General features: G+C 54.1%; 6 protein-coding genes across 20 annotated transcripts in view; 4 read left to right on the plus strand and 2 right to left on the minus strand.

Moving 5' to 3' along the window:
* The window catches only part of Abcf1 (ATP binding cassette subfamily F member 1), a 15,081-nt gene extending 9,086 nt beyond the window's left edge, over positions 1–5,995 (plus strand). For 6 of the 7 annotated variants that reach the window (XM_013072926.3, XM_004847091.3, XM_021260169.2 and 3 more), the window contains exons 15-25: positions 15–98; positions 241–365; positions 523–635; positions 713–884; positions 984–1,058; positions 1,148–1,218; positions 2,033–2,065; positions 2,149–2,317; positions 2,401–2,465; positions 2,577–2,649; positions 2,745–5,995. In XM_013072926.3, the coding sequence (XP_012928380.2) occupies positions 15–98; positions 241–365; positions 523–635; positions 713–884; positions 984–1,058; positions 1,148–1,218; positions 2,033–2,065; positions 2,149–2,317; positions 2,401–2,465; positions 2,577–2,649; positions 2,745–2,911 (1,147 nt within the window). In that variant the 3' untranslated portion in view covers positions 2,912–5,995. Of the gene's footprint in view, positions 1–14; positions 99–240; positions 366–522; positions 636–712; positions 885–983; positions 1,059–1,147; positions 1,219–1,521; positions 1,987–2,032; positions 2,066–2,148; positions 2,318–2,400; positions 2,466–2,576; positions 2,650–2,744 lie in introns of those variants that run through there. The other variant, XM_087210395.1, reaches the window with a different exon arrangement.
* A 3,303-nt stretch (positions 5,996–9,298) lies between these two features.
* On the minus strand, positions 9,299–43,447 carry Ppp1r10 (protein phosphatase 1 regulatory subunit 10). 2 transcript variants are annotated; one of them, XM_087210396.1, is made up of 19 exons: positions 43,325–43,447; positions 23,909–24,429; positions 17,756–17,873; positions 17,044–17,130; positions 16,776–16,911; positions 16,449–16,500; positions 14,317–14,394; positions 14,025–14,198; positions 13,814–13,919; positions 13,606–13,718; positions 13,070–13,170; positions 12,722–12,863; positions 12,489–12,647; positions 12,154–12,400; positions 11,845–11,908; positions 11,473–11,743; positions 11,160–11,273; positions 10,537–11,055; positions 9,299–10,348 (listed from the first exon to the last, which is right to left on the minus strand). In XM_087210396.1, the coding sequence occupies exons 3-19, from the start codon at positions 17,860–17,862 to the stop codon at positions 10,239–10,241; spliced, it is 2,580 nt and encodes an 859-aa protein (XP_087066522.1). In that variant the 5' UTR covers positions 17,863–17,873; positions 23,909–24,429; positions 43,325–43,447; the 3' UTR covers positions 9,299–10,238. The 2 variants fall into 2 exon arrangements, with proteins under 2 accessions (XP_087066522.1, XP_004847147.1); XM_004847090.3 differs by lacking the exon at positions 43,325–43,447 and adding an exon at positions 24,661–24,917.
* On the plus strand, positions 25,053–31,239 carry Mrps18b (mitochondrial ribosomal protein S18B). Its single transcript, XM_004847088.4, has 7 exons — positions 25,053–25,343; positions 27,042–27,150; positions 27,238–27,335; positions 27,427–27,495; positions 28,884–28,950; positions 30,114–30,173; positions 30,721–31,239. The coding sequence occupies exons 1-7, from the start codon at positions 25,242–25,244 to the stop codon at positions 30,999–31,001; spliced, it is 786 nt and encodes a 261-aa protein (XP_004847145.2). The 5' UTR covers positions 25,053–25,241; the 3' UTR covers positions 31,002–31,239.
* On the plus strand, positions 32,025–42,784 carry Atat1 (alpha tubulin acetyltransferase 1). Of its 8 annotated transcripts, none has more exons than XM_013072918.3 (13): positions 32,025–32,180; positions 32,586–32,646; positions 32,760–32,851; positions 33,068–33,128; positions 33,251–33,364; positions 33,527–33,628; positions 37,195–37,240; positions 37,344–37,412; positions 38,921–38,992; positions 39,097–39,340; positions 41,900–41,979; positions 42,066–42,108; positions 42,424–42,784. In XM_013072918.3, the coding sequence occupies exons 1-13, from the start codon at positions 32,074–32,076 to the stop codon at positions 42,584–42,586; spliced, it is 1,254 nt and encodes a 417-aa protein (XP_012928372.1). In that variant the 5' UTR covers positions 32,025–32,073; the 3' UTR covers positions 42,587–42,784. The 8 variants fall into 8 exon arrangements, with proteins under 8 accessions (XP_012928372.1, XP_021115822.1, XP_012928374.1 ...); XM_021260163.2 differs by having other exon boundaries at positions 42,427–42,784; XM_013072919.3 differs by lacking the exon at positions 32,025–32,180 and adding an exon at positions 32,187–32,423.
* On the plus strand, positions 43,007–46,322 carry CUNH6orf136 (chromosome unknown C6orf136 homolog). Its single transcript, XM_004847086.4, has 6 exons — positions 43,007–43,220; positions 44,141–44,557; positions 44,826–44,914; positions 45,096–45,296; positions 45,898–45,967; positions 46,044–46,322. Exons 1-6 carry the CDS (start codon positions 43,149–43,151, stop codon positions 46,155–46,157), a joined length of 963 nt encoding a protein of 320 aa, XP_004847143.1. The 5' UTR covers positions 43,007–43,148; the 3' UTR covers positions 46,158–46,322.
* A 144-nt stretch (positions 46,323–46,466) lies between these two features.
* On the minus strand, positions 46,467–60,405 carry Dhx16 (DEAH-box helicase 16). The gene is made up of 20 exons (XM_004847077.3): positions 60,102–60,405; positions 57,926–58,167; positions 57,668–57,833; positions 57,393–57,449; positions 55,090–55,344; positions 54,771–54,974; positions 54,509–54,697; positions 53,863–53,973; positions 53,616–53,731; positions 52,028–52,238; positions 51,770–51,868; positions 51,516–51,668; positions 50,083–50,223; positions 49,795–49,957; positions 49,592–49,710; positions 49,443–49,510; positions 47,927–48,089; positions 47,668–47,829; positions 47,164–47,337; positions 46,467–46,691 (listed from the first exon to the last, which is right to left on the minus strand). Exons 1-20 carry the CDS (start codon positions 60,303–60,305, stop codon positions 46,563–46,565), a joined length of 3,126 nt encoding a protein of 1,041 aa, XP_004847134.1. The 5' UTR covers positions 60,306–60,405; the 3' UTR covers positions 46,467–46,562.
* Between the last annotated feature and the right edge of the window lie 543 nt (positions 60,406–60,948).

Genomic DNA, 60,948 nt, shown 5'->3' on the forward strand with positions numbered 1-60,948 from the left:
CTCTGCCCCTCTAGAGCGCTCTTCATGGAGCCCACGCTGCTGATGCTGGATGAGCCCACCAACCACCTGGACCTCAACGCCGTCATCTGGCTGAACAAGTGCGTCGCCCGTGCCCGGCCCTCCCTGCGTGGAGTGCCTCTCCCCTCGCCCTGGCTGCCCTTTCCCGGCCGTCGGTCGGACTTATCTCTTGTCCCTGCCTCTCTGTTGTGACCCTTCCTTTCATATTCTTCCTGAACCCAGCTACCTTCAGGGCTGGCGGAAGACGCTGCTGATCGTCTCCCACGACCAGGGCTTCCTGGATGATGTGTGCACGGATATCATCCATCTGGATGCCCAGCGGCTGCACTACTACAGGGGCAATTACAGTGAGTGGAGGGCAGCCTGGGAAGGGCTGGGCGGGCGCAGGCCCAGGACAGTGCTGAGCCCAGGCTCTGCTGGCCTGCAGCCGGCCGTGCTCCAGCCTCTCCCGGGGTGTCCCTCTGGGAGCGGCTGCCACTGAGGCCTGGCTCCCTCTCTGCCCAGTGACCTTTAAGAAGATGTACCAGCAGAAGCAGAAGGAGCTGCTGAAGCAGTACGAGAAGCAGGAGAAGAAGCTGAAGGAGCTGAAGGCTGGTGGCAAGTCCACCAAGCAGGCCGTGAGCGCTGGCTCCTCCCGGCAGGGACGCCGTCCTGGGGCCGCAGCATCTGGACCGCTCCCCTTCTTCCTCTCCAGGAAAAGCAGACAAAGGAAGCCCTGACACGCAAGCAGCAGAAGTGCCGGCGGAAGAACCAGGATGAAGAGGCCCAGGAGGCGCCCGAGCTGCTGAAGCGGCCCCGGGAGTACACTGTGCGCTTTACCTTCCCCGACCCCCCGCCGCTCAGCCCGCCGTTGCTGGGCCTGCACGGTAGGCTCCGTGGGCCTGCGTGGGTGGGAGGGGCGGGGCTTCCTCTGCCTGTGGGGGCCCCTGCCAAGAAGGTAACTTGTGTCTTGTCCTGGCTCTCAGGCGTGACATTTGGCTACGAAGGGCAGAAACCACTCTTCAAGAACCTGGACTTCGGCATTGACATGGAGTCAAGGAGTGAGTGGTGTTGGGCGGCTCAGGACATGGAGCAGGAGCATAGTCTGAGGCCTCCTTGTCTGACCCCTCTCTTCCTCTTCCTCTTGCAGTCTGCATCGTGGGCCCTAACGGCGTGGGGAAGAGCACACTGCTGCTGCTGCTGACTGGCAAGCTGACTCCGGTGAGTCCTGGAGCACAGGAAGTGTGCAGGCGCCCCCTGCAGGCGGGGTTCGCAACCACTCACCACCTTGGGAAAAGGGGGAGCTTTAGTGCAGTTCCAGGAGAGGCCGGAGGGCCGGAGCCTACCTTGGGTGGGACCCCATGTGTTTCATTATGTAAGAACTCCTGTCCATGAGAGAATGGTTAAAATTGCATATGCCAAGAGGAAAATACCGAGAGAACTGGCATTAATTTTTGGTGGATAGCTTTCTCCTTTTTCCTGTGCAAGTGTGCAGTTTTTCTTACAAAATGAATTGTTCTGCAGCCAGCCTTTTCCACAGGACACCTTCAGGTGTTTTCTGCACTCGTGGTGACATGTGCACACATTCGCTTATGCCTTATCATACTTCATTTGGTGGCAGCTGCCTGGGATTGCTCTTGGGACTTAGTGGGTCACCAGGTCGCATGTTAGAAGGTGCAGCTGCTTCTCGAGGGTGTGGAGCACTGTGTCCCATGCCCACACCGTGCAGGTCTCCAGAGAAGCTGCCTTAGCTCCCCGGTGGGAACAGCTTCACGCTGTGCTCTGTGGCTCCCGTGCTCGAGCGTCAGCCCCTTCCCTCTCCTGCCTCACTTTGCTCTTACTCCCCTTTGGCCCTCAGCTCCTCTGCTTTCCTGGCTGTGCCTTTGTCTTGTCATGGAGAGCGTCCTGTCCCTTTTTCTGTGTGCCCTTGATCCCAGCCCAGTTCTAGTTCTTGTTTCCCTGCAGAAAAGTTGGGATACAGAGAGGAGCTCCTTTGCCCCACTTCCTCCTCTGACCACTTGATCTTTCCTTGTAGACCCGAGGGGAAATGAGAAAGAACCACCGGCTGGTAAGTTGGCTTTGGAAAAGGAGGAGTGATGGCCTGACGGAGGACGTGTGGCCGTGACAGATCACCTCCCTCTCCCTGGGCAGAAAATCGGCTTCTTCAACCAGCAGTACGCAGAGCAGCTGCGCCTGGAGGAGACGGCCACCGAGTATCTGCAGCGGGGCTTCAACCTGCCCTACCAGGAGGCCCGCAAGTGCCTGGGCCGCTTCGGCCTCGAGAGCCACGCGCACACCATCCAGATCTGCAAGCTCTCGGGTATGGTGGGGGGCAGGAGGGCGCCCACTTGCTCTGCGTGCGAGTGCGTGGCGGGTGTGGCAGAGCCCCTCTCCCTGCTGCAGGTGGGCAGAAGGCCCGGGTTGTGTTCGCAGAGCTGGCCTGTCGGGAGCCCGACGTCCTCATCCTGGTGCGTGGGCTTCGGGGGAGGCACCGGGGGTGGAGGTGGGGCTGCGGGCTGCGGTCCTCAGGTCCTCAGTGGGGGCCTCCTCCTCCCCTCCCGTCTCCCCCCCCCCTGCAGGACGAGCCGACCAACAACTTGGACATCGAGTCCATCGATGCCCTGGGGGAGGCCATCAACGAGTACAAGGGCGGTAAGGAGCACCTGGGAGGGGACTGCACTGCAGCGCCCATGGGCGGAAGCTCCCTCTTCATGTCCTGATCCTCTTCCTCCTCTCTTTCTTCAAAGCCGTAATCATCGTGAGCCATGACGCGCGACTCATCACAGAAACCAGCTGCCAGCTGTGGGTGGTGGAGGAGCAGAGCGTCGGGCAGATTGATGGGGACTTCGAGGACTACAAGCGGGAGGTGTTGGAGGCCCTGGGCGAAGTCATGGTCAGCCGGCCCCGGGAGTGAGAGTCTTCGGGGAGCCCCTGCGAGACGTCCCCAAGTCTCGCAGCTGATTCGCCATGTGACCAGGATACCACTTAGCTTGCTTCCTTCTCTTCGAAAGACCTGTGTGTTTTCCTGTGGTCAAGCGGCAGGCCTTACCCTCGACAGCCTGCAGACCGGGGGACCCTCCTGTCTGTGGCCTCTGTCCGGCCAAGCTCAGGTGGCCCCTGGTCAAGACTCTTCACTCGGAAGCCTGGCTTGGCCCACCTGAAGCTGCAGGCGGCCCCAGCCCTGGAGGAGTCTACTGACTGGGGGTGCACACCTCAGGGCCTTGGCCGAGGAGCCTGAGGCCTGTGGCTACCACCAAGCTCTGGCAGGAGAGGAGAGCGGGAGGAAATAAAGGAGAGGCGTGGCCACCACCGCCGGCACTGCAGGCTGGTGGGAGCGGGGCTGTGCTCGTCCTGTGTGTCGCACTCCGTTTTCTTTCTTGCAGCTTTGAGTCCACCCTGCTTACGCAGATGCAGGCAGACTGAGCGTGCTGTCTTCACTGCACTTACGGGCTGTGCCAGGCTCCTCCCTCCGTTGCCCAGCCTTTCAGACAAGGCAGCAAAGAACGCAGTTCTCCTCCCTGCTGTTTTGGACAAGTCCCTCACTGTCCAAGCTACCACGTGAATGAGGAGGCACTCTGCCCTGTAGTTGGGGGCCATAGTGCTTACCCTTTTGTAAACATTAGCCGACCTAAGCCGGCCCTGGTAGTACATGCCTGTAATCCCAGCACCTGGGAGCTTGAGGCAAGAGGATTGCTAGAGTTCAAGGCCAGCCTGAACTACACAGTGAGACCCTGCCTCAAAACAGAAAGTTAGCCACTCTGGGCATGGTAGTATGTGCTTGTCACAGTTGCTCAGGAGTCTGAGGCAGGAGGATTGAAAGTCTGAGGCTAGCCTGGGCAATTAGGAAGACCCTGTCTCAGAATAAATAATAAGGCCGATGGGGTTAACTGTTAACTGCTTGTGTAGCTTGTGTGAGGTCATGGGTTCAATCACCAGCACTACAAGAAAAGGCACCTGCCAGCACTCGTAGTACTGTCACGTTTACAGGAGATGGGCTCTGCTTTTTTAAATACAGAAGGCTTGAAAGAATAGATGAGCACAGTGGCATGCACCGCTAGGCAGGAGGACCGCGTTTGGGGCCAGCCTGGATGATAGCAAAACCACCTCAAAGAAGGCATAGTGTACATAATGTTTATGTTTACCAGATACGTATTTGTATACGTCACCTTTCTGTTGCTGGGACAAAATACCTGACAGGACTTAAAAGCAAAGTTTATTCTGGGTCATAGGCTGAGGTTTCAGTCCACAGACAGGTGTCTCCAAGGCAGAAACAGGCGGGGAAGGTGGAGCAGCACTGCCCACCTGAGGGAGCCAGGAAGGGAGTGAAAGCAGAAAGGAACGGGGCACAGCCCGGACCTGCACTGCCCTCCACTCCTCTCCCTGGTGAGCTGTTAGCCAGTGAACTGGTAGACTGATCCATTGATGGTACAGCCCAAGATCCAGTCACTTCCCAGGGCCGGGCTCAAGTACAGCAGCCTTTGGGGGACCGTTTAAGCCCTCCCTGCACCCCATCATGCAAAATGCATTTAGTGCGCCTCCAGGGCCCCCATTCTTAACTTTGGTAGCATTGCTTGAAGTCCGCATCCTATCTCCCGTGAAACTCAAGGCAAACTGCAGTGAACCCGTTTCCAAAATCCCCAAGATAAAGTGGCACAGGGTAAACACATTCCCAAAGGAAGAGGATAGAAAAGAATCGGACTAAAGCAAGATGGACCCATTGGGCCAGATGTTTGTTCCTGAGCTCTGTCCAGCACCTGTCTGTGGCAAGGTGAGCCCGAGGCCAGGCAGCCTCCCACCATGACCCAACCTGCTGCTTCCTGCGACTGTTCTTAGCAGACTTCCCGGCATCACTGACATCAGCTTCATGTGTGGCCCTTTGGCCAACTGCAGGCACTCCGAGGCCTTCTGACATGACACCTCCATGGAAGCCCGCGACCCTGTAACCCACATGCTGGTCACTCGCCTGCAAAACAAGCCCTATGGACACTGCAGAGTTCTACAAAGTGAGCTTGACCAGTAGCCAGGTCTACTTGAACCATGGCTGCAGCTTCTGCGGAGGACCCAGACAACTAAGCACTGTTAAATGAATCTTGGGCAAACAACTTGACAGACCTGTGCAGGCAGGGTGCCCCATGTCCTCTGAGCCAGCCTCAGTGCACACCTGTTCCCCCTGAGCTCCTGATGAGTGGGGTGCTGGCCAGTTCCTGAGATGCCCTCAAGGGATCTTTTTGATTGTCCTGGTGCAAACTGTGGCTTTTTAAAGATCCTTATCATTTGACACAGGGTACATTCTTCCCCACTTCCCACTCCCAAATTGTTTATTTTTGTTTTGTCTTTTTACACAGGGTCTCACTATGCAGCTCAGGGTGACCTTGAACTCACTAACCCAGGCTGGCCTTGAATTTGTGATCCTCCTGCCTCAGCCTCCTGAGTGCTGGGATTACAGATGTGTGTCACCACACCTGGCTGTTTCTTTTAGACGTTATCCAACCGTTTATGGGTTTCAACCTTGTGGACTCCTTGTAGTGTTTTTATACTGGTACCTATTTTAGTAGCATCATTCTTTACCTGAGATTTCAGTACATAAATGAATACATAAATGAGAATTTTCTTTTTTTTTTTTTTTTGGAATCTTACAGACATGATTGTAGAGTGGTGCAGTATGTACGAGACTCTATATACAAGACTGCAGTATGACTACCTCTCTGTGAGGGCCTGGTTTTATGCACTATACTACTTAAGCGTGCAGCTACCCATATATAATTTCTTCCTGCAGAATACAGGCTATTAGAAAAAACACTGCTGGGCCGGGGATTTAGCTCAGTGGTTCCGCTGCCTGCCTTGCGATCAGAAGAGCCCGAGTTCAATCCTTGGCAACAAAAAAAAAACCAACAAAAAACACTGCTAACATTAAAAAACATTAGCAACTACCTTTATGTCATCTGATAAAAGAAAAATCTACAGTTTATAAACATTTGCTAAAGACCTTAAAAATTCACTCGTGTCCCTCCTGAATTGTGTCTCTTTTCACTGGTGAGTTTTCTTTTCAGTCTGCAGCCTCTCCGACCTGAACTTCAGAAAGTGCAGCCTTTTCTCAACCTCACGTGTCCACGAGTTTAGCTTCTGTTCCTATGCCCTGCAGCTGAAATGGGGACTGAGTTCATTTTCCAAAGTCAGGCGTGGTGGCGCATAGCTGTCATCCCAACACACCAGAAGGCTGAGGCAGGGGGATCACAAGTCCCAGCCTGGCCGGGGTGGTTTAGCAACTTTACCTCAAAATAGAAAATAAAAAGGGCTGGGGATTCAGCTCAGTGGAAAGGCTCTGGGTTCCATCTCCAGGACTGGAAAAAAAAAGTGTAGACTCAGATGTTTCCACCTGAAGAGAAGGAGAAATGGCACTCAGGAGCGGGACCTGCTCTCAGGCATGCTGGTGTCCCCAAATGAATCGCCACGCTTCTTTGTGAGCGGTGGCCAATGCTAATTATTGGTACTGGGCCACGATAGTCAGACTTTGTGATTTGTTGACAGTAGGTCACGTCCCAGCAGCAGGGGTGAGAGGCAGAACGGTGTTTTAGAGCTGGAGAGGGCGCTGGTGCACCTGGGAAGAGTCGGCAGGAGCCTGACTGCTGAAAGGATGTTTGAGGGTGGGAATGCAAGCTGGAAAGACAGGCTGGAACAGGAGAGAAAGTGCCTGCGGGCTTGGGGAGGAGGCTAGGCAGCAGTGGGTGGGTGCACTGGATGAGGTGCTCAGGCCACCCCTTGGGAAAAAAAATTTTTTTTGGATACAGGTCTCCCTATGGAGTTCAGGCTGGCCTTGAACTCACAGCAGTACTCCTGCCTCAGCCTCCAGAGCGCTGGGGTCATAGGTGTGCACCACCACACCCAGCAATTGAGCTCATTTTCAAATTAAAGTAGGGAAAACATGAAGCTTTCTTTAAAGGTTCTTGGGACTTTTCTCAGGAGCTAAGTGAGCGGGCAGTGGAAACGTTCTGGCCACGAGGTTGAGACAGGTTGGGTTGGTTTTTCCAACTGAGCCTGGCTGTTTTGCTGTTCCCTTAGCTTGGTGCGTAGGCGTCCTCTCAGGCCCTCTTGTCCCTGTGCACAGAGAGCAAGACTGACCTGGCAGCCTCACGGGGAAGCCAGCTGCAGGCGGAGGCCCGTGAGCTGTGAGCAGGTTTCGCCCCCGTGTGGCCTGTGGCGGAAGTAGCCGAGGTGCTTGCGTCTGGGGCGGTATTCTCAGGTTTTCCCGAGACGAGGAGCAGCGTCTGGGTCTTGGGAGTGGGAGTTCTCAGGATCGACCCCAGATCTGCTGAGTCCGAAGCCCGGCCAGACCCCAGTGCCTGCTTCGTCTCGGGCTGTGCAGGCGATTGGGCGATGACGCAGTCTTAAAGCCATGGTTCTCAGAGGACCTGCACCCCAGCAGCCCCGTCTTCCCCGCCTGTGCCCCATCCCTGCAACGTGGCATACTCTTCTGCTCTCCAGATTAGAACTCTAACGGTGGCCAGCTGATGGTGCACGCACTACTCTCAGCACTGGGGAGGCTGAGCCAGGAGCATCACCACTTTGAGGCCAGCCTGGGCTACATAGTGAGACCTTGTTGCTTCTTCTTTTTTTTTTTTTGGTACCGGGGCTCGAACTCGGGTCCTTGCGCTTGCCTGGCAGGCAGTGGAACCACTGAGCTAAATCCCCAGCCCGACCTTGTTGCTTCTTAAAGTTGACCATATGCCTCCATGTTCTGGTCTTCAGAACCTCCCATACAGGGCCGGAGGTTTAGCTCAGTGGTTCCGGCGCCTGCCTAGCAAGCGCAAGGTCCCGAGTTTGATCCTTGGTACCAAAAAACCCCCAAAACAACCCCCCCCCCCATATCCCCAGGAATTTTATTCCATCATCTAGGTCCTAAATGTAATACCTGCCCTAAGGAACTGAACTCACTTTACTCTCCATCTAGCAGCAGACCCGCCTTGCCCTTGGCAGGAACACTTTTTTTTTTCTGAGGCAGGGTCTCACTGTGTAGCCCAGGCTGGCCTTGAACTTATGGCAGGCAGTTCTCCTGCCTCAGCCTCCCAAGTGCTGGGAGTACAGGCGTGCACCACCACACCCGGCAAGTGCCACTTGTTTGGGACAAGCAGTCTACACGTTTCCCTTACTTTCTCCCTGAAACTTCCCCCATATCAACACACAGGCTTGTTTGCTTCCTTGGCAGGAACTGCAGCTGGGCTTTGCATGTCCTCTCCCCTGTTCCCACCTCAGGCAGCTCCATGAGGCGGAGGCGGTAGCTTCAGCCAGAACCAATGGCCACACACGGTCTCCGTCAGTGGCCACCTGTGAGGGACTCTGTGCTCCACGGGCCCTGCTGCTTGGTGCGATTGTGTGTGGTGTTGCTGCACCACTGGGGATTAAACCCAGAGCGTCTGCCCTGAGCTATATCCCCAGCTCTTTCTGAAATGTCTGAGACAGGGTCTCTTGCTAAATTGCTTCATTGTCCAGGCTGGGCTTGAGCTTGCGTGCCTCCGGCCTCTGTGTTGATCTGCAGGGCTTTCCCCCCATCCTGTACGTCTCAAAGCACAGCTGGCCCTCCACATCTGTGGGCTCCTTCCACATCCAGATTCAACCGGGGACCAAAAGCATTTAAGCTGGGGCTGGATGCACATACCTGTAACCCCAGGCCTCTGGAAGACTGAGGTAGGAAGATCACAAGTTCAAGCCCAGCTTGGGCAGCTAAAGGCCTAACCTCATCTCAAACAATGGTTGGGATGTAACTCAGCGTGAAGGGCCTGAATGCAGTCCCCAGTACAATACTGAAGGGAAAAGCTGAACTAAACCTGTGGACGTTGCCATTTTCCCCTAAATACATTTACTGTGGCACCTCAGTTCACAAACTTAATTCTTTCCACAGTTCTGGTTGCAAACCAAATTGGACGAGAACAGAATCAAAGTCAATCATGGTTAGGTCAGTGTTGACCTGGAGAAATTTGATTTGGTTTTTGGCCAAAGTCATGCTAAGAATTAGGTTATGAACTGTGGCACCCCTGTTGTTACGTTGTTTTAGATGGAATCTTAGGAGGACCCAAGTGCACAGGATCCTGGTATGCATGCCGGGCAGCGCGGTGTCCGGACCCAGGCCTCCTGGGCCGCAGAGGAAGCCCCGCTCCGTCCTTCATCAGCGCCAGCTGACTGGGAGCCGGAGCCAGGCTGAGCTCCTGGAGGATGACAAAGGCTGGGTGAAGGTTTGCTCCCGTGTCCCAGTCTATCCCCAACAGCTGAGAAAGGCGCTGGGGAAAAAGTCCAGACGCACTAGGGGTTAAATAAGCTGCTTCTCGTTCCACTGTTTATTAATGTACAAAATATACAAAACCGAAAGAAAAAATTCATCCTCAAATCCATCGTGGCTGTAACCCAAGACCCTGCTCAAAACCCAACCAATCCACTGTTTTCACAGAAAACAACTGATGCTGACAGCAAGGAGAGGACTGGGGAGGGGACGTCACCTGGCTGCACCCCGGGGGCCCTCAGCAGCTGCGTGTCCTGTGGCTGGCGGCCCGGGTGTGCGGCCCGAGCTGAGGGGAAGCTGCTCCCGAAACGTCCCCGGGTCTCCCGGCAGCTGGAGCGAGGGCCCCAAGCCAGCAGCCTCACCAGCTGGAACTCTCCCCGGTGCAGACGTGAGCGCGTCATCCTCGGGCCCAGTCGTCCTCGCAGACTCAAGGGCTGACGACAGGCCGCAGCCTCGCTCGGCTTGAGAAAGGGCTCAGGCAGAGCCTGGGGCACAGGGCTGGGGACTGTCAGCCCTCGGCCCGGCCAGAAGGAGCCCAGGGGGCTGCAGGACACACAGGGCCCTTCGGCGTCTGCCCCCAGAGGGACGACAGACTCGTCCCGGTGACCCAGCGCGGCAGGCCCACGTCAGAGCTGTGTGCGCACGGAGGACCCGAGACAGGAGGCGGGAGGGCGCCCCGTCGCCAGCCCTGGTTCTCAGGCAGGGGCAAGGCTGGAAAGAGACGCAGGGCAGGGAAGCCTCCCGGGGAGCCAGCTGGGCCTCCTCTCCCGCAGGCCGGAGTCCAGAGCACGTCCAGTCCCCCGAGCAGAGGGAAGTACGTCCATCGAGGTGCAGTGATCCGGACCCCCGGAAACCGCGCCGGCGGGAGCTGAGGGCCGGCTCCTCCTCAGCTGGGGAAGGGCAAACGGGCCTCACAGAAGCCATAACGGGTGAAGGAGCCAGGCTGCAGCCCAGGGGTGCAGGGCCGGCCCTAGGGCAGGGGCGGCCCGTTGACGCCCGGGTGGTAGAAGGCACAGTTGTTCTCATAGCGGCAGTTGCCCTTCATCATGAAATGTCGGCAGACGGGGCGATTTGACATGTCTGTGGGAGGAGGGCAGAGTGGTGAGTCACGGGTGGCTGCAGGCCGCGGCACCTCGCAGCGGTCTTCGGAGGCAAGAGGGCAGGGCAGGGCAGGGCCTGGCATGCACACTGGGCAGCAAGGCGCCAGGAGCCTCCCACGCCCACCTTGCACCCGACACAAAGCCGCGTGGGAACAGGAAGCAGCTCACCTCCTCCATGGCTGTGGCCTCCGTCATGCCCTCGGTGCCCTCCCCCATGGCCAGGGCCTTCATGGCCACGGTGCTCGTGCGGAGGTGGCCCTCGATGCTCATGGCCTCGGTGACCAGGGACATCATGTGGCCTATGGCCATGCAGCCCCCCATGTCCAGGCCCTTCATGGGGCCGATGCCCGCCGCTGCCGCCCATGCCCCCAGCGGGGCCTTCGTGGGGCCGATGCCCGCCGCTACTGCTCATGGCCCCGCCGGGGGGGCCCCCCCGCCCATTTGGGGGTCCTGCTCCAGATCGCCCTCCTCTGGTGCCTCGGAACGGAGGAGGTGGAGGGGGCTCATTTCCTGCTCGGCCACCTCTGCCTCGATGGTACGGTCCAGGACCAGGACCTGGCCCCCCTCGCATCGGGCCACCCCGCATAGGGTCACCTGGGCCATCCCAGAAGGGGTCACCCCCTCGGGGAGGTGGAGGGGGACCCAGGAGACGTGGAGCCACTGGTCCACCTGGGCCTCCATGGGGACCTGTCAGGGGCAAAAGAAGAGAGGCAGCGTCAGCCAGCAGTCACCCACGCTGTCCCGGGCCGAGGCGTGCAGCTGGACCCATTCACCCTGCCCTCACCACCTACCTGGCATGGGTGCCGCAGGCCCGGGCGGGAAGTGCTGCATACCCTTGGGGCCCCCAGGGCCTCCTGGTGGGAAACCATTGGCTATTGGGCCAGGGCCTAGGAGTCCGTGCGGCACTGTTAACAGAGAGAGGGGATGAGGGCTAGGGACTTAGGGACTCAGCTCAGTGGTTCTGCCACCTGCCTCGCGAGCTAAGGACCCGAGTTCGATCCCCGGTACCGTACCGGGGCGGGACGGGGCGGGACGGGACGGGACGGGACGGGACGGGACGGGACGGGACGGGATGGGACAGGACGGGACGGGACAGGACAGTACCCAGTATCTGCGTGAGCTTGTCCGAGGACTCCGCCTGCCTGAGCAGGTCCTCCGAGGGGCGGCCGCTGGGGCTGCCCATGATGGAGGTGAGGATCTCCTGCACGTTGATGCCGCCTCCACCAGGGCCCTGCGGGCTCTTCCCGGCACCCATGCTCCCCATCAGGTTGGCCAGCACCGGCGGCAGCTTGGAGCCAGCCGCCCCGTCGGGAGAGCCGCCCGAGCCCCCTGGCTCCAGGGCTTCCCCGTACGGGGTCTCATCCATGGCACACTCCTGCACAGAGGGGCGCACATCAGACTCGCGGAAGCAGCGGGCCACCAAGGGCCACAGAGCCTCGGCCATCGTCAGCCACCGGTGCCGCGCCGTGGACTCACCTCATCCAGGGGGATGAGCTTGGGGGGCAGGGGCTCATAGGGCTCAGGGTCAGGCTCGTGAGGGCTGCAGGAGCAGAACATGAGGGGCAATGACTTCCTCAGCCTGGGAAGCTCTTGGCCTCCCACGCCCTGCCCAGGCACCCCGCCCGCTAGGAGAGCGGGCCCTGCTGAGCTACCTCCCAGCTCTGCCCCCACCCCTTGTCCTTTTCAGACACGGCCTAGCTAAGCAGCCCGGGCCGGCCTCCAGCGTGCGACCTCCATGCACCCAACGCCAGTCAGCGCCCTGCCCAGGCTGCCGCCACTGCTCACCTCTCCTTGTTCAGGAAGAGCTCCTGAAGGATCCCCTTCTCCCGCTCAGCCTGGATGTATCGCTCCTGGCTGTTGCTCCCGGGGCTGACAAGAGGCGAGGGCAGCACCAGGGCCCGGGGGCACACCCAGGGCACCTTCTCCTCCATGTTGTCGTGGCTCAGACGCCGGGCCGTCTCGAACGCATGTCGGTCTGACAGTATCTCTCTCTTGGCTGCCTCTCCGAAGTCCTTGATTTTATTCACATTTACTGACAAGGGAAAAAGCAGGAGCAACGTGAGCCCAGCGAGCTCTCATTAATCCCCTCACATCATCACACAGGCCGCTCGGCCTCTTACCCCGTTCGGTCTCATCCAGCTCGAAATAGAAGTACTCCCTCAGCTTGCTCTCCTCAGGCCACGTCACGGTCTTCCTCTTCCTGCCCTTCCGGGTCAGCTGGCCGGGATCCCCGGGGCTCTCCACCGGCTTGGCGTCCAGGGCTCCTGGCTCCAGAGAGGCTGGAAGCAGTGGAGGTTTCAGATCCAGCTCTATCCTTTCGCAAAGCCCCAGCCTGCGCCACTTCCGCCATTACCTGTGTCCATGAGCTCCGGGACTTCCACAGGTGGCACCGGGGTGCCAGGGCGGTCCACGTCCTCAGAAGGCGGGGCTGGGTCTGGTGACGAGGGTTTGGCTGTGCTTGGTTCTGTGCTCGTCTTCCCTTCGAAGGGGCTGGGCTATTATGAAAGAAGAAGTTAGTGAGCCGAGCAAGGCACTCCGCAGTGGCTCCTGAGGCAGTCACTTCCTCCAATGTGGTCTCTGCCCCGGGCCCCGCAGTCTGTGTCTGAGCCAAACGCCCACGGCTGCTCCCGGCCAGCAGCAGTGCCTTGCCCGCTCCAGAATGTGCACCCCATCACGGAACCCTACTTCTCGGGGCCCATACCTTGGCAGCAGTAGGTGACAGCACCTTCTTCTTCTTCTTAATTTTGATGCCTGGGACAGGGGCTGAATTGAGAGCATCCAGAAAGCCCAGGCCCTCCATAGCTACAAGAGGAGCAGCACAGAAAGGAGTCAGACACACTCTCCCATCCTGCCCTGCAGAGTCCTGGGGGAGGATGGGCCCGCTGACACCTTGCCTTAACTTAGGAAACAGAGGCACAAGGTGGCCGGGAAGGCTCCGAAGATGGGGCCGGGCCATGCCACGCAGGCAGTGCTGCTGCCATTCCAGCTGGCTTCTGGCAGGCGAGCTGTGGCTTTGGACAGGAATCAGGTGCAGGTGATGGGTGGAGGGGAGGCCCCGACCACCACCGAGAGGCACCTTGCTGACCGCCTGTCCTAGGTAACCCTACGCACGAAGAGCTCTAGGGGTGCAGAAACCAAAGGGCCCGAGAAGTCAAGGACAGGTCAAAGCAGCAGGAGGAAGGTCGACGCCCCCCGCCCCGCCCAAATCCAAGCCATCCTGGTGGGCGCTGGACTCACGCTGCGGCGGGATGATCTTCACTTTGATCTCCTTGGTGGCGTTGGGGGTGGTGTTCAGCGGCTTGTACTTCTTCTCCACGGGCGGGGGCACGTCTCCCGGAGTAGCTGTGGCACTGCAGGGAGGGCCGTGGTCAGCGACACCTGTGCCCAGCCCGGCTCGCTCCCCAGTGCCACAGACCCACTGTTCGGAGGCGACCCCAGGCCGCACCTCTGGCGCTTCAGGGGGATGGGCTTGAGGTTGTACTTGTCGGAGACCATCACGGCGCTGGCGTTCTTCTTCACAGGCACCAAGGATGGCGTCTCCAGCTCGAGGCCTGCGGAGGGGTGGGGAGGGGCGCTCGCTCAGCCCGGCCCCCACACCGCCCTCCGCCGCCGCTCCCACATCCCGGGTCCCAGCAGGCCCAGGCCCAGGCCCTCACCGGTGGAGCGGAACTTGGCATGGCTGGGGGCGGTGGTGCGGAGAGACTTGGGCTTCTCCTTCTTCTTCTCCGGGGCCTCCTCGGCTCGGGCCTCAGTCTTTACCTCCGCCACAGGTCGCTCGGGAGGTGCGGTTCGACTCCTTCCCTCTTCTTTTCGCTTTTTCTTATCTTTTTCTGTTGCAGAGAAGGATTTCAGTTAGCAGGTAAAGACGCTTGAGGCGAAGCAGATGAAGGCACTCAGGGCCACACTCTGGTGGGAGAGGAGGAAAGCAGGCCGAGGAGTGGGGCTCACCAGCAGGCGGGGCGCTGCTCTGGGAGCGGATGACTGCCATCCAGTCGCTGACGAGGACAGAGGCCAGCTTCCGGAGCTCTGCAGGAGGAGGCGGAACAATTTAGTGGTTTTTCTAGTAACAGAAACATCAGGGTGTTTGAAAGAAAAACCTGCACAATGGAAAAAGTAACCCAGAGTTTTTAAAAACATGAAATACACTTAAACCTCGGTTTTTCTAGGCAACCTTTTTTTCTATACTGCTCTTAGTGATAATGGTTTAAAAAAATCAACTAATGATAGCGAGAGTGAAATGAGCATTAAAATGAGCCCATTTAGGAGCGGGAACCGGTTCATCCAGGGAAAAAGATGGTGAGAGGTCTAAAGATAAAGAACTGGTTTCTAAATCTATGATAAGACACCTGCATAGCTCTCTTTTTATGTTTGGCAACTGGAAACTTCTGTCTCTTCGCCCACATTTCCACTTAACAGATCCATCTAATAATCAAGTTTACTGCAGATCATTAAAAACCTAGCTTTTGGGCCGGGGATTTAGCTCAGTGGTGCCGCGCCACCTGCCTCGTAAGCACAAGGTCCTAAGTTTGATCTCCGGTGCCAAAAAACAAAAACAAAAAACCTAACTTTCCACAACAATCACATGCTTGGCAATTTCTGTCCCTACAGCAATGCAAACCTCACCCATCCTAATGTGCAAGTGTCCTAAACCCTTTCTGGAGCAACTGATACTATAGTCCAGTGAAACTTTATTACAGTCGACTAAGTACATGCAACTTCCTTTCTTTTTTTTTTGGTTCTGGGAATTGAACTCAGGACCTTGCGCTTGTGAGGCAGCTTCGGTGCCACTGAACTACATCCCCAGCCCAGTACATGCAACTTTCAATAGCTGAAGGAATTACATAATTAAATCTATAGTCAAAGAAGGCAGCACTCTGAAACCAGGCAGAAATAGGGAACAACAATACATCCAACAGCAAAGAAAAATGGGCAATGATTTAATGAGCTCTCCTGTGCTACACTTCATACTATAAATCATTACTAAGGACACTGAGATACCAAAAAAATTCTCAGTAGCTAAAGGAATCTAAAAACTGAGAATGCAGAAAGAACAGAACAGAACAGAACAGAACAGAACACAGAGGAACAGAAAGGTCGGGATTTAGTTTTTGCTGTGGAATGCTGGGATTTGGAAGCAGCCTGGGCCCTTTCGGCTTGGAGAATTCCCAGTGCCTCTTTCCCTAGCTAAGAACTCAAACAGGCTTCACCCTGTCTGACACCAAAGGCTAAGCCTCTCAGCAAAGGATGCTGCAAAACAATCCCCTTAGGCAAACAGCAGTCTGCATTTTCATCGGGATGGATAAAGTGCTGGCAGAATACTGCTAAAGAGTAGGAAACAATCTGCTACTTCAGGAGCCAGGCTTTGTCTTCAAGACAAAACTGTACAAGGCCCTGGCCAGAAGCTCCCAAACCCTGTCTTAGGAAAGGAAAGAATCTGCCTCAGTCAGAACTATGATATAATCCAAGAGTTAGGATTTTGACCATGCTTTTTAAAAGTAAGTTTACTGGTAGACCTAGTATATCTATCATTAAGAAAACAGACCCTAAAGGTCCCAGAATATCCTATATTTACTTAGAAAGACAGACACAAATGGTTGTGAGCCACTCTAGCATGCCAATGTTTCCCCAAAAATGTTAAGTATATGGCTCTTCTACCTAGTGATTTGAAGACTCAGCTTCCAGTTAAAGTGTGGCACCATATTTTATATTCAGTAGAAGAGAAATGCACAAATTCCATTTGCACTTGAGAATAAGGAAGACCGCACAGTTAGAACTACAGTATTTACTTATTTATTTATTTATTTATTTTCAAGACAGAGTTTCACTATGCAGTTCTGGCTGGCCTTGAACTCACTATGTAGCCCAAGCTGGCTTCAAATTTGTTAGGATCCTCCTGCCTCAGCCTCCCAAGTGCTGGGATTACAGGCATGCTCCACCATGCCCAGCTAGAACTACACTTTTTAAAAGAAAGAAAAAAGCAAGGTGAGGTAGACAGTGGAAGGCAGGAGTGATGGGCATCAAGGGTGGGGAGAGAGATGAGCAATGAGAAAAGCCTGTAAGAGGGCCTGGGCCAGCCTCACCTTCATCCTCGCTTGACTTGCTCAGCTGCTTCACCAGCTTGGCTGTGTTGTTCTACAAGAGATGGGAGAAGCAGACAAGTAAATGCAGAGAGCAAACACAGCTCCCTCGGTGCTAACAACCCCACAAAAGCACCGGCTGTGAGTCCTTGATTGGTGGCAGCACTGATGAACTAGGTCACCTTTTACAAACTCTGGCAGCTAGAACATTCAAACCAAATCTTGATTCCAAATTCATCCCGAAAAATCCATTCTGTCAGTCTACTCTCAGGCCCCAGAGCGCCTCACATCAGTTGTGTGATCCGCAAAGGGTTAGGAGACTCAAGGTACCTGCTTGAGATGGTCCACAGTGAGCGGCAGGTGCTGGAGGGTCATCAGGATTTGCTGGAGGAGGGGAACATTGCTGGTCGTCTTGGAATACGTCAGCCAGTTGTTAAGAAGCTTGTAGCCTCCTACGTCAATGAACCTAGAGGCGGGCAGGAGCACACTTCTACCAGACGGCCTTCCAGGTCTCAGGCTGTCACCCCACCTTGCGGCCCCACAGACGACTGAGAACACCACGTCGCACACCCTCTGCAGTCAGAGGCTCCCCACTTACTTGATCAGTATTTCTGATGAGCGGGTTTGGAGCAGAATGTTCAAGTACGTGCAGCGACTCACCATCTTCCGGGCTTCCTTCATCAGACTGCGGAAGACAGACAGTCAGAGAGGAAGCAGGGTATGCTCCTCTCACAGCAGTGGGGCCTGCTCCACTGAGCGCCCAGACCTCACAGGTCCCTGCTCCAGAGAGGAGCCACACAGCTCTCCAGGGGCCTGGGATTCCTCCGAGATGGAAACCCACAGGGGAAGGAGCACAGTCCCTCTGAGGGGGGAGCGCTGCTCCTGCCTAACACAAAGGACACATGTGGGTCTGCCTCCAGCCCTCATGACCACCCCTCAGCAGCCTGCTCAGGACTGGCTTACATATTGGTTTTCCCTAGAAAACAGGATCTCCAGGATGTCCTAGTCTCCAGCTTGGTCATGGCTGGAAACCAAGGACTCATCTTTCCTATCTCTCACTCTAGGGCCAGAGATTTAGCTCAGTGGTTCTGCCACCTGCCTCGCAAGCACAAGGTCCCAAGTTCGGTCCCCAATACCAAAAAAACCCACCACCAACAAAAAGTGTCCCATCTCTCACCCTAAGATCAGTGGATTTGAACCCTCTTCTCCTTATTCCCCTCCCTCCTCTAGAACATGCACCTCTGTCTCGACTGGCCACATCCAACACACAGCATCCTCTACTTACAAATCCCAAACAGCCACAGGCTCACCTGAAGATCTTGGAAATCCCATCCACACTCTTGACTTCCCCATCTCGGTTTAGGAAGCTGTCCAGGCCCCTGAGAAGCTCTTTGGGGTCTATGGGCCCAGAACCCATGATTTTAGTTTCTGAAAACAAAATAAATCCACAGAATAAATGGGAGGAAGGACAGTCCCAGTGTGCCCTCCAATAAACCCTATCACTGTACCTGACAAAGGGGAGTACTTAATTCTATTTGTAATTAACTGCATTCAGCCATTCCATACAATTATGCTATTTCCTACATAATGGAAAGCCTGGTTTGACTCACATGGACCATCCCCACTGAGAACACCGCCTTGGCCAGGTAAGCATGGGTGAGTGCATGACTGAATGGCAAGGAACGGCCGAGGGCTGGGCAGCACTCCTGTGTCTCACTCCCAAGTTAGAGCCCTCTTGGGAAAGCTGGACTTCACTAGGTGACACTAAAGCTAAAATTCAAGTTCCTGTAAGAAGACATTCAACTTACATGGCACTTACTGTTAAGCCATTTTCCTTCATTACCGACAAATTTGGCCTGGAAAAAAGTCTAGCGTGATAAGAACTGCATCAAACTTAGGTGTTTGGGCTAAATGTCTCACAAGAGCCAATTTCCTTTTATCTTAGTCCTGCGTCAAAATCACCACTCAGTGGCAGATTGTGTCAGCTGAAGTGACAGGTGACAGAGTAACACTTGACAAGAGGACCCCTTTCTCAGAGGACCTGGGGAAAGCTCCCGGAAGCGGAGACAAAAGGATGCCTGGTAAACACAGGAGGTGCTCCTGAACCCTGAGTAATGCTGCTCTTAGCACATACTACATGCGTTTTATTCCTTAAAAATGATAGTTTGTGCCTCAAAAGCTCAATGCAAATCCGACCCTCTACTTCCCTCTAAGTATCAACTACCCAAGACCCCCAAGATAAGCCTAAAACTACAAATCATGGAACTGACCAGAAGAAACTAAAGACTGGCAAAGTGGTATAAATTTTAAACAGCTGCTTTAGACTAGGGTGGAAAAGGAGTTAATCAAAAGCTAAACGCTTTTAGGGAAGGGACACAAGTATGAAGCAACTTTTTACGCCAGAACCAAACTTCTAGAGAGGTAATTTAGAGTCAGTACGGTTCTGACTGGCACTTTATCCACACAACCTCTATCAACTCTGGCTTCTGAGAACCAGCTAAGACAGCCAATGCAGCAGCCTCCTTCTGGGTGGCACTTAGCAGAGATGAAAGGTGAAACCCAGAGGAGTGAAAAATCATTTTACCAAGACAATTATAGTTTGTGCAGAAAAGAACCTGGAACCTCCACAAAGATAAGCAGGAACTGAGGTCAGAGAAAGAAATATTCAGAGAGAATACTGGAAAATGTTAGAAGTTTGTGCCCAACTTAGTAAGATATGTAAGATAATGCAAATTAATGACATATTTTCTCAAACCAAAAAAAGAAAACACACATAAAAATTTCAACCTTTTGGTCCTCCCACCACGTAAGGCAATTTCTAGGTGTGTGGGTCCCAACAACCTCAGCAGGCAGGCGGAGGCAGAGATGCCGAGAGGCAGTGATTCTGGGCCGGCTGTCCTGTCACTCCCACCCTGAACCTCCACCAGGATAAGCGGTACCTGAGGTCTCAGGAAAACTACATTCAATACTGGAAAAGGTCAGAAGCTTGTGAGCCACATGCACAGAAGCATGGGAATTATTACACACAGACATAGGGAGAAAGGAGCTTTTCCCACGCAGTGAGATAAGCTACAGTGATGTGTAGAAACCACACAGAGATACAGATATGATATATAAAAAACAGACTTCCCACGTGTTGAACACTGGAAAAGCAACAATAGGTCCAAAGTCATATCCTGTATCACAACCAAGAGTCTAATTTTAAAAAATGTCTATACAAACATACACACACCATTAAGATTCCAAATCAAAATATTTACAATTTGATCAAAAGCCTTGAACTAAACATCTCAAACCAGGCCCCTCTGAACCCAGATTCAAACCCAGGCTGAATATACGTGATCTTGGAGAACTCTCTCCCCTGCTTCAGGAACCTGAGCTCAATGAAGAGGGAGAGGAGAGGAAAAGCCATTCTTAGAAGGACAACGGACCAATCAGTACCAAGCTGTGTCCACTGCCCTCTGCTGGGAATGGGACCCAGCCACTCTGCAATTCCCATTGTATACATAAGCTGGAATAAAAGACATGATAGTCAAGGAAGCTAGGAGACAAAACAGAAAATCAAATTCACTTCCAGTATTATTTTGGAAATGTAATAGAAATTGTCTTATGTGACATAATTTTAAGTGGACTTCCTCACAGTGGACTTTCTCACTTAATTAATAACCCTGAGTGTCAGCCAGCAGTTTCCTTACTTCAAAGTCGGCACATGCTGAGAAGCTCCCCCGCACTCAAGTGGAAAGCAATGCACAGAGCACAGTATCCTGGGCCAGGCCCAGAGAAGGCACCCGAGTGAGCCGGAAGGCAGGGACAGGGACCAAGTGTCCTGGAGCCTGGACTCCAAGCTGCAGGAAGCTTCCTGGAGCCAGGAAGGATCAGGACGGTTTAATGAGCAGCAGCACTACATGGAGGGGTGGGACATGATGCCCCACCACCTCCACCTTCGCAGGAGCCAGGCTTCGAGTGATGCTTCAGGCGAAGCTGTGCCCACTGTGCCGTCTTCCTCCTGCCTTCACAGTGAACTCCTTAGGCTTATTTAATACCTCGGCTCAAGTTATTCCACACCCACCACCAATGAAACAGGACAGATGTGGTTCAGGAAAAGTTCTGTACAAGGAAAAGCTCTTTAAAGAGCTGATCACAACCATCTTCCAATAAGAAGAAAGGGGGTCTCGTATTTATTTTAATCTAGAGGCCTTAGCATTCTGGAAATGAAAATGCTTTGTTCCTCATCCTCAGTGTTCAGGCATTTCCTAATGAGACTCAATGGTGGACTGGATTATGTCTCTTGGTGATTCACAAGGTCCTAAATTTCCTCTAAAGTGGCAACTACCTACTCAATCATTTTGGAAATCTGCTATGAAGCTGGGCGTGGTGGCACATGCCTGTAATCCCAGCACAAGGGAGGCTGAGGCCTGAACTGCATGGGGAGACCTTGTCTCAAAAAACAAAGTGATAAAAAAAGAAAATCTGGTATGTGATCACTCCAAAAGCTTATTTGCTTCTCAATAAAGATAAATCGCTTACACCATTGTCACACATAGGAAAGATCCCAAAATGTAACTCTGGCCTAGCGTGGTGGCGCACACTTGTAATCCCAGCACTTGGAAGGCTGAGGCAGGGGGATGGCTACAAGTTTGAGGCCAGCCGGGGGTACGCAGTGAGCTGAAGGCCACCCTGAACTACACAGTGAAACTCTGTCTCAAAAAAAAGAAAAAAGCATTTAGCCACAGACTACTCAGGTCGGTTCTCCGAGGCTCTCCGGATGGGCCTGGTTTCCCTAGCAGACCTCGGTTCCCATCTCCCACACTAAGGAAGATCTTCTTTATTAATCAACCCCAGCTCACTAGAGACCAGGACCCCAGTGGGTGGAATGCTCAGCTCCAAAGGTAGATAGGCTGCAGAGGCACATGGCAAACTGCTTGAAAGATAAAAAAAAGACTTGTGGTCAACAGACATGTGGAAGAGTCCCACCCATCCAACACAGAAGTTACAGAATTCGAGAATCTGTACCCAGCAGAAAATTAGCCCTAAGTCTCCCGCAAGTCACCCCAGCACAGGTGAACAAATGGCTCCTAGAAACTCCAAGCTTCAATACAGGACTTAAAAAAATGAGAAGTATATAGAGTCTGGCAAGATTAAGCTGGGGGAAGAGAGGTAAGAAAAGAACTGAAACCCAGTACCACCCTCAGACAGGGCATGGCTCTCAGCATGCATCCACTGCACAGCACTGCATGAGGGGAGCAATGAAGAGGACGTTAATTCTTTCATTAATCCTTTAAGAAATTCTTTTAGAAGGGAAGGAAAAAGAAATTCAAAAAGGTGGCTCTTTGGAAAAAAGAAATGAAGGTTGTGAAATGTAATACCAGAAATGTTTTGCTTACCAGAACCGTAGCTGGATTTCCCCTGCCTTGAGTTTACAACTGCCGTCTCCTTTCCTAAAGATTCACTTCTCATCCTAGTACCAATGTACAGGAACTAAGCACTGGAGAACGTGATTAAGCACTGGACACAAGAGTTTATCCCCAACTAGAGGTGGGAGTAACGGTGATTGAGAATAAACTTCTCAAAGTACCGACCCTCCCCGACTTCCAACACAAAGCAACCAAAAGCAGAAGGCTGCAGGTCTAGGTCCTGAGCAGAAACGTCAGAACTCAGTGTCATTAGGACTGTCCATAGTCACAAGCCTTTCCCATTCTCCTACAACACATACACACACAATCCCTCCTGCAGCCCCCCAGCCTTAAAGCACACTTGAGGTCTGACTGGCTTTGGCATTGGCAACAGAAGCAGGCTACACTTCCAAGCAGTTGTGATGAGTGGAAAGTTAAAATAAACAAAGACTGGTTGTTAAACATAAAAACTAGAGCTACTCAAGAAGGTCAGCCTGGAAACATAATTCCCATAAACTTTCATCCCTTTAAGAGAAAGGCTTTTAAAAGATTACATCAAAACGAGGACAACGCCTTCTCCCTAACTGCAAGGAGCACCGGGAGGCCGGGAAACCTTCGGAGCGGAGGGAGGGGTGGAGTTGTGAGAGGGTGAAGAGGAAGAAAGACGATTACATCACCGTCCAAGCAGACTCCTCCCCCTCGACCAAGGGCCGGGGCGGCCCTGAGCTCAAGATGGCAAAGGGAGAGGAACAACAGAGGAGGGAGGCCATTTTGAGAAGAGGACTCAGTTCGGATCCGGATAGGCAGGGCTCTGCTGGCAGCTACAATTAAGATTATAAAACACTCTTTCGTTAGAAAGAAAAAAAGCGAAGCCCGCCCCATGCTGAATATTTGACTTATTTTGAATCAGCATAATGAAAATAAAAGCAATTAAAATAGTTCAAAGAACAATTTTCTGCGGGGAAAAATTGAACTGCAACTGAAGTTCAATTGCTACCACCGACCACCCCCATCCTCCCTGTAAAGAGAAGGGGGCAGGATTTGGACCCCTCTCAACAAATAGGGTTGAGATGGGAGGACAGGAGAAAAACGGGTCAAGACATAAACTGCAACACCGCTTGGAAGACAAAAGGACAAGGAAAGTCGCCATATTGAAGCAGGGAAGAAAAAAATTCCTTTTAACGACACACATCTTTTAGAAAGCTAGCATTCAATTGCACTAAATGGCTTTTAAAGTTAACTCCTGAATTCCACATTTCCCAACCCTTCCGCCCTCTATTTCAGCTATATCCCCCAACCAAAAAGTATCAAGTTAAAAAAATGTTAATCATTTTTGCTTTCAAATAACCTACGCAATCTGCAACAATTACAAGACATTCTTTACCTCCCGATTAGCTTGTTATGTATTGATACTATATTTTGTCCTAAATTAAGTGTCTTGCAATCTTTATTCCTAGATTGCCACCTATTTTCAACATACAATATAGCCCAAGCAAATTACATTGAAACCGAGAGGATTTAACAATCATTTAAAGCCATAGCCAGCTACTTTTCTCTGCCCATCTCCTTACCCTGCAATCTTTATGTACAGATTGCTTATTAATCTGGCAAATTGAAAGGCGCCCTGCTTGTCTCACACACAAAGAAGTGGGACTTCTGGGCCACAAGATCCACCATCTTTTGTATGTGAGCTCATTAACCCTTTTGAAGACTGCTGCTACCCAGAGGAAGGTAACCATTCCTCCTTATAAAAAGCAAACACATGCTTTGGCAGTCTGGAAATTGTCTGGATTACCAAGGGTTAACCATCAAAATTCTCACTTGCTGGCCCTCCCTGCACCCCCTCCTTGCCTGCAGCAGAGCAGGGAAGAGGTAGGTGGTAGGGGAGAGAAAACAAGACTCTTTAGACCCAAAGGCCCTTTTTAATGGAGATTAAGTGACCAAATTGGTCCCTTCTCCAGCTCTACATTTGTTCTATGGTCTCATTTCTTCCTCTCATTATTTTTGGTTTCACAACGGGAAACGTTGATTTCTTGTTGCAAGGCTGGTTTTTGAAAATTCGACACTTACTATCCAATTTTTTTGCGACGTCAGCACCTCGGGCTCAGGGGGGGAGGGGGCAAAATTTGGAGAAAAAAAATAAAACAACCAACCAGGACCCAAAACTCAATTATTTAGGGGGCCTCATTGGATCAAAAAGTCTCTTAAAAAAGAAAGGCCAACTCAGTATTCATTTTCCCCCCACCCGACTCCATTTAGGGAGGGGGGTCGTAGAAAAAAAAAATTCTGAGTGGATGCAAAAAAGTAAACGCTGGATAAGTGAAATTGGGTTGGGTTTGGGAAGGGAGGGTGGTTGATTATTTTTGAAGGTATGTGGTGACGGTCCTTCGGCCACAGATCTCAAGTCCCAAGCAGCGTGGGCTGGTGGGTTGGGCAAGATGGGTGGGCAAGGGCAGAAGACACAAGTGGTTGGGCTGGTGGCTGCGGTTTTCCCTTTCCCCCCTCTGGATCCTTTCAAGGGCTTAGATGTTGTTGCGGCTCGTTTCTGTTTTCCTCGTGGCCGGCCTGTCTTTCTCCGAGAAAATTCAAACCTGGGGTAAAAGGAACACAAGGGAGAAAGATACAATCAATCAGTTACGGGTCGCTTTTACAACACAGCAGAACACCATGTTTCGTCTCAAAACGCACCTCCACGGCCCACCCCGAACACAGCCACCTTAGCCAAGCCGTGGCTCCCAACCAGATCCGGTCCTACCCCACTTCCCAGCCCAAGGCACTACGCAAAAATCTACCCCTGTAAGTCACAGAACCCACAAACTTACCTCTAAACGAACTCCAGAATGGCGGCTGCCCGGGCGGGCGGAGTCTTTTATACCCGGACACCGCCCAACGCGCCCTAACGTGCTGGCTAAACGCCCTTGTCGGGAGACATTGTGTGCGAGGCGTGATTTTATTGGTCAAAGCGAAGGAAACCTTGCCAGCAGATTGGCTAGCCTTTGGACCGGCCCTTTCCCCGGCCCCAGCTTCCGCCTCCTTCTTGATGCTTGCGTCGCGTACGCGTGAGCAGAGACCCTAGCACCTCCCTTTCCTCTGTTTCCACCACTTCCGCCCCATGAACGTTTGTCACTCTGGGTTGGTAGAAACCGGAAGGCGCATGCGCAGTGAGAAGATCCCGCTCAAAAACGCCCTCAAAATTGCTTCTAAGATAAACGCTAAGTATGGAATCTCAGAGTCGTAGTGAGTTGTGCACAAGAAACGCAATTTTGAGGGCTAATTCGATTATGACGCAGTTGAAATTAGCTTCTGTCCACGGCCCCCCTTTGACGCTTACGTTGTGACGTAAACGCGCGGCCGCCTTCCGCACTGCAGACGCCGCTGCCCTACTGAGTCGGTTTCCTGGAGCATGCGCAGACCCCCGTACGTCAAGATGGCGGCCTCCGTATTTAACACGCTTCTCAGGCAGTATCTTACCCTTTCGCCCTTCAGAGGTTTCTACGGAGTTCAGGTAACTCCTTTTGGAGGGAGTCAGTAAACCCCGACCTAGTTATACTTTACTTAAGTCGTCGTTTCATTCTCTTCTCTCGTGCTTGTGCCTCAGCTGTGTAGGTAACTTAAGTCCAGGATCATCACCTTTAGCCTGATACTGGGTGACTTTTCTAATCTTGAGTTGATGGCTTCAAGCTGGTTGGATATCATTCTCTCCCTGAAATACCGCCTTTTTTTGAGGGAGGGGAGAGGTTGAGGCGGGGTCTCCCTTAGTAGTTCAGGCTGGCCCTGATCTCACTGTGTAGCCCAGGCTGGCCTGGAACTCGAGGCAGTCCTCCTGTCTCAGCCTCCCAAGTGCTGGAATTACAGGCATGGGCTACCACGGCCGGCTCCCGAAATACCATCTTGACAAAGTAACTAGGTGGAGGCATTATCCACTTGGTAATGCACAACCAGGTCTTAACTTGGTAGATAGTGTCAAAAATCTGTGATGCCCCGGAGTGTCCTGGAATTGAAGGGCCGCAATTTCTTCCAGCCTTGCAGTCTATCACCCATTAAAGGATATATTCTCAGGACCTAGGAACCAGTTTCTCAGCTTTATCTTTAAACCCTTTTTTTTTTTTTGGTACCAGGGATTGAACTCAGGACTTTGGGCTTGGGAGGCAGGCCCCAGAACCACTGAGCTAAATCCCTGGCCCCCTAAACCCATTTCTTATCAAAGCTTTCGAGAATTTAATTTTGCCCTTTGGATTGAGGTTTTACTCACCACCCTGGAGATTCTTGGTAGATCAGGGTAGGGCAGATTCTTGGTGGGGCAGGGTGAGATAGTGGCAGTAGGAGAAACTGCCGCTCCCTACAGTGTGACTTGAGAGTGCTAACAGAGGTCACCATGGAGCTAATGACCGAGTGGAAGCTTTAAAGCTAGCGTTAGGACTCAAGTTTGTTTTGCTGTGTGGTATGTTGGCCTTCCAACTTCGTGTAAAACTGGGCATCATCTCAGTGACTTGGATTTGTTTGTTTGTGTTTTTGGTACCGAGGATCGAACTCTGGAAGGCACTGGAACCACTGATCTAAATCCCCAGCCCTCAGTGACTGGGATTTGAATTAAACTGGATATAAACCTTCCCTGTTTACTCCTCCCCACCATACATCTTACTTCCGAGAGACTAAACATTCCCTTTTTCTTCTTCTCCAAGACTCAGTTCATCCCCCAAAACACAAGTGCTCTTGTGTGCTAGGTTTTGAAATTGTTTTAAATAAGATTGCTTCTCAGGTACCTATCCTAATTATCTATGTTAGCTTCTTAAACCATGCATGGTGGGGCACATCTGTAGTCTCAGTACTCGAAAGGCTGAGCCAGGAGAATCACCTCGAGTTCGAGGCCAGCCTGGGCTACATAGTGAGCTCAAAGTCAGACTGAACTACATAGTGTGATCTTGTGTCCAAAAAAAAAAAAAAGTGAAGAACAACCAAATGTTACCTTCTGTTTTAGGATCCAATTGGGGATAGGGAGAGTTGATTTAGAGGGGATTTATAGGAAGAGTTGGTAGGGATTGATTTATGTCATTTTGACCTCAACAAAAATACTACATATTCCTGCTAAATTACATTAACATGGTTGAGATGCATTCCTCCTCTCTCCAAAGTGTGAGCAAAACAGTTGAGTCCTTTCCTTGAACTCAGTGTCTCACTGTCTCATTTCTCCCCTCTTTTACAGGTTCCCCTCCAGACTTTTTGCACTGAAGCTCCTCCTGGAAAAGATTCTTTGCCCCCAGCTCCTCTTTCCCCTTATGAGAATGAGCCCTGGAAATACCTGGAGTCAGAAGGTACCCTAAGTGGGGAGGGGTCAGATGGGGTCTGAGGTAATGGACATAGATAATCCCTCCAGCAGCAATTTGTCTGCTCTGTTTCAGAATACCTGAGCCGCTACGGTTCTCGCCCCATCTGGGCTGACTACCGCCGCAACCACAAGGGCAGTGTACCCCGTCAGCGGACTCGGAGGACATGCATTGTGAGTTTCTGAGAGCAGCATGTGGAGTGGGGAGCAGGAACACTTTGACAAGGCTTTGAACATCTCACTGCCAGTTTCTTTTTTTCTACAGCGTAAAAACAAAGTTGCTGGGAACCCTTGTCCCATCTGCCGGGATCACAAGTTGCATGTGGACTTTAGGGTAAGGAGAATCTCTCATCAGAATAAGGGTTGGGAGCCTCTTTGCAGTCAGTGCCACATACTTCCTCATGTCCTGGCAACCCTACAGTCAATTTTGTAGTGAATGTTTCTGGAATACAAAAGCATTCTCTAGCCTTTTGCCCTCTATTATGGATTGCACTAGTTTTATCCCATGTCCACAAGATACATAGTTGGCAGGAAAGCAAAATGCCTATTTTTGTTGTTGTTGTTGTTATTGTTTATTTTGGTTTTTTGAGACAGGGTCTCCCTATGTAGTTCAGGGTGCCCTTGAACTCACTATGTAGCCCAGGCTGGCCTCGAACCCCTGGTGATCCTCCTGCCTCAGCTTCACAAGTGCTGGCATGACAGGCATGTGCTACCACACCTGGCAAAAAAATTCCTGTTTGTAGTGGAACAGCAATGCCCAAAGATTAATTTCTGTTAGAGTTGTTAGCAAGTGTTGGTCTACTTTTTCCTGTAGTTTTCTCTTTCATTGTTCTGTCTGCTGGGTATGCTGAGACCTGCCAAGTACATTGGCCTACTTTATTCCTGTGGTTTTCTTTATTTCTTGGTCATGTTTTCTGGGTATGCTAGGATGTGGGGCTGGAGATCAGAGATAGGAGGCTTATTGTACAGTCTAGGGAACTTTTTAAAGAAGCCTTCAACACAGTGAGGAGGACAGGACTTGCTCCTTAAAGAAATTGAAAGCATATTATACATACCAATAGTGCTTTTCTGAGCTGGCAGTGAGGGTATTAGCACACGCTGTCTGGCTGGACATCAGGGGTTGGAGGGCATTTGTGCATCAGTCAGTAGATGGGGACATCTGCAGCCCCACAGCCCTCTGACACGGGTCTCAGGGTGCCCTGTAGATGCCTTCCTGGTTCCAGCTGTGTACGATGGGTTATGAAGGGAGTGTAACGAAGTGTAAAACCAAGAGAGAGCAGCAAATTGAGGAGGGCTGATGATTCTGCCTACCACGCCACTCCACAGATGCACCTGCTTTTCCTCAACTCTGCTTCTATGGTTGATTTGCTAGCTGAGACTCATTCTATGTAATCAAAACTGTGAAACTTCTTAGTTGGTGTATAAATCCTTCAGCATATTACAGTATTTTAATCATTTACACATACATAAATCAACACTATTTTGGGGGTGGTTTCTGGCTGGCTTTAGAATGTGACTGTGTAGAAGAAAGTTCTGTGTGAGTCTAGTACCAACATGCAGGGTGTGCGTGTGAAATGACAGCAGTTGTGAACTGATGGGTTTCCTGGGCCCAGAAGGAGGGGGTGTTTCAGGAAGAGTGCACTGGGGAGACGGGATTCCTTCTCAGGCCCAGAGGTCTGCCTCTGTCCCTGCCTCTCCTCCTGTTCATTGTTCTCCTTGCAGAATGTGAAGCTCTTGGAACAGTTTGTCTGCACCCACACGGGCATCATCTTCCATGCTCCGTACACAGGTGAGCCTGTCATCCCTGTCACCCCAGGACAGCTCTGAGTCACTGGACAGTGGTTATTTGGTGGGTGACATACAAAGTGCAGTTGAACCTTTTGGAAATCTCAGTGGAGATACTCATTCTAAAGCTATTACGTGTGGAGAAAAGATACAGACAAGTATCTCCGTGAGCATTGGTCAGTGTGGTCCTTAAAAGGTAGATGGTAGCCCGGCATGGTGGTGCATGCCTGTAACCCCAGCAGGAGAGTTGCTATGAGTTTGAGACCTACCAGGGCTACACATTGAGTCTAAGGCCAGCCTGAGCTACATAGCAAGACCCTGTCTCAAAACACAGAACAACAGCAACAAAAGTGTGTTCTCGAAACAGACAGTGTTAGAGTTGTGTGGCTGAGACGGAGCCCACAGGACCTGCAGAAACTAACTTACATTTACTTTACGGCCTGTACAGAAATATTTTGCCAGGGGGCTGGGGATGTAGCTCAGTGGTAGAGTGTTTACCCAGCATGTGGAAGGCCCTGCATTCAGTCCTCAGTACCACACAAATATTTTGCCAGCACCTGCTCTCAAGCAAGATAAATTTGCAAAGAATAACCTGAACTCCCTGTAACGGGTTGGCACCATGATCAGTGTTCGGCTTGTCAGGGAGTTTTTCCTTGTACTGTGGATGACTGAAGGCTGCTCACTCAGATCACCTTCCCTAGAATGGAAGCCTTTTTTCCCTTAGTGGGCCCATCTCGGGATCGTCCAGTTCAACCCTTTCATCACACTTGCCTGGGATTGTGCTCCCTCTCCTTTTTTTTTTTTTTTTTTTTTTTGAGATAGGGTCTCACTATGTAGTCCAGGCTGGCCTTGAACTTGTGGCAATCCTCCTGCCTCAGCCTCCTGAGTGCTGGGACTACAGGTGTGCGCCACCACTCCTGGCTCTGCCCCCTTTCTTGCAGCCTTTACCATAAATGGTTTTTCTGTAGTGGCTAAGGCGCTGAGTCATCCCAGCTAACAGAGAGGGGGAGGACTCTTCCATTTAGGCAGAGGAGGTCATCAGGCCCCATGAAAGGGTCACTAGGCAACTCGGTCCTCCACATCCAGCCCTGGCATCACACAGAAGCAGCTGTGCACCCTCTGTACTGAGCCTCATTGATGTGCACCTGGTTATTTCTCTCTCTGCAGGGGTCTGTATGAAGCAGCACAAGAAGTTGACTCAGGCCATCCAGAAAGCCCGGGATCATGGTGAGTGTGAGAACGGCAGTTTCGTCGGGTGTAGGAAGGGGATGCGGGCCTGGAGCAGGTCCTGCATACGAGTGCCCTCACCTCCCTGAGAAAGTGCTGCCCATGTGTTCCTTCCCAGATACCGGTAGCCTCACTTCCTGTCCCCATCCCCTCCTGAGTCTGTTGTCATGTTCCTATCTCCTCACTCATCTTTCCTCTGTCCTCGTTTTACAACCGATGTTCCCGGCGCAGTAGCAAGATCATAGGAAGATCTTTGTGTGCATTTCCGGCCCTGGCTCCTGGCCCCTTTGGACAGGTTGGCGTAAGGTGCCACCCACTGCCAGAGTGGATATGGTGCTGTGGCCCTGGGCCAGGGCACCCAGTTTGGCAGGCCGGATCCTAGGCAGGGTATCACTGGCGTCGGCTCCTAGGCCTGCTGCTCTTGTGCCATACACAACATGCATGAAGGCACCAGGGGCTCTAACTAGTCCTCCATTATGAAACCTTTCTGTTGTCTGTCTCACCGTGAACTGCCTCTCCTCACGCCCCCCTCTTTTCCCAATCTCAGGGCTCCTCAGTTACCACGTTCCTCAGGTGGAACCCCGGGACTTGGACTTCAGTACGTCGCATGGGGCTGTGAGTGCTACTCCGCTGGCCCCTACACTGCTTTCGGGCGACCCCTGGTACCCCTGGTACAGCTGGAAGCAGCCGCCAGAGAGAGAGCTGTCCCGACTTCGCCGGCTCTATCAGGGCAGTCTCCGAGAAGAGAGTGGGCCACCCCCTGAGGCCATGCCCGAGGAGCCCCCTGTGTCCCCAGCTGAAGCCACCTGTGCTGAGCAAAGCCCCTGAGGGCTCTGTAGGACTTGGACACTGGGAAGAGAGTCTGAGGGGTCGGGTGGGGCCCTGAGAAGCTGTCTTACTGAGCCGAGGCGAGGGCAGGCCCGGGAGGAAGCCATGTTGAAGGGTGGCTGTGGCTTTGGTGGAGGGAGGGCAGTGCACATGCGTGGGTGCTGTGACGGGCTCAGCGCCTGGGCTTTTGAACCTGTGCTGTTTTCCACAATAAAGCTGCAGCTCCTTCTCTGGCTCATTTTGCACTGGGTTTCAGATGAGAGCCTCTGAGGGCAGGGCAGGTGAGTGCTGGGTGCTCTTTAGTGTTTGTTTATGCGGGGCGTGAGGGTGCATGCTGTAATCCCAGCACTCCGGGCACTCTGGAGGCTGAGGCAGGAGGGAGATCAGGGGTTCCAGGCCAGCCTGAACTACAGGGCAAGACCCAGTCTCAAACCCAAAAGATAAAATGAAATATTTACGTATGTGTTTATTGTAGTACTGGAGATTGAACCCAGAGCCTTAGTACTACATCCGCAATCATTTGTTTTCAGTTTTCAGACAAGGCCTTTGAAGTCCCCAGGCTTGGTTTGAACTCGGGATCCTTCCAGCTCAGGCTCACAGAGTGCTGGGATTTCAGGCAGGCGCGTGTGCCTGGCCTTTTCCCAGACACCGTCCTGCTGTATAGCCCAGGCTGGCCTCAGAGCTCGCAACCCTTCTGCGTCCTGGGGTCACTGGCGCGGCCGTGCCCAGCGGCGGGTGCTCTTTTCCCGGAAGCGCGCTACTGCTGCGGGCAGTGATCAGGCTTGCCCTTGTCCGCCCGGCCAGGACCGGAAGCGGAGGACTGGCCGTTGGCTGTTCTGCCTGTGGCCGAAGTGCCCGCCCTGTCCGAGCGCCCAGGGTTGCCTTGGCGTCAGAGGCGCGGCCGGCGGGGCAGGAGTCTTCTCCGGAAGCCCGGGTGGGGGCCGGGGCCGCACCCTGCGGTCCTGGAAAGGGCGGGCTCGCGGCAGCGAGGGAGGCTAGCGAGGGAGGAGGCGGGGGGGGGGGCGGCGGAAGTGACGTCGCGCGGGGCGGGGCGGGCCGCGCACAATGGGCCATGGAGTTCCCTTTCGATGTGGACGCGCTGCTCCCGGAGCGGATCACTGTGCTGGACCAGCACCTGCGGCCCCCGGCCCGCCGACCCGGAACCACAACGCCTGCCCGGTGACAACTCAATCCCGCCCCGTGGCCCTTCTTCCCCCGTTCCTCTCCAAACCCGGTCCAGGCACCACGCCCCCTTCTTTCTGACTGGTGGCCCCTCCTTTGATGTCCTGGCCTAGCCCTTTGACCCTAAACCCGGTGGCAATGCTTGGATTTGTGACTTTTCACACCGTGGCCGATGCGGTCCCAACCCTTCCTGCTTCCCGTAGTAACCTTAAGGGAGGAAGGAGTGTACCACCTGGAAAGGTGTGAAGAAAGTCTGGGTTCCAAAAGGGTGGTGTGGGAATTCAGGTCGGAAAACTCCCAGGCACAGGCAGGGAAGCTGGACGTTTGAACCCGGCTGGAGTTGAGGCTCTGGTTCCCGGGACCCTCCACTTCAGTATCTGACTATGTCTCCTTTCTTTCCAGTGTTGACCTGCAGCAGCAAATTATGACCATTGTTGATGAACTGGGCAAGGCTTCTGCCAAGGTACAGGGAGTCTGGATGGAGTCAAAGAGGAACCACTGTGGAGTTGCAGATAAGGGAAACCTGGGTCCTTTGGAAGGGACTTGTGGAAAGTGCCTTCTTCATCTTCTCCACAGGCCCAGCATCTTCCTGCTCCAATTACTAGTGCAGCAAGGATGCAGAGTAACCGCCATGTTATTTATGTGCTCAAAGACACTTCCGCCCGACCGTGAGTGCCACATACACCTTTATCCCATTCTTTTTTTTTTTGGTACCGGGGATCAAACTTGGGTCCTTGCGCTTGTGCAGCAGGCGGCGAAACCGCTGAGCTAAATCCCCGGCCCCTTTATCCCATTCTTAACGCCTTGCTCCCTCAGCCCTTCCGCCTTGACTCTACCTCCAGGCAGCTGCCACTGGCTTGTTCATTGTTGTCCTCATCCTACAGGGCTGGGAAAGGATCCATTATTGGTTTCCTCAAAGTTGGATACAAGAAGCTCTTTGTACTGGTGAGTGTTACTGGAAGCTGGGGAACTGTATGCCTTGGTTCCAGAGAACAAGAGTGCTGGAGGCTGAGGGGTGACAAAGGTGCCTGGCTCTCTAAAGATATTTATTGTTCTTTATCTCTTAGGATGACCGCGAGGCTCACAATGAGGTAGAGCCACTCTGCATCCTGGACTTTTACATACACGAGTCACTGCAACGTCATGGCCATGGGCGAGAACTCTTCCAGCATATGTTGCAGGTACCGTAGGCTCTACTCAGTTCACCTAAAATAAAGATTCTTTGCCCTAAACCCTTCCAGAGGCCCTGCCACCCCCCGTCCCACAGCGTACCTGGCTCCTGACTTCCTCTTGGCATGGTTTCCCCAAACCTCCTCCTACCCCGAGCCTCCTGTTCCCTGCAGAAGGAACGGGTTGAACCACACCAGCTGGCCATTGACCGGCCCTCACAGAAGCTGCTGAAGTTCCTGAATAAGCACTACAACCTGGAGACCACAGTCCCACAGGTCAGGAGCTTGGGGGTAGACCCCCACTGAATATTCCCATTGCAGAAAAGAAGTGGCCCCTTCCAAGGGCTCCTTATTCCCTGTGGGATCGAGCTAGGCCCTTTCTTTTTCCTTTGGTGCCATTATTCCTGCACAGCCATTTCACCTTCATGGGTTGTTTATTATACCTCATTTGTAACCCCAACTTCACCACTCATTTTCACTCAGTCCATTACCCAGTCAGCTAATATTTATTGAAGGTTCTGAATAATATATATTCCTTTTCCTCGGGGAGCTATGGTGCAACATGTGGAAGGTGATCTTGTTTATAAGTACAGTAATGTTATTAATGCTATACATTCATTCAGCAAATATTTATGGAGCACCTGGCGTTGTGGACACTGGGGATGCTTTACTCAATGAAACAGACAAGTCACCCCTTGTGGAGCTTATATTCTAGCTGTTTATGTTACATGGACAAGTAAAGTATGTGCTGTGGTTCATAAGCACTGGAAAATGAAAGCAAGTACGAAGGCTTGGGAGTGCCAAGGTGGGGGGATGAGAGCCCGGGACTGCAAGTTCACATGGGGCATTCAGAGGCGACCTCACAGAATGTGTCACTGAGCAGCAGTTTAAGGAAAGTGAGGATCTGGGCTGGAGGTGTAGGTCAGTGGTAGAGTCCTTGGCTAGTATGGATGAAGCCTGGGTTTAATCCTCAGCACCAAAGAAGAGGGACAGCATCCAGGACAGAGGAGCGGCCTCTGAGAAGGCTGGGAGGCAGGGCTGTGGCTAGCTGGAAGAGCAGTTTAGGGAGGGACGGGTGCTGAGAGCTAAGAGGGAATAGAAGGAGGACGTCCAGGCCTTGGCATGTTGCTGCAAAGATTTCAGCATTTACTCGAGTGAAAAACAAGGGTACAATGGCTATGATCTTGTCATGTGTAACAAGTTCATTTTGGCTCCTGTGTGAAGAACACACAGTGGAGATGTGGGGTAGACAGTTGGGCTCCCTCTGAAGACGCCTGAGGGGAAGGATTGGGGCAGAGATTTCAGCATATGCATGGCACTGAAGCAACAAGACAGGATGAGATAACCAAAGGAGTAGTACAGACTGAGACGTGGTCTAAGGACTTGAGCCTTTGGGGACTTTTTACAAAGACAGGACAGGAATGACAGAAGGCAGGGTCAGCAAGTGCAGCAAGGAGACCCTAGTGCTGGAGGTGGAAACTTACAAGAGAGGTGACCTGGAAGGCCACTGAAGCTTCCAGAAGGGAGGGATGGTTCTTGGTGAGATGCCGCTGCTCAGTAAGTGCAGAGGTCTTCGAGGTGACTGCCAGGTTCAGCTGTCTGGGGCTACTGTTGGTCCTGATGAGCTGCTTCAATGCAGCGGTAGGGGCCGGGGATTTAGCTCAAGTGGTTTTGCCGCCTGCTGCGCAAGCACAAGGACCTAAGTTCAATCCCCAGTACAAAAAAAAAAAAAAAAAAAAAAGTTGTCAGTGCAGCGGTAGATGGGAGCCTGGATGAGGTGGGTATGGGGGACTGACAAGCTGGGAGCCGGAAACAGCAGGTGGCCACCATAAGGGCAGCAGGTGTAGCTCAGTGGTAGAGCACAAAGCACTGGTTCTGAGTCCAACAATGCAAATAAATAAATAAATCCCACTTCAAGGGGAATAGGTAAGCAGAGTGATAGCTAGAGGAGGAAGTGGATCCAGAAAGGGTTAGTTCTTTGTGGCTGGAGGAACAACAGTAGGAATGATTCTAGAGGGGAGGGAAGAGGAAGTAAAAAGAATTAAGATATGTCATCTATATCGCCAACTCCTCATGATGAAAGTAATCATTAGGTCCTGTAAACATGGGCTAGTAACATTAAAAATCTGTCAAACAAAAGAATGAGTCCAAAAAGTACAAAACAAAAATTAATGTGTAGAGAGAAAATTCAATGCTGTGAGGGTGGGTGATGCCTGTCGTCCTGGTTCTTGGGAGGCTGAGGCAGGATTGACATTGAGCTCAAGGTCAGCCTGAACTACATCTGGAGACTCTGTCTCAAGCAAAAAAGAAGCAGTCATCCATTCCCCTTCGCCCAGCTTCTGACAACGACTTATCTGGCATTTGGATTTCCTTATCTTGGACGTTTCATATACATAGTATCATACAGTACATGGCCTTTTGTCACGTCTGATTTTCTGCACTAAGCATCATGTTTTGAGAGTTCACGGGCTGGGGATTTAGCGCAATGGCACGGTGCCTGCCTCACAAGGTCCTAAATTCAATCCTGTTACCCCCCCACCGCCACAAAAAAAAGAGAGCGTTCATACATGCTGTAGCATATGACAGCACTTAATTCCTTTTTATGACCGAATACTATTCCCTTATGTGGACATCTTTTTTTTTTTTCTTTTGGTACTCGCAATGGAACTCAGGACCTTGCTTGCGAGGCAGGCAGCGGCCACTGAGCTAAATCCCCGGCCCTAATACTGTTTAGGTTTTTATGGAACTGACGAGCTGTTTGTCTTCAGTAGCTGCATCACCTTACATCCCCACCAGCTCTGTGGCGTGGTCTAGTTTCTCTGCCTTCTTAATACGGTTTTCCCTCCTCCCTTGCCAAGTAGCAGCCATCCTCATGGGTATGAGGTGGCTATCTTTTGTAGTTTCCATTTACATTTCCCTAATGACTAATGATACTGAACATTTTTATCATCTTTTTTATCTGCTTATTGGCTGTATCTTCTTTGGATCTTGTTTGGAGAAATGTTTGGTTTTTGCCAATTTTTAAATCATGTTATCTGTGTTTAAATTGTAAGATTTTTATATGCAAGGTAGTATAGATACAACACCCTTATTAGTATATGGTTTGTGACCATTTTCTCTCATTCTGTGGAGTTTTTGCTTTGCTTTGTTTTTCAGTATTAGCAATTGAACCCAGACTTCTTACATTTTATTTATTTATTTATTTATTTTTGGTACCGCAGATCAAACTCGCTTGTGGGGCAGGTGGCGTACATTTTATTTTGAAATAGGGTCTCACTAAGTAGCCCAGAACTTGTGATCTTCCTGCCACAGCCCTCCTCAGGCCTGCTTTATTTTTAACTTTGAGACAGGATCTTGCTAAACTGCCCAGGGTGGCCTTGAACTGGCAGTCCTTCTGCCCAAGGGTCCCTGATAAGCTGGGTCACCTTTCCTTGACAGTGTGTTTGAAGCCTAAAAATTTTACTTTTCTTTTTGGTACTGGGGATCGATCTCAGGTCCTTGCTACTTTTGTTTTTAATTTTGATGAGATCCAATTCATCTGTTTTTCTTCTCTTCCTTTACTTTTGGCATCATATTTAAGAAACATTTGCTTGGGCCTAGAGGTGTAGCTCAGTGGTAGTGTGTGCCCAGCATGTGCGAGGCCCTGTTTCATCCCCAGCACTGAAAAAAAGAAAAGGGCCCTTGTCTATTGTGTCTGAATTTTAGGAGCAGCTTGTTGGGCTTGGGCCTGTCACAAGGGTTTGTCCCTTCCGCTCTGGCTTTTCTGGCACAGGTTCCATACTCAGGTAAGTGTCAAGTGGGTGAGTGGCCAACTCTGTCTCATCTGCTGCTGCTTCTTCTAGGTGAACAACTTTGTGATCTTTGAAGGCTTCTTTGCGCATCAGCACCGTAAGTCTTCCCCCACATTGGTCCTGCAGCTGGGTGAGGGAAGGACAGAATGGGCTGCTGTCCTGCGGCCCCCACTGAGGGGCACATGCTTCCTTCCCCACAGGGCCCCCCGCTCCCTCCCTGAGGGCCACGCGACTCTCTCGTGCTGCCGCAGCAGACCCCACACCCACTGGTAACCCCTGCATCAACTGGGTGGGACTTAGCACAAGGGCCTGGGCAGCGCAGTCTTGGGCAGCTCTGGAAGCCTCTGAAGCAGCCCGGGTCTCCAGCACTCATCCTCTTTGCCTTTGCCCTCACAGGAGCTGAGTGCATTTTAGATTTTTATTTTTTGGTGCTGGGGATTGAACTAGGGACCTCATGAATGCTAAGCCTGAGCTCTGCCCCTGAGCTGTAGCCCCAGCCCAACACCTGGTGAGATTTTTAACAGGCAGACTCATTCAGACTTTGCCAAAGAGTTGGTAGCAGTGAGCCTCCTGTTGGGTCAGATCTGGCAAAAGGCCAGACTCACCGTCCTTTGTAAACTCCTCAGGTCTGTCAGCGCTGCGGGACAGGCAAGTGCAGACAGCCTTCCACTTCTGGCCTTAGAAGACTGACATGAATGGCCCATAGTTAAATATTAGGTTTAGAAAATAATGTTCATTTCTGATATTTTCAGTCAAATCAGGAAATTTGTCTGGAAAAACCCAAGGTACAATGCCACTGCATTTGTGTGCCATTCCTACAGACAGGCGATGTCCCTGCTTGCAGCTCCCACTTCACCTGCGACAAGAGAGGGAGCATGTGCCACCCAAGGGCAGTTTGCACCTGTCACAGGCCTCTGCCAGTGCCAGAGCTGAGGCTGGGCTTCATAGCCTTGCTCTGCTTTGGTTTCCACTTCCAGCAGTGCGGGTGCACGAGCCCCAGGGACGGGGACACAGATCTGCAGACAGGACAAAGCTTAGGAGAGCTCTCGAAGACGACTCTTTTGCCATACACAATGGAGAACCTCTTCAGAGGAAGGGGAGGCAGAGCTTTGGCCAGTAGGTCAGCTCCCACTTACTTAACAAGTCCGTGGTTTTGTTTTTTTTTTGGACTGGGAATCGAACTCAGGACCTTGCACTTACAAGGCAGGCGGTGGAACCACTGAGCTAAATCCCTGGCCCTTGACAAGTCCTTTTCAGATGCCCACATTTTCTCATCTTAAAAAAAAAAATCTAATAAAACTTTACTTTCTTTACATCGTTTTGCACAGGAAGGAGAGGTCCTGCCCCACCCTTCCCTGCCCCTGCCTCTCCAGAGCAATTCCCAGTTACCCAAGGGCTTTATCCATCTCATCTGGAGGAGCCCAGGGTCCTCGCTGGCATAGCTGGGACTGTCCCACTGCCCTGGTACCCCCAGGGGGCCTGCCAGCACCAGCAGACAGTAAGCTCGCTCCCCTCGCCTGCCTTCTCCCATACCTCCCAGGCTCCGGTCTGCCCTGGGCTCTTTCTTCCTTGATTCCTTGTGGCCTACTCCTTCTGGCTCTCCCTAAATTGCTCCAGCATCCCCCAGATTCCCTGTGTGTGCTGGTGGGGCCACGCACGGCTTCTGGATCGCTCAAGAGGAACGATGGTGTCAGGGAGCAGAGGTCTGGGGCAGTGGGGGAAGGGTGCAGTGTATGTCTCCTAATGCCTCCCTCGCCTGATCCCACCTCCCCCCCAGCTCCAGCCAGGAAGCTGCCACCCAAGAGAGCAGAGGGAGACATCAAGCCATACTCCTCTAGTGACCGAGAATGTAAGAGGTGCTGGGGCAGGGTGGCTGGGCCTTGGGACCCCTACATGAGCCATTATGACTTCCTTTTTCTCCTCCGACTTGCTGTTTTTCCTCCCCATCCCCAGTTCTGAAGGTAGCTGTGGAGCCCCCTTGGCCCCTAAACAGGGCCCCGCGCCGCGCCACCCCTCCAGCCCACCCGCCCCCTCGCTCCAGCAGCCTGGGGAACTCGCCAGAACGGGGGCCTCTCCGCCCCTTTGTGCCAGAGCAGGAGCTGCTTCGCTCCCTGCGCCTCTGCCCTCCACACCCCACTGCCCGCCTTCTGCTGGCCACTGACCCTGGAGGCAGCCCAGCGCAGCGTCGCCGGACCAGGTATGGGGCTTCAAGGGCCAGGAATCCTCCTAACCTGGTCGTGGTGGTGCATGCCTCTGATCCTGGCACTCTGGAGGCTAAGGCAGGAGGATTGAGCCCAGCTGGAGCAACTTAGCAAGACCCTGTCTCAAAATTCAAAATATTTTTTTTTTGGTACCGGAGATCAAACTCGGGTCCTTGAGCTTGCGCAGCAGGTGGTGAAACCACTGACCTAATTCCCTGGCCCAATTCAAAATATTTTTTAAGAAATGGCTGGGGGTGTGTAGCAGAGGCCCTGAATTCAACTCCCATTACCTACCCCCCATGAAAGGGTTAGAAATGGCAAAGAGTAATTTGAATTTGTTAGAGATGTGAAACAGTGAGTCTCAAAATCTTTCAAGAAAGATATATTGAAGTATATTTGTAGAAGTGGTTTGATAGAGACAAAGAGCAAAATAGGGCAAGGGAGGGAAGAACTTGGAAATCTGGCAGGGGGGTGCTGAACTTTGTGACAGGGAAAATCATGGTCTAACACTTGCTGGGGATGGGCAGCATCTCCTGCGGATTGGGTCCCAGGGTCAATGCTGTAGATGCCAAGACCCCTTTCCAGCAGCATGGGGTGGGCATCTCCTTTGTTTCTTGCCCTGGCTTTCTCTTCACCTCTGACTTCTCTGTTTTTCTCTCTCCCCCGTCTTCCCTCTCCCTCCTGTCCATTACTTCCTCCCAGCTCCCTTCCCCGCTCTGATGAGAGTCGATACTGACAGCTGCCCCCTTCCTCCCTGGGAGACTGGGGCAGGCAGAGACCCCTCTCCCTGAGCAGCTCAGACCCTGCTTCCATTGCATCCTCCAAACCCAGTGGACCCTGTCAGAGCCCTAGGATTTCCTCTTCCTCTCAGACAACTAGGTTGTCAGGGTTCAAATGGCTTAATACTTTGTAGCTTTTCTAATCACAGAAGGGACCCCTGTTGCCCCAACCTGGGCTCCGCTCTCCACAGCCTGATCTGTTGCCAGACCCGATGCTGGGGTGCTCAGACCACCTAGAGAAGCACAGGCTTACTTACCCATCAGACTAGACCACATGTTAGACAGAGGCCTCCTCTGCCAAGGAACCCTTTTCAGGATTTCCTGTCCGTGGAATAGTCCCATACACTGCTCTGTGGTGCCAGCCAATGCACAAGCTCTGCTTCTGAGCAGCCCAGCTAGGTAGGACAGGGATTCAGCAGCTCCCCAGTGGGGTCTGCTCAGTGTTGCCAAACTCTTCATTCCCCCGTGTTTTGTCAGGGAGCCCCCAAACTCATGTTGCTCTGGGGGTCTCTAAAGGAGATCCACTGATACTACCATTTCTCCCGGATCCAGACTCTCTGAAGGAGTTTACCTTTTGGCAGTGGATCCCAGCAAGTAACTGGGATCACTCTCAGCCATGTCTCTGAAATTTTATTTAGATCCTGAACTGCCCTTGAGTCCATCCCTCCCTGGTAGCTATGCTCATTCCCTGTCTGGTGAGACGTTTTGAGATGGGGTGGGGCTCTGCTTCCCCACCTCCCCCTCTTCTCCTCCCAACCTGACCCATGCCCAGGGTCCAGTCCGACCTCCCCTCCCTGCCCTGAGTGTGTGGATCAGGTACTCCCCCACGCTCCCTGTGTCCCTGGGAGCAGGATCTCCCTCTCATCCTACTTCCTCCTCCCTTTTCTTCTCCCCCTCAGTGTTGTCTGAATAAAGTGAACTTTTTGTGTTTTCTAAACTGACATTTTCAATGAAAAAAAACTACAAAAAAACCAATATAAAGTGTCAGCCTCATTTGTGCGTCACTCCTTTTCGTGGGAGCTCGGGACCTCAGCCCGTCCTCCTCTTCACTTCTGAGACCTACAGATCTTCCTCCAAGGGAGCCTCAGAGCTCCCCTTCCAGGATCTGCTGTGGTCCCCTCCACCGAGGGCTTTAGATCCCTCATCCCCCAGCAATCGCCAGCTCCTCCCTGGGGACTTTGCCTTCAACCTCGCCAGCCCTTGAGATGTCATTTACCAACATCTTGGGATCCACTAATTACCTCCCAACTGTTCCTGGATTCCCGTTTCCGTGCTGTGATTTCCTGATTTAACCTCTGCCCCACTAATCCCGAGGACCTCTCAGGAGGAGCCCTTACCTCCACTGAGAGGCCAACACAGTCTGTTACTCTACTCCACAGGCTCCCTTTTGCTCTTCAATTTGGTCTTGTCACTCCTTATTTCTCTCTGGTCCACGTGTCTTATATTTAAATCTCAAGGTACCTGCTCCACCAAATTCTTTTTTGCCAGTGTAAGAGTTTTATGACATGATTTTAATCTCATTTAGTCATGTAGTTAACACATTACCCCAGCTAGAAAGAATAAAGCAATAAATCAGGACCATCACTGAAAATCTTGGGGCATAAAATGAACTCCCTCCCCTTTTCTGGGGCATGGCTTAGATCAGACCCCCTTAGGGATGCTCATCACCCCCTTCCCACTGTTCCGTGCTGTGGCTCTTACTCCTTCCTCCATCACTCCACACCTACCCATCTCCTATCCCGTAGCCTCTCCCCATCATGTCCCTTTCTCCTACAGGGGAACTCCCCCAGGGCTGGTAGCCCAGAGCTGCTGCTACAGCCGCCACGGGGGCCCGAATCCCTCGTCCCCCGGTGCAGGTGAGTATTCACTCCTCCTCACCCTTGAGCAGGCCGCATCCATTTGGACTCCCGCCTGCCCACGTGCACGCCTGCTGTCTCCACAGGCCACCGGGACTCAAAGCAGGGGGAACCAGACTTAGAGAGTGGGTGAGCCCGAAACCCCTCCCCGCACACCTCCACCTTCCGACTCCCTCCCGCACGCGCTCAGCCACTTCCTCTGGCTCCGAAGCTGCACTGTGAACTAGCTCCTCCCTCAATCCCTACCTAAGCGCCACCTAAGCCCCCTACCGGGCTCGGCCCTGGTGCCTCCCTCTGGCATTCTCGGAAGGGCCTTAGGCTTGGACTTCGTGTTAATGGCTCCAGCCTCAGACCCGTCATGAGTCCTCTACCGCAAAGCTTGGCACCTGAGACCTGGAGTTCTACCCTGGCGCCGCTGTGACCGCCTCCCACCTCCCTACCCAGCAGGTCCGCCCGCGCGGAGCAGCTCTCGGGCCGGGCCGGGTCCGGGGAGGAGGCCGCGCGCACAGCCCCGCCGGGCCCGCCCTGGGCAGGGGGTGGGGCCGCGCTCAGCGCCAGGTTCCTGCGCAGTCCGCAGCAGCAGCGCCGCAGCACGCGGCCGTGGTGAGCACGCATGAGCACGCACGCCCACGCCCGCCGGCTCGCCCCGCTCCCCCCCACCCCCCACGGGACTCCGCCGAGCCCAGCCCTCGCGAGGGCTTACCCACCCACGCACCCACTCAACAGGCTCTTGCATCCGCGGCAAGTCGTTTGTATCTTTTCTTTTTAACCAGAGCAATAAAAGTATTTATTTTTATCACGACAACTACTGAAGAACCTGTCATTATTTCAACCTCGCATCCCTTATTTTCTCCAACTCAGCCACACCTTCCTTAGCGGCTGCGCGAGTGCCACAGGTGCGCCCCGGGCTGGCCGCTAAGTTACGGCGCAAGCGCCCTGAGGCAGTCTGGCCAGGCGGGCGGGCGAGCGCAGGCGCACTCGCGGCGCACCGAGCGCCTCAGCCACCTCCCTGGAGCCCGCAGTGCGCAAGCGCGCAACATCTCCGCTGCCCCTCAGCCCCTTCCCCCCCCCTCCTGTCCCCTCCACGAAGCCGGCTGTGGGGCGCGCTCACCCCTGTGAGGAGGTCAGAAGCCGGGCTCGGGAGGCGCCGGCTCCACTCCCGCAAGGTCATGTACCACCCGAGCCGGGGGGCGGCCCGGCCTCTCAGGCCCTGCCTCCGCGCGTACCAGGCTCGACCCCAGGTGAGCGCGGAGAAGGGGGCGGGGAGAGACCCTCAGAGCTGGCGCGTGGGGCGGAGCGCGCCGGGCTCTGCGCAGGCGCCCTGGCGTCCGCCGCGTCCTCTCACCTGTGCGCCGCGGCGCGTGGCGCGAGCTGGGGTCACCCGGCCGGAAGGCGGCGCTGGCTGCAGGCGGCCGGGGCTGTTGGCTCTCCGCGATTACCCGTGTCCGGAGGTGACTTGAAGGGCAGGGCAGGGCAGGGCAGGGCAGGGCAGGGCAGGGCAGGGCGGATCCCTCGCGCGGCAGAGGCCACGCCCCGGGTGCCCGCCAGCCCGCCCGCGCGAGACCGGCGGCCGGGAGCGGGAGCTCTGCTGCCTCGGGCGACCTCCTCCTGGCGCAGCGACGAGCCTTCCGTTCCCCTGCTGCTCTCGGGTCGCCAGCCTGGTCTGCAGCCGCGACCTCAGCCTCCAGAGTGGAGGACACGTTAGCGGAGGCAGCGGAGGCGCAGGGCGCGAGCGCGCCCGGGCACAGAGCAGCGGCGACTCGGCCCTGGCCTCGCCTTGGTTTCTCCCCGCCCGTGGCCGCGTGGGCCTCGCAGGTCGCGGAGACGCGGTGCAGACCGCGTTGTTTCATCCCCTGCGGTCGTTACAAGTGCATGCTTACGATGCTTGCTGTGAGGTCAAACGGGCCCGAGCACGGCTGGAGCTTAAACGTAAAGGTGCTTGGTAACGTTCGAGGGAGCTACCCGCTTACATCTATTTCCCATCGGACTTTACTCCCCGTTCCAGGGCCGTGGCGATGAATCTCTCCCTTTTCCCCCCTGGTAATTCTCTTCTGTCAGGAGGAGTTGGCGGGGTTGAAAGCCTGCTAATGAGCAGAGAACTTGGATGAAGGAGCATTGGACACCGGGATTCTTACCTTTTTCCTTTTTGTTCTGTCTCTAGGACCAGTTTTCCCCACGGACCCTGCCTTTCCCACTCCTTTGGCCCCACTCCACGACAGCCACTTCTCCATCATCCCCTCTTCTCTGGTCCCCCCCACCCCCATGTTCCCCAGTCCGCTGCCTTCCCATCCGGCCTCTTCCCCGGCCTTCCCCACTGCCTCTCCCCCAGGTCCAGGCGCTCACCTCCCCCTGGCTGGTTATCCCACCAGGAAAGGGGGAAGAGGGACCGGGACCTGAGCTGTACAGCGGCTGCCTGGATGGACTTAGGAGCCTTTTTGAGGGAGCCCCCTGCCCCTGTCCTGGGGCTCTGATACCTTTCCAAGCCCCTGAGACGCCCCACCCTTCCCCTGCCACCCCATCAGGAGATCCTAATATGGAGGAATACCTGGCTGTCATGTATGAGAGACTGAGACAAGAGGTGAGTTACTACAGGATTGGCCGAGGATATCGGTAATCCTTGGTAATATCTTAAGTCAACTGGAATCTCTTAGAAGCAGGAAGTGGGCCTAGAACTGTGCTGTAAATTTTTCCTGAGGGAAAAGATGCTTCTGATTTCAATTAAGAGAAGCTAAAGATAGGACGATGTGACCATTAACTCAGAGGGTGATAAGGAGGCCTAAAAGTAGAGTGAGATATAGGATCATCTTTCCCTTCCAACGGAGTTGATGCCATCTCCTCCCTTCTAGCTTCCCAATCTCTTCCTTCACTCCCACGACTATACTCTGTATTCATCGGACGTGGAATTCATCAATGAGATCCTGAACATCCGCACCAAGTGAGAACTGGGGCACCAGTAGGGCCTTGGGGGAACAAGAGAACTCAGTGCTGTGCACTCGACCCTTTTCACTTCTGAGGTCCTACGCTGCTTCACACACCTGTTCCCCATTCTTCAGACAGAAGCCAGTTTGGTTTTCTGATTCTGCCATTACAAGATTTCTTTCCCATCCCTTCTTCAGGGGCCGGGCATGGTACATTCTGTCACTGACTCTCTGCCGATTCCTGGCCTGGAACTACTTTGCACAACTCCGGCTGGAGGTTCTCCAGCTGACCAGACACCCGGAGAATTGGACATTGCAGGCCCGGTGGCGACTCATAGGGCTCCCCCTCTATATGCTCTTCATGCGTTTCTACAAGCGTGACAAAGAGGAGCTTTACCGGTAAGAAGTGGGAAAGGACCTTAGGCTATGCAGAAAGACCTTGTCTTAGGAACACCAGAACTTAGTGAAAGGGCCCACACTGCAGTGGCTTCCCCAGTCCTGCCCTGTGGGACTCTGATGATCTCACCTGCCAAACAATCCTGGACCTCCCCTGACTTTGAGCATAGGGATCTTGTTTTAGTCTACTTTAACAAGAATAGGGATTTGGGGATAGAGAACTCTGAACTTAGTTTCTTCATGCACTTTTACCTGGCATGTGGCAGATGCTCAAACATTTACTGAATAAAGTTGCCGTCTCCTGAATTGAGTGAAAGCTTAAGTAACTGGTAAACGTCTGGCTGGTAGAATCTCAAGAAAGTACTAGGTTTAGCTTCTGACATGGTATGTAAGTATTTAAACCACCAGTCCCCAAACTGCTACACACTGGGATCACCTGCAGATCTTTAAAAGATACAGGTGCACTCTGCTTTAGTTGCTTAGGGTACACCTTGAACAGGGATTCTTCAGAAGTCCCCAGGTGACTAATACATAGCAAAGTTTAGGAACTTCTCCTTGAAACGGAAACTTATGCTTTGGGTAAGCCTTTGGCTCCCTTCCCCAGGACCTACGACGCCTATTCCACCTTCTACCTGAATTCCAAAGGCCTCATCTGTCGACATCACCTGGACAAAGTGAGTCTCCGGCGTGAGAGGAGCGGGAGAATGTCGGTGCGCCTCGCCCTGACCGGCACTAACTTTCTCCCCACAGCTGATGCCCTCGCACTCACCACCCTCACCTGTGAAGAAACTGCTGGTAGGAGCCCTGGTAACCCTGGGGCTGTCGGAACCAGAACCCAGCTTGGAGGCTTGCTCCAAGGCCTGAGCCAGGAACTGGGTGGGAGCAGCACTGAAGATTCTGCTACGCACAAGAGAAGGTGGAGGCAGCCAAGACTCCACGTCCAGCAGCCTCCCCCTTCTCGCTAACGTCTACCTTTCCATCTCATGCTGTGTCATTTAACTTGTACATCATAAAGTTGAACTGTTAGGAGATGGAATTTCATGTGGTGCTTTCTCTGGATCCCAAAAGGTCCCAGAAACTTTGTTCCAAAAATAATTTTATTTAGGCCGGGGATTTATCTCAGTGGTTTTGCCACCTGCTGCGCAAGCACAAGGACCCGAATTTGATCCCCAGTACCAAAAACAAAAATAATTTTATTTAACAGATATTAAAATAATGTATAGAAAGAGAAGGAGGAACTGCTGTTGGGTTCCATTCACGTCCCCTTCTCTACCCTAGCTCTTCTCGGGTCTTGCCTACTTTTTTGGGCATTTTCTTAGCATGGGGATCTTCTAGCTCCTTAGCCTTATAATAGTGAGGAGCCACTTCCAGAAGCCAGCTGCTCTCGATCTCCAACACCTACGAGAGAGATCAGTAAGGTTCCCTTCTTTGCCAACATCGACTCAGGTGTGTAGTCAAAGAAAGGCTCTCTCTTCCCCAACTTTGGGGCCCAGAAAAGGTGGCTGGTCCTATTACAGGCCCTGAGGGAAGACATGCCTCTTCCTGTTTCCACAACAAGGAAGCCAGCCCTGAGAAAAGCCAGGATGAGGAGACAAGCCCACTCTGTGAAGACAGACTCCACCTGCTGTTCACCATAAAAGCCCGGCACCTTAAACACCCGGACTCTGGATAACCAGATAACACTGAATGAACAGCAGTTCTCAAATCTTGGAAGAGACCAAGACAAGCTGGCAGCAAGGATGTCCATTTGATCCTACATTAAACTAGTGACTTCTGGTTTCTTTATCAGCCCTGGCAATCAACTTACATTCTTCGGCTGCCTGCACACTGCCTCCAGTCTCTACCTACCTGGGGGGCCACTGTCCCTCACCTGTCGCATGAACTCCTTCGTGGTCAGGACAAGTTCATGGTAGAGCAGCCAGCGTGGCTGCTGCTCAAAGAGGGAAGAGTTCGGGTGAATGAACACTGTCTGCTGCTGTTTGACTGTGCGGTAGCCGCTGCGTGTCAGCCTCGCTGTGTGGTAGAAGTACCCAGCAGTGATGGCCTAAGGAGCAAGCAGGCAGGTCAACGGCAAAGGTGGACATCGGGACCTCAGACTTGTACTTCAGGCTTCTGGAAAGCCAGAAAGGTGAGCAATGCCTGAACAACACACTGAGAACATGGGTCAGGATTTAGATCAGTGGCACCGTGCCTGCCTTGCAAGCACAAGGTCCAGAGTTCGATCCCTGGTACCAAAACCCCCCACTAAGAACAGATATCACTGGTGGGAGAAAAGCACTAGAGAGCACATCTTCCACCCTGAAGAGCCCCAGCTGGGACAGTGCTGCTCACACGCACGAAAGAGAAGCTGCTCATCAGGGGAAGCAGTGCTGACCTTGCGCACACGGATGTGGTCCCCCTGGCAGGAGCTGAGCCCCACCTCCACACGCTCCAGGAGCCCCTCTAGCTGCTCCCGCACATCCCGGGCTCGGCGCATGGAGCGGAACTGTACAAAGTTCTCATAGCACCACTGGGAAGAGTAGCCACTCTCGGCCCACTGGGAAGAGAGCGTAAGAGAAAGGAGGGGCCTTGAGTGTGCAACAGGACTGCTCTCCCCCACATCACCCACATTCCCACTGGCCAACCCCACGGACCTGCGTGTACACGTTCAACAGAACCAGGTGGTCGCCGCCAGGGAGGAAGAAGTTGACACGGGCATTGTCGGCGTGAACGACCTTATCCTTGGGTCGGTAGAAGATGGAGTTGTTGACAGAGAGCATGGCGGCCACTGTCAGGATCTCCTCTGAACAGCTGTACCTGGGTGGGAAAGGCAGAGGATGAGCACAAAGCGAGACACCTAGGAGCAGAGACACCAGAGGGGAAGGGGTCCCTCTGGCGTCTCCTGTGAGAAGCTGGTGGGAGGTGGCTGCACTCAGCCACCACAGATTCTGCTGGGCGAAGCAGCAGGCCATGGGCCAGCAGGGGGGCCACAGACCAACCCTGTCACACAGGAGGGCAGGGCAGAGGCGCTAGGGCCCTTGCTGGGCTGCAGCAGGGACGTGTGCCCATGAAGAGCTGAGCCTAGGTGCAGTGCAAGAATGGCATTCAGGTCTCCACAGCCACAGCAAATGTGTCCCTCCGAAACCCCATGAGGGAGCAAGTTCCCAAGGCAGCCGCGCTCAGCACCCTTCACACATGGAGTCCTCCACTGCCATCCACAGCCTGGGTGGGACAGTGTTTCACAGATCCTTGAAAAGGGGACTTAACAGTTTGGTTTCTCTTTTGTAGTAATAGCCCCTTCTTCTTGAGCTACATCCCCAGCCATTTTATTTTTTCATTTTATCTATTTTTTTTTTTTTGGTACTGGGGATCAAATTCGGGTCCTTTTGCTTGCGCAGCAGGTGGCGAAACCACTGAGCTAAATCTCCAGCCCAATTTTATCTATTTTTTTTGAGACTGTCTCACTAAGTTGCCCAGGCTGGCCTTGAACTTGCAATCTTCCTGCCTCAGCCTACCAAGCAGCTGGGATTCAGGTGTGCACCATCATACCTGGCAACTACTCTTGGATAACTTGTTTTTGCTTTGTTTCTATGGAATTGGGATTGAACCCAGCACCTTCACCTTGAGCTGAAGACCCAGCCTTCTCTTTTTTTGTTTTTTTTTTTTTTTGGTACTGGGGTTCGAACTCGGGTCCTTGGGCTTGTGCAGCAGGCGGCAAAACCACTGAGCTAAATCCCCAGCCCTCTCGGTTATGTTTTTGAGACAGGGGCTTACTAAGTCACTAAGTTGCCCAAATTGGGCTTAAACTTGCAATCCTGCTGCCTCAGTCTCCGAGAGCGCTAGGATTACAGGTGTGTACCAACACATCTTGCTTAATATGTTCAGGACAGGACTATAATTCATGTCTCACTGCTGGGCAGCTTGAACCACCAGTGGTACATGATGCATGACTGTCGCACTGGGTGACTTTTATTAATTTTATTAATATGAAGACCAATAAAAATGATTAGGTTCATTCATACCGCAAGTGGTACAAACCTCCCAGTGGGATACTCAGCGTGTGTACCACCAGTGGTTTGAGCTGTTAGGAATGTGTTAGCAACTTATTTCTTAGAGAATATTATGAAGGCCAGTTCACATGCTGGGGGCTTGGGTGGTGGCAGAGCTTACTTCTCTGAGGCCAAGATCATTTTAGACAGCATGGGGTCCACTGGCAGCTCTGCCATCTTCCGCCCAGACTGAGGAGAGGAAACAGAAGGGTGAGGCCAGTTCGCCCCTGGTCCCCCTGCCCTCATGATAGGGGTCCTGGAGGCCCTCACCGTGGTCAGCTCCCCGAGGTGGTTGAGGGCTCCCAGGGCGTACAGCTGCTCCAGAGCCAGCAGCAGGGTCTCGTATGGCGGGGGGTCCAGGAAATCAAAGTGCATTAGATCATGGATCCCTGCCGAAGTGGGAGTGACAGGTGAGCCCTGGGCAGGACCAGAGAGCCCCAGCCCATCCCAGGACACGCGGGTCACCCAATCACCCAAGCTCTTGAGCAGCAGCACGACGTTGCCCAGGCTGGTCCTCTGGATCTCGGGCACCGTGGTCTCCTCCAGCTCGTGCTGATAGGCCCAGGCCGTGTACAGGCGGAAGCACTTCCCTGCAGCCACTCGGCCCGCCCGGCCAGCCCGCTGGTTGGCAGAGGCCTGGAAAGACAGGAGGTAGCTGGCTAAGGCCTAACCAGGGGCGAGGGAAAAGGCAGTGTCTATGTACAGACTCCAGGAGGATCCAGCTGCCTCCACACTGGACCTGCTGTGGACACCAGACTCACTTTGCTGCAGGGCGTGACCGTGAGCGACTCCATGCCTGTGCGCGGGTTGTAGCTGTTCTGCTTGCAGAAGCCTGGGTCCAGCACGTAAATGATGCCCTCAATGGTGAGCGATGTCTCAGCAATGTTTGTTGCCACAACTACCTGAGGGAGAGGACTCGGGGTCACCCAGAGTCCCTCCCACTGGGTAACCCTGGAGAGCAGGCAGTTACGGGTAGAGGCTGAGGGAATGGGAGTCTGAGGTCAGGAGAGGGGACCAGGCTTGCAGAAGAGAGACGATGGGGGTGGCAGTCTGCAGAAGGACCACAGAGAGAGGGTTCGGATCCCCCCACCCCGCAACGGGAAATGGGGGTCTTCCCCACCAGCCTTCTATTCATCTTCACACCTCACTTCCCGTCAGTCTCCTGACAAATGTCCCTATCTCTCCTCCTAGCCCTTGTCACATGGCATCCAGAACAGTCCCTTCAGAATATAAAGCTGGCACCTCACTGCCCAGTCCTTCAGTGGCTTCCCACAGCTCTGGAATTAAATCCAAGCCTGCAAAGCCTGACTCACTGGGCTCTGGCAGCCTTTCTGCTCTCATCGCCTAGCACCAGGGCCCTCCACCTTGCTCCGCTCAAGCGTGCCTGGCCCCTCTGGACTTCTGCAGAGCTCCCCCTAGCACCACACACGATGTGTGATTCCATTCTTTTTTTTTTTTTTTTTTTTGTTACTGGAGATCGAACTCAGGTCCTTGCGCTTGCGCAGCAGGCAGCGAAACCACTGAGCTAAATCCCCAGCCCTAACGCATGATGTGTGTGCACATCTGTCCTCCCCTGGCAGATAGCCAGCTCTGTGCCCACAGGGACTTCCTTGATCATCATGGAATCTGCATGCCCACCAACACTGGGCACCAGGAAGACCACACGTGCTGCTTCCCAGTGCTGAGGTTGGAGTCTGCTAGGCAAGCGCTCCACCACTGACTGACACTCCCCGCCCTTCATTAAATATTTGTTGAGCGCAAGTCCCACCTCTGCTCAAAATCCTCTGATGGCCATCCGGCTCCACTGAAGCGCGAACCCTCCTGCCAGCATCAGAGGTCCTGCTTCACCTCAGTCCAGGGACCTAGCCCGGCCACTGCAGCACGGCGCACCTTGGAACCCACCGCTCCACCCTGACCGCAGAAGCTCCTGGGCCTGCCTCTGTCCCCCCACAATGTTCCCATATAAACCCCACCTCTGGGCTGCATCTCTACAGTGCTGCTCCTCCAGGTGCACACGCAGCGGTGCCCTGGGTCACCTCGAAGTCACCCTCTCCATCCTGGAGCCAGGGCCTGGTTGCTCGCCAGTGTGTCTGCAGCGGTGCCGGGCTCCCACCTTGTCTGGGAGAGGCACCACCTTCTGTTCCACCACCCACGAGGGAACCGCAGACCAAGGAGTGTGGCCTTGCCAACCGACCTTGCGGGCCCCGGGTGGCGTGGGCTGGAAGATGCGGGCCTGCATGTCCGAGGGGAGGTTGGCGTAGATGGGCAGCACCAGGAGCTCGCGGATCTTGGAGCCCAGGCGGCGGCAGCGGTCCTGGAGCATCTCGCAGGCGGCCTCGATCTCCTCCTGGGTTTGCAGCAGAGACGGCAGAGGCCCTGGGGTCACGGAGGCCCACAAGCGGGCGCCGTGTCCCAGGATCCACCGTCCCTGGCCCACTCACCACACACCTGCCCTGTCAGGAACACCAAGATGTCCCCAGGGGGCTGTGTCACGTGGATCTGCAGCACCGACACCACACAGGCTTCCAGGTAGTCAGCCTCAGGAGCCTGGGGCAACAGGAGACAGGGTGACGGTAGTGCCAGCTGCTTGGGAAACGCCTCCCGCCGCCTCTCTGGACTTCCCATCCCACCCTCCTCTGCTGAGGCAATCTCCACAGGGCCTGCTTTCTCCACAGCAGACTAAGCCCATGTCTCCCAAGCGGGCACCTTGGTATAAAAGATGTCCACAGGAAACCTTCGACCCGGAATTCGGAAGATAGGGGCATCATCAAAGAAGGTGGAAAATCGGGCAGTGTCCAGTGTGGCTGAAGCTACCAGGACCTTGAGCTCAGGTCGGAAGCGAGCAACATCCTTGATTAACCCGAAGAGAATATCTGTGTGCAGGGTCCGCTCGTGGGCCTCATCCACCATCACCACGCTGGGAAGGGATGGGCACGGTGAGGGAGGCCCGAGGGCGATATGGGCTGCACCTGGGCCGATAAGGGCACACGGACACCTGGAGGGCGCCGGGGAGAGGCCAGCACCCGCTGCTAAGACCCACAGCAAAGGCCTGGACATCAGGGCTGCAGTCCACCCGCCCTGCAGAGCAGCCGAGGCATCAGGCTGGAAGCCCGGCCGGGGCAAGTCAGGCATCTCGATCAGCACCCAGAACCCACCTAAGGCAAGGGCGCTCGCTCCCTGGCTCCCTCCTGACCTGGCTCAGTGTACGGCCCCTTCCTCTCCTGGATCCTTGCTTTGGTTTTCTAGTTTGCAGCCGAACCCACAGGAGTTCATCCCACCCCGGCCCTGTGCACTCGACCCTGACAGATATGCACAGGGATGTAGCTCAGTGGTGCAGCGGCCGGCTGGCAAGCTCAAGGCCCTGTTTGATTCCTAGTACAAAGAAACCAAAAACACCCTGACAGATGAAGCCCTCCAGGGCAACCCACCACGCAGACAGTAACTGCCTGGCCCGCCTGGGTCTCAGAGACTTGTGCAAGAGATGTGAAGGGTGAAATCGCATCTGTGTGAGAGGTCCACTGGGGCCTTCCGGGAGCAGAAAGTCGCAGCCTCTCAGGAGCTGAAAAGGTGCCTACTGACTGCGCATGGTGGCACCATCCCATAACCCCGTACCCTGGAAGGCTGAGGCAGGAGGATCACCAAGTCCAAGCCCAATCTGGGAAATTTTGCAAGACCTTGACTCAAACAATTGAAAAAACATGGCTGGGGCGTAGCTCAGTTTGAAGGCCTGGGGGGGAAGGCGTGCACCACCCAGCTGTGCAAGTGCCCACACCCCATCACAAATCCCTTCTCCCCTCACTCGCTCAGCCGGCCGCTTGGCCACTGCCAGCGCTGAGAGCTCACTGCTCACAGACAGAGCTGCCCGAGGCTTGGCTGAGGACCAACAGCCATCTCCAGCCCCCTCTACAGGGACACAAGGTCCCGGCTCTGAGCATTTCTAGGGAGCCTCGCTGGGCCAAGATCCTGCCCTCCAAGCTCTCCACATGCCCTCCTCATGGCATCCAGGGCCAAAACACCACTCACTCTGCTGCCCTGGTACTCTGAACGCTGGGAGCGAACGGGGAAGCAGGGCAGGCCAAAGGCTTTCTCCGCAGCATCCCCTCCGCAGCCCAGCTCAGGGACTGAGGTCAAGTCTAAGACCATTTGAGTGACGGAGACTGAAAAACTGCTGGGTTATTCAGAAGACAATGGCCAGCCTGGTGGGGGAGAAAAAAGATCAAAGGACGCAGGACAGCGCAGAGTGGGGGAGAAGACGGCTCTCCCGAGGGAGAGGGAGCCGGGGCCTCCCGCGCACCTGTAACTTGCCAGGTCAGGCTCGGAGAGAAACTCTCGGAGCAGCATCCCGTCCGTCATGTAGCGGAGGACCGTTCGCTCTGACGTGCAATCCTCAAATCGGATGCTGTAGCCGACCTGGACAAGGGGGCCGTTGGCAAACAAAAGTGGGCTGCTGTACCCCGAGGAGAGCCTAGGACAGCGAACGAGAAGCCAACACCTGCAGGGTGGGCCCAAGGGTTGGCAGACTGAGCCCCCTCAGAACCCACCTCATTCCCGAGCTTCACACCCATCTCCCGGGCCACGCGGGCGGCCACACTCATGGCTGCCACTCTGCGGGGCTGGGTGCAGGCGATCTTCATACCCTTCTTCGTGTAACCCTGAGTAACGAAGGAGAAGGAAAAGGTCTCCTGGCTAAATACATCCCTGAGACCCAGCCACAATTCAGAGAAAGAAACTGTAAAAGCCAGGCAGGGCAGGGGGAGAAGCCGGAGGAGGGCAGCAGCCAAAAGACAGATGGGCCCTGCAGGGGTGCGAGGCTCCTGCAGCCCTAGGTCTGCAGGGGTCAAGGACAGAGCAGTGCTAGACTGAGCTGGAAAGGGACCACCCAGCTGAGCAGACCCAGAAGCAACGGGAGAAAAAGGTCAAAGGGCAGGGACACAAGCCCTTCACTCAGTATGGGGAGGAGGATGTCGACTGTCCACACATCCTCCTGGCCTGAAGGCAACAGATGCCTGCCAGGCAGGCGCCCCATGCAGGAGAGAGAACGGAAACACGAGAGGCACGGTCCTTACTCTTAAGAACCTCTTGACGCATGCAGAGGACAGGTAAGAGACAACTGGAGGCCTCACGGCAAGGGCTCGGGCAGGCCTGGGGCACGGTGCCCATCAGCCTCCCCAAGCGGGATGACCGTACCTCCTCGAAGAGGTACTGCGGGATCTGGGTGGTCTTCCCCGAGCCCGTCTCGCCTTCGATGATGAGGACCTGGTGCTGTGCGATGGCAGCCAGCAGCTCCTCCCGGAAGGGGAACACAGGGAGGCTGCGGCGCACGGCCTGGATAGACTCCTGCTGGGCCTGGGCCGAGCCAGGCGGAGCTATGGGCTCCTGGGGGAGGAGACCCGTGAGGCCCAGGGCCAGGAGCCTGCCCTTCACCGCCCCAGGCCAGCGCTCCGCTCACCTCGTCACCCTGCAGCTGGGTGGCTCGGACGAACTCGATGGTCTCCTCCTCCTCCAGCACCAGCTGGTACTTGGGCTCCTGTGAGGCGGCGTCTCGGGCCCCAAACTTCAGGGACGCTGCTCCCAGGCGGGCCTCCTCCCAGCGCCTCTGCTCCTCCCCGGGGGCGCCCGACTCCTCCTCCACAAGATCCACAGCTCGAGCTGGCTGTGGAGGGGTCGCGTGAGGGCATGAAGACAGGGCGGGCTCTGCCCAGGGCCCTGCTCCCATGGGCACTGCGCAGGGCAAGACAAGGGGCTCCCGGCCCGGAGGCGACCGTCACCTGTCCTCGGGCCTCCTCGGGCATGCGGTAGCGGCTGGTGGCCTCCAGCTTCTCCTGCTCCCCGGCCGCCCGGTACTGCCGGGCCAGGTCCCGCACGCGCCGCTTGTACTTGAGCTCCCTGAGCTCGGGTCGGCTCAGCTCCACGTCACCGAAGAGAAACTCCTCATCCGCCAGCTCGGCCTCCAGGTCCTCCAGCTTCTCTCGCTCCCGCTTTGCCAAGTACTCGCGGCGGGACTTCTTCCGCAGCTCCGGGACCTGGCTCAGGAGCCAGTCACATACTGACCTCATGGGGAGGTGGCCCTCCCCGCCCCAGGCTACAGACACGCGTCCCAGTGCGCCCCAACACTGGGCCCACGGGGCCCTCTGGGTGGCCGCCTCGGACAGGCACTGCCCTCACTGCAAAATCCGGCTGGATGCCCCTGGGCAGTGGCACCCTGTTGGTGCCGATCCACTAGGGCGACCATTTCATTATTTTGCTTTTGATTTTGTTTTTTTTGGTACCAGGGATCGAACTCGGGTCCTTAGCTTGCGAGGCAGGCGGCGGAACCACTGAGCTAAGTCCCCAGCCCATTGATTTTGTTGAGTCAGGGTCTCGTTCTGTAGTTCAGGCTGGCCTTGAACTCATGCTGATCCTCCTGCAGGGCAACTGTATGGATACTGTGCTCTTACTATTTTTTTCCCAATTAGTGGAAAGGGAGGAAGCAAAAAGGCTGATGAGTGTTTTGGGCAGCACTTGGAATTGAACCCAGGGCCTTCGCACTCAGCCACACCCCCGGCCCTTTCCAATCTTGAGACCTAGTTTCACTAAGTCACTAAATTGCCCAGGTTGGGCTCGAACTTGGGACCCTCCTGCCTGAGCCTCCCAAGTGCTGGGATCACAGGCGTGTGCCACCATGCCCAACAGATGATTTAAAGAAATATGAGCAAAAGTCTGGCATAGTGGCACATGGCTGTCTCTCAGCACTTGAGAGGCTGAGGGAGGATTACAAGTTCAGCCTTGCCTTGCCTAGGCAACTTAGAGACCCTATCCCAAAAATTAAAGGGGGTGCTGGGGATGTAGCTCAGTGCAAAGACCCTCAGTCTAATCCCCAGTGACACACACACAGAAAAGACTGGAAAGTTAAGCAGTGGTTGCTAACGATGTTAGCTAAAGGCTGTGAGTCGATAGCACAGGTGTTCCAGCAGGTGCACAACTGCCTCTGTTCCCCAGGTGGTGCAAAGTAAGGTGCCCACCACTGCTCCAGAGGTGACCCCGCCGCACTGTTTAATCTGAACCTTGAAGGCCGGGGATTGAGCTCAGTGGTGCTGCCGCCTGCCTTGCAAGCACAAGGTCCTGAGTTCGACCCCTGGTATGGAGAAGGAATTAAAAAAAAACAAACGTGGGGCCGAGCAGGCAGACACCAGATCTGAAGGAAAACCAACCCTCGACTGCCCAGATGCTCTTCCCTAATAAAATCTCCCCCAGAGGGAAGGCAGAAGACACTTCTGATCTGAACCTTGAAAAGCTTTAGACCCAGATTCCACTTCAAAGGAAACACAGGGGTTAGAAGAATTAACACCACAAGGTAAGGATCAGGCAGGTCCAGAATGCAGGACTGTACAAGACGAGAGGCAGAATACACAAAACAAACTCAAGCAGCCTAACGACCGAAGGCCACTGTGCGAGCCCTGACTGCATTCAAATAAAACACTGGGATGTCCCGAAGGGTGCCTCAGCAGACTCCCAACAGTCGTCTGCAGGGTGGGGCAGGAAATGAACTGATGAGGGGGCTCTGGGCCACCCTCAGAGCCTCCAGAGTCCCAAGCTTCTTCGGGGGAATTGCAGTGGACTTGGCTCGTCTGGACAACTGTCCGCAGCACCTAGACTCACACCATGAACAGCCCAGCTCATGAATTAGCAGGCCACGATCGCTGCCCAGTTAGGAGGCCAACTCAGGAGCCCACAGGGAGGTCAAGGGGCTGAGGTGGCCAGAGACAGACGGCGTGCCTAAGCTGGACAGGCGTCTCCGGACAGTGGCCTTGCCTGCCCTCCCACTACCCCAACAACATCCCGCCTGCGAAGTCTCAGGACAGGGAAGCTGGCCTTCAGCTGCCTGACACCCAGTGCGGTTTGGTCCCAGAGTGTGCTGCCTGCCCACCCTCAGCCACCTCCTGTCAGCCAAGCCCCTCCTCAGAGCCGCAGCCCCGCACCAGCACACTGCACGCACGCTTCCTGTGCAGCCCCGCGCCCCAGAGCTCAGCACCACAGCGTGAGGCCTTTCCTTCTAGCTTCTGCTCTTGGCTCCCTGGACCCTGGAACTCACCATGGCTTTCCGGTCCTCCTCGGCCATCTTCAGACGCTTCTGAGCCTCTTCATAAGCCTAGGAGAGGAAACCAGCAGGGATGAAGCCGATTCCCTTTAGTCACGAGGTCCCTTCGCAGTTCCCTCTGAGCAGGCCCAAGGAAACATCCCCTCAGCCCCAAACCCACGGGGTCCTCCTGCCACAGGGAGGAGCGGGAGACATCCCTCTTCCCCAAGGCCACGGTGGCCGCCATCAGAGCCAGCCCCAGACTCACCCAGGAGCTCTGCCCCCCACACCTTCTTATCTGACCGCTCCAGGACGTTGCGAGTCCGGTCCTTGTCCCTCTGCCGGACCCGCTCGGCAAAGGCGTCTCGCTCCTCCAGGTCCTGCAGCCGCTCCCGCTCGGTCCGCTCCCACTCATCCTCCGACTCCGCTGTCTTCTCTGCCTGCTGCCTGCTCCCCCTGCAGCCGAGCCCAGGCGCTTACACAGGCCCAGCCCCAAGGCTCTCTGCCCACTGTCCCGGCCCCAGCCCTGAGCCCCGCTTCCAACTTACGCTGTCTTCTTCCAGCTCTCAGAAACCCCTTCCTCCTCCTCCTCCTCCTCCTGCCGTTTCTTCCTGAGGTGCTTCCGCCTCTTCCTCTTCTTCTGCAGGCTGCTCCCCGCGCTCCCCACTGTCTCCTCACCGCTGGCCTCACTGTCTTCCAGCAGCTGGTACGACCGGCTCTTCTCCAACAGGGCCCGGGCCTCCCGCTCTGCTGCCCGCGCTGGCTTTTCCGCTGCCGCCTTCCGAGGTACCTAGAAGTAGAGGGGAGACTGTGGCTGTGACCTCTGCCCCCCACCTAGCTCTGCCCCCAAATTAAGGAACTAGTTGATTTATTTTTTTCTCATGACACTGAGATTGAACCCAGGGCCTTGGGCAAGCGAGGTAAGCATGGAGCTCCAGCCCCTGCCCAGGACTTCTCCATGTCAACCAGCTTGGCCGCACACAGGTAAGCAGTCTGAAGCAGGGTCAGCAGCTGCTGAACTCATTCATTTAACAAACGTCTGTGGGAGCCTGGCCTGCGTGCCAAGTACTTACCAGGTACCACGGATACAGGAACAAAGAAGACACAGAAATCCCTGCCTTTGGCTGGGTGGGATGGTGCACAGCTGTAAGCCCAGTTACAGGGAGGCTGAACCAACAGGTTTATAAGTTTGAGCCTAGCCTGGGCAACGTAGTGAAGGATTCAGCTCAATGGGAGAGCACCCCAGGTTCAATCCCCAGTACCAGTAAGTAAATGAATAATAATCCCTGCCTTCAGAGTTCACATTCTTAAATTCAATTATCACTTGTTCAGCCTTTCTCAGAGCTCTGCTCTTCCCCATGATTAAGTCATCCCTATCCAAAGAAAGACATGCTACAAGGATTATCTTGCAAAATGAACTTTTTGGCGACACTAGGGATTGGACTCAGGGCCTCACAAAAGCTAGGCAGTGCTCTACCGCTGCGATGCATTCTCAGGCCTTATTTTATTTTGAGACACAATCTCACTAAGTGGACCATGCTGGTCTCAAATTAGTGATCCTTCTGCTTCAGCCTCCTGAGTAGCTGGGGTTGTCTACGGCCATACCACCCTGAACACGCCTTATCTCATCTAAGTAGCTGGGGTTCCGGATGTGCACCTAGGGCTATTCTGCAATATGACCATGCACGTCAAATGACACTAGAACCCAACAGTGGACTGATGAACAGATACTCACATCCTTACCCCTCACGGCACTTTTTTGGTTTTCTAACCCAGAGCCAAGAGCATGTCAGGCAAGTGCTCTCCCACTGAACTGTGTCCCAGCCCAGGCACACAGGCTACTTCATCTCTCATCAGGCACCGCATGGGCCGTCTGGGCCAGGCCATGTGCGTTCTCCGAACGCTTGCCCACTTGCTGTCCACTCCCAAGCACCTGTTCTGTAAGGCAGGCCATGCTGGGTAGGTGGGAGACAAGGGAGGAGAGGCAGTCCTGTCCACCAGGAGCTCACCTTTTGTACTTTGACCCCCTTCCCCACTCCCAACCTAACAAATCCCAGAGACTCTTGGGCCTGCTTGGCCCGATCACACCACTGGCCTCTGCCGTGCTTCACACATACATCTCTTACAGCCTGGCTATGCAAAATTTGGTCCTCGGACCATCAATATCACTTGGAAACTTGTTAAAAATGCAGCCCCAGGGCCGGGGATTTAGCTCCGTGGTTCCGGCGCATGCCACGAAAGCGCAAGGTCCTGAGTTCAATCCCTGGTACCAAAAAAAAAAAAAAAAAAAAAAATGCAGCCACAATGCCAGGTGTGGTGGCCTATGCTGGTAATCCCAGCACTCAGGAGGCTGAGGCAGGAGGATCACCACAAGTTCAAGGCGAGCCTGGGCTACACAGTGAGTTCAAGGCCAGCCTGAACTGCACAGCGAGACCCTGTCTCAAAAAATGGGGGGGGGGGGGTGCTAAGTGAGGTGGCACATGCCTGTAATCTCATTAGTCTGGGAGGCTGAGGCTTCATGATCGCAAAGTCAAGCCCAGCCTGGGTAATTTAGCGAGAGACCCAACTTCAGCACAAAAAGTAAACAAAGGGCTAGGAAGTAATTCAGCGCGAAGGCAGAAGCACAGTAACATCGCTACCCAATCGGAACATGCAGGTAACACGGGTCCTGGGTAAGGCCCGGGACGCTGGGCCTCCCGTCCTCACGCGCCCGGCGCCCGGCACCTTGCTCCACAGCCGCAGAGCGAAGTCCCGCGCCGGCCCGTCCAGGTCCAGCGTGTCGGTGTCCCGCAGGCGCTGCACGAACTCCTCGGCCGAGGCGCAGCGCTGCGCGGTTCCGATGAGGAACTGGGCCACGTGCCGCTCGCTCAGCCCCAGCACCGAGTGCAGCTCCTCCTGGACCCAGCGCTCGAGCGCCGGCGTCGCCATGGCCGCCGCGCCCGCGCCCAGGCGGAGCCTCAGCTCCACACGGAGCCGGCTCCGATCCTCCGCAGCCCAGAGCCCTGCGGGACCACAGCGAAGCCCGGAAGGAGACGCTCTTTTTCCGGTCTAAACTCTACGGTGGCCGAGCGAGCTCAAATCTCGTAGAAGCGTTCCTGAAGCTCACGGTGATTCATTTGCGGTCCTGTCGCCGCCTTCCCTGGGCTGGGCGCGGGGCGTCGACCCCCTTCACTTACAAGGTGTGTGCTGGCTGCTCGGTCTGGGGCTACTGCACAAAACAAAGCAGTCACATCTAGGGGAGACCAAATACGTAATAAATGAGGAACCCGGCGGACGCGATGGCGCGCGTCTGTGATCCCGGGCTGGAGGTGCCTGAGGCAGCGGGATCGAAAGTTTGATCCCCCAAAATGAATAATTAATAATGTGAAATAGGAAGAAAAGGTCTAAAGGGGTAGGGGAATGGGAGGGGTAGGGGAAAGGAAAGAAGGGAAAGGAAAAAATATGAGAAAAGGAAAAAATGGAAACAGTCTTTGTAAATAGGGAGGGGTGGAGGAGTTGAAGGGAGGGCAGGGGAGTGGGGAAAAGATGGGAACCAAGATGCGTCATGTACAGGTACAAGATCCCAATGGTG

The sequence above is a fragment of the Heterocephalus glaber genome, unplaced genomic scaffold (assembly GCF_053883595.1).
Source record: "Heterocephalus glaber isolate CG9 unplaced genomic scaffold, H.glaber_assembly_v1.0 deba00001141, whole genome shotgun sequence".
NCBI classification, from domain to species: Eukaryota; Metazoa; Chordata; class Mammalia; order Rodentia; family Bathyergidae; genus Heterocephalus; species Heterocephalus glaber.

Bases quoted from the DNA above. Each gene is read 5' to 3' on its own strand.
- CUNH6orf136 (XM_004847086.4), top strand. From the start codon at position 43,149: ATGTACCACCCGAGCCGGGGGGCGGCCCGGCCTCTCAGGCCCTGCCTC. The intron at 44,558-44,825 runs GTGAGTTACTAC...CCTCCCTTCTAG, and splicing joins ATGAGAGACTGAGACAAGAG to CTTCCCAATCTCTTCCTTCA. The intron at 45,297-45,897 runs GTAAGAAGTGGG...TCCCTTCCCCAG, and splicing joins GACAAAGAGGAGCTTTACCG to GACCTACGACGCCTATTCCA.
- Dhx16 (XM_004847077.3), bottom strand. From the start codon at position 60,305: ATGGCGACGCCGGCGCTCGAGCGCTGGGTCCAGGAGGAGCTGCACTCG. The intron at 55,345-57,392 runs GTGAGTTCCAGG...CTCCTGAGCCAG, and splicing joins AGGAGGACCGGAAAGCCATG to GTCCCGGAGCTGCGGAAGAA. The intron at 46,692-47,163 runs GTGAGGGACAGT...TCTCTCTCGTAG, and splicing joins CGAAGGAGTTCATGCGACAG to GTGTTGGAGATCGAGAGCAG.
- Ppp1r10 (XM_087210396.1), bottom strand. From the start codon at position 17,862: ATGGGTTCTGGGCCCATAGACCCCAAAGAGCTTCTCAGGGGCCTGGAC. The intron at 17,131-17,755 runs GTGAGCCTGTGG...TGTCTTCCGCAG, and splicing joins GGGATTTCCAAGATCTTCAG to TCTGATGAAGGAAGCCCGGA. The intron at 11,909-12,153 runs GTGAGCAGTGGC...CTGCTCCTGCAG, and splicing joins CTCTTCCTGAACAAGGAGAG to CCCTCACGAGCCTGACCCTG.
- Mrps18b (XM_004847088.4), top strand. From the start codon at position 25,242: ATGCGCAGACCCCCGTACGTCAAGATGGCGGCCTCCGTATTTAACACG. The intron at 28,951-30,113 runs GTGAGCCTGTCA...CTCTCTCTGCAG, and splicing joins CTTCCATGCTCCGTACACAG to GGGTCTGTATGAAGCAGCAC. The intron at 30,174-30,720 runs GTGAGTGTGAGA...TCCCAATCTCAG, and splicing joins CCAGAAAGCCCGGGATCATG to GGCTCCTCAGTTACCACGTT.
- Atat1 (XM_013072918.3), top strand. From the start codon at position 32,074: ATGGAGTTCCCTTTCGATGTGGACGCGCTGCTCCCGGAGCGGATCACT. The intron at 32,852-33,067 runs GTGAGTGCCACA...CTCATCCTACAG, and splicing joins AAAGACACTTCCGCCCGACC to GGCTGGGAAAGGATCCATTA. The intron at 33,129-33,250 runs GTGAGTGTTACT...TTTATCTCTTAG, and splicing joins ACAAGAAGCTCTTTGTACTG to GATGACCGCGAGGCTCACAA.